Genomic DNA, 72089 nt, shown 5'->3' with positions numbered 1-72089 from the left:
TGCTGCTGCGCTGCCATAACTAAAAGAGTGTTTCACAGAAAGAGCATTGTTTGGCAGCCGCCAGCGCGGTCCCGCGGGCGGCCGTTTTCACGGCCATATAAAGCCTTTTTGCATTCCAGCGAGCAGCCCCGGCGAGTGCATTGCCCCGCGGCGCCTCCCTGGGCAAACCGGGATCACAAAAGAGCAATTTCTAGCGGCCGTTTTAGACGTTCTTTTCAGGATGTCTTTTCGGCCGTGCGTTTCTGGATGTGGTAGTTTCCTCTCCTCAGCGAACGGACATGAGCGCTGCCTCACGTGTTTAGGCTTTGAGCACACTGGGGTGGTGCTCATGAATGGTTCATGCGGTGAAAGCATGACCATGACCACGCTGAAGTCCCGCCGCTCGTTCGCGAGCTGGCTCCCCCCGCCTCCCTCCCGTGGTCAGCCGTTGAGCCGCCTATGCTCTTCGGCCACCGCGGTGGAGCGCGGGGGGGGACATTCAAATTACAATAGACAGCGTTCCGCCGGCTCAAAAAGCCCTGCGGACCTCTCTATCTCAGCGCGGTCCCGTTGAGTTTCCGCAGCAGACGCTTCCCCGCCTGGCGGGCTGAGCGTCTCCTTCGGTGCTCCTGCAGAGGATGAGATGTCTGTCACAGCATCAGAGGGAGAGTCAGACGGTGACACATCTCTTCCCGCGGCGCGGCGCCCACCCTTGGTCGCTGCCCCCCTGGAGGTTGATGTCGAACTGTCGGCTATGCTTCTCCGGGCAGCCGGGGGGGATCGGTTTGAAGGTTCCTCAGGGGCCCGGCCGATCCTTCTAGGCTGGACGACTGGTTCCTGGGGGGGGCCCGGCGGCAGCGCCGCGCTCCCCCCCGGTCCCGTTCTGACCGGATGTGCATGAGGAGCTGACAAAATCTATGGCGCCCTATTCATTTGACGCGCTCTCCAGCTCCTCTCCCCTCGCCACTCTCCATGGCGGGGCAGCCAAGGGGTACGTGGCGGTCCCCCAGGTCGGGCGCGCCATCGCGGTGCACCTTTGCCCGCGGGCGCGGCCGCCTGGTGGGGCCCTCCGCGTCTCCCTTTTAGGGCATGTGAAATTCTTCCGCCCTCATCGGCTGGGCCTTTTCTGCGCCCCCCGACACGCTGCCCCGCACTGCAGGCCATGGCAACACTGCAAAAGTGCCAGGTGCAAGCACCTTAAGGCCTGCACGAGAGTGGTCCTGACCAGGGGGTACTTGAAGAACTCCGCGCCGCCACTGACTTCGCCCTTCGGGCTACTAGGTCGCGGCGTGTCCCCTTGGTCAGGTGATGTCCACCTGCGTGGTCCAGGAACGCCACCTATGGCTGACTCTGGCCCGGATGGCAGAGGCCGACAAAGTTCGCTTTCTCGACTCTCCCATTCCCCAGAGCGGCCTATTCGGCGACACCGTGAAGGGTTTTTGCTCAGCGGCGTCGAACGTATCGCCGGCCCCCAAAAGCCTGCGATCCTTCGCCCATCAGCATACCCCGTCGAGATGCCAGAGCAGTACGCCTCCCCGTCGTTCGGGCTGGGCATCTCCTCTGGCGCTCCAACGGTCCAGAGGCAGACGGAGGCCGTCCAACATATCCTGCCCCGCCGCGAAGTTACCATTCCGCCGCCTGGGCCCCCGCCTCCGCCTGCCCGTCGCCGAGGGCGTCCCCCCGCAGCTCCGTCCCCTGCTGAGCCACACGATCCAGGCTCGCAGCCGACGTCGAGCCGCCCGTGGGAGAGGGACGCCGCTCGCCTCTCAGGGTCCTGCGACGGAAGACCCTCGCAGGCGAGCTTCGAAGCGTCCCTGATGCGAGCACCCCCGGAGGTGGAGAGAGCTACTCTGTCGGCACTCCCGCTGGAAGCGGGACTTAGCCGGTCATTTGAAATCACAGAAAGACCCAGCCTTCTCACCTCTGGGGCCCCGGCCCCGAGTTTCCTTCCTGAGCAGCACTTCCACTCCTCGGAACCAGACTCGGGACCGGATGTCGCCAGCGCGGGAACCAGGGAAGTAGGTAAGCACTGCTTAGTGCAGTTAGACACTTCTCCAGGACGTTTATCCTTCTGGGTTTTGTCTCCTTCCCTGTCTTTCCCCAGGCTGCCCCACCACGGTCACGCCGGTCAACGTTCCCTTGATACCACTACACTGGTTGATACGGACGGTACGGCCCGGCTCCAGGCGTCCGCCCAGACTCACAGGTACCCCTTACATTCTTTATTCAGAAGCAGGTGTGCCTCTGTTCTGCCTGCGGAGGTCGCGTTCCTACTGGCGAAGGACGCGATCCAGCCTGTCTCTCCAGCCGGGACGAGGTCGGGGTTTGATAAGTGTCCTGACTTCACGTGTCCAGTTAGAGTGGTGGGTTAACATCCGCCCTGGATGGAGCTCTGTTCCGATCCCTTCTTAGGCTGTCGGCACACATGCTCACGACGACGCACATACAAGTATGTTTCCGTCTCCAGGGCTGGGTTGCAGCCATCTGCCTGAAGGGCACCCGCTGTCGCGTCTCGATCTTCCCCGGCGCACACCCCTTCGGCGGTCTGCCCCGGGGATCGAGCGCTCAGCGCGAGGTGCGTCCATTTGGCTAGTCCCTCTCCTTCCTGCCTTCTTAGGCCATGGGAGCTCCCCTGTCCCCTCTTCGGCAGACAGGTATTCGCGTCTTCAACCGTCTCTTCGACTGGTGCTTTACCAGCCCACTCGTGAGTTCCGTTGTGCGAACATTGGGACCTGGTGCCTCGGCACCCCCGCCATCTGGTTCTTCAGGCCAACCGAGGAAATTCGTTTCCTCGGTCGGGAGCCCGACTCGGTCCTCAAGACAGCCCGCCTTACTACCAAGAGCGCGCAGTCAGTGCTGTAGTTCCTGAGTCAATCAGGCACAACACAGCGGTTCTCTCAAACTGAGGCTCCTGGGGCACATGACAGCTCTAGCCGCTAAGAGCCGCTAAGCTTGTTCATGTGAGACCGCTTCAGCACGATCGAGTCCCATGATGGGCATGGCATCTCGGCCCACTCCGGACTGGCGTTTTCCCGCAGTTTGGCCGACAAGCCAGCCCGTGGCTTACCGCGGGTTGGGTTGCCATGTACGACAGAGGCTTACAGCCTCTCCATCTGCTCCCAGGGAGTACGTGGCAGATTTTGCTACTTGCCATTCACTTGAAGCAGGTAAACTCAACCGTGCAGCCTATCGGCTCTCACGGCAGTCCACCACCTGCAGGATGGCGACTCCACCCCGTGACGCAGCTAGTTTGGAGCATATCGGTAGGCCAGCCACATCCGCTCGCCCCCGATTGCTCTCATTACCAGCTGCCTCTTTCAGAGTAGCGCTGGCACTCAGCTGACCTCCGGGGCCCAAGTACGCCCTTCCCCAGCGAGCCTCCTTGCACAGACTCTGTGCAAGTCCAGGGAGGACGAGGAGTAAGTCTGTTGGTTGCGCTACAAGAATGGCCCACCCAGGCTCAGGTCTAGTAACCGTTCCCTCGCGGCAGTCCCTCCCTGTAGGGCACGGGATGACACCCAGACCTCTCCGGCCTTCGCAGGCCGTGATACAATTATCACTCAGTACCGAGCTCCCTTGACTAGGCAGGCTCGCACTGAGATGAGGTCTATTTGCTGGCTTTCCACAGAGTTACACGGTTGCAGTATGCTTCCCTTCCTGCAGGAGAGTTGAGCGCAGACTGTCCCCTCACTCTAAGTATATGCCGCTGCTTCGCCGCATATCACATGCAGTAGATGGAGCTAAGTAGGTAAGCATTCACTGGCCGTGAGGTTTCCCAGAGGTGCCCAGAACGCACCCCACACCCTCTTGGGGCCTTTCCGTCGCCTTCAGAGCCGCGGGACGCTCCAATTGAGCCACTGGCCTCAGTCGAGCTAGCATTCCTGTCATCAAGACAGCGCTCCTGACCGCCCTGGCTCCCGTTAAGAGGGCAGGAGACCTACAAGTTTTCTCTGTCAAGTAACGCCTCATACCCTCTGGGACCCCCCCGTCGCCCTTCGGGGCCGCGGGGTGCTCCTCAGGAGCCTCGGGCCTCAGTCGAGCTAGAATTTCTGTCAGTAAGACAGCACTCCTGACTGCCCCGGCTTCCTTTAAGAGGGTAAGTTACCGACAAGCTCAGGTTCCTCAGAGGTGCTTAGCACGCACCTCATACCTCGTGGGCCTCCCCGTCGCCTTTCAGGGCCGCGGGTCGCTCCGTTGGAGCCACGGGCCTCAGTCGAGCTAAAGTTCCTGTCATTAAGATAGCGCTCCTGACTGCCCTGGCTCCCATCAAGAGGGCCTACAAGCTTCTCTGCCAGCAAAGTGTGTCGAGAATTCGGGCCCGGCGTTCTCCACGTTACCGTCGAGACCCCGGCTCGGTGCCCAAGGTCCCCACCACGCCTTTCCGCGACCAGGTGGTAGACCTGCAAGCTCTGCTCTGGAGGAGGCAGACCCAGTCGTGCGATGTAGTGTCGTTAAATATGTGAGACTGAATCACTCGGCACTTCAGCCGCACCAGCAGCTTCATCTGCCTCGGGATTCGCAGAAAGGGAATGCTCCCCGAACTGAGGTTGGCTAAATGGTGGTAGATGCCCCTCCCTGTTATACCCAGGGACAGCCGTGATCCTTGGTTCATGGCACCTCACCAGCAGATGTAAAAATCGGAAGCTGCGGGCTGGGCGACACCCTACCTTCGCTTGGTTCTCCAACCTTGCGTAGAGGCCGTTCTCCCGTGTCCTAACTTAGGGACTCTCAGGCGAGCGGGAAGACCGGCTGGTGTCGGCTTGCTGCGCCATTCCCACGTGGATCCGTGCGCTATTTCCCAGTATGTTCCCTCCGGCGAACCCTGGGTCCTCCTGCCCCGCAGTCAGGGCTAGGCGCGGAGTAGTCCTGCACTGTGATCCTGCCTGGGTTTCCTTCGCCCCGCAGGTTGTGGCTTAGTTTTTTATTATTCCAGCGGAGGAGACCGCTGTTTCCCTCGTATATCCCCAAAAAACTTTTTATGGATATATTGAATTATTCTTATTCCACATGTAAAATTTCATGTGCTCCGCCCCCCCAACCCATGCTTCAGTACAACTGGCATCCCTGGAGGGGCCCCCTTATTGGGCCCCAGGGCGTTGGGAAGGTTACGTTACACTTCGCCTGCCGGCACGTATACTTGTCAGCACGTGAAGCTGTTGCGTAACGCGGCGTCAGGGTCGTGGCCTTTTCCATGGGTTTGTTCCCAATGTAACGTCGAAGTGATTCGACTGAAGGGGTAACGTCTAGGTTACGAAGGTAACCCTCGTTCCCCGAAGGAGGGAACGGAGACGTTACATTCCCCTGCCACGCCCCTGGCGTCGCGCTGACGCCGGGCTCTCCCGGCTCTTCAGCAAAAGCCTGACTGAGTGGTGCGCGCAGCCATCTTATATACCCGTATGTACGGGGGCGTGGCCGGCGCGCACGTCCACTCGCCAATTTTCAATTGGCCTTTTTAATAAGGCTCAGAGGTGATCGGTCTCTCAGGCGAGATCCCAATGTAACGTCTCCGTTCCCTCCTTCGGGGAACGAGGGTTACCTTCGTAACCTAGACGATATATATATAAAAATTAGAAAATTGTCCTCGGCTGGGATCAATTAGAGCCCTTTGAAGCTGCATTTAAACTGCATTTTGGAACTCGGGGCACCATAAAAGTAAACATTTAAACAATTCAATCAAAACCACAGTGCTGTGATTAAGGAAAAAAGAAAAGTTAAAGTTAACTAATAATATAAAAAATCTATAAAGCAATAATAGATAAATTAGTCCAAAGATTGCCTTTTAGATATATCTAGGGGTGTAACGGTTCATGTATTCATCCCAAACCATCATGGTACGAATGTTGCGGTTCGGTTCATGCAGTCAGAAGATGAATATGGTCATTCATAGGCAATCAATTCAGAAGGGGGTGCACACAATAATGCAACGCTAACTGTCACAACAGGAAAGAGCAGAAGAAGAGATGGTCTACGCACTAACCCAAAACAAGAACAGTGAGTTCAGACAGCACTCAACGGCTTGAAGAACTGCCTGCTTGCTTTAAATCAGTAGTGTGGGAAAGTTTGGGGTTCTAGAGATGCACCAGCTATAAATCTGATCCAGTTTTCAGGGGTTTTTTTTGGCTGATCTTGATTCCAGAGATTTGCATTGCAAAAAATGTCCCAAAAAAGGTTTGTAAAGAGGAGAAAATACTGTACCAGGCAATTCGAGCTCACTGTTTGCGAAGCTCGAAATTTAGGAAAACCAATGTGTGAGGGTTTATATGAATGTATCAGAAACTGACCATATTTATAAATGATTGAATGGCATTTTCTTTTCCTTTTACCTCCATATAGTGCATATTAAAGTAGTGTTTATAAGCACAGCTGCTATGTTTACAGCTGAAACTCTATATAAATAATCTATATGTTCCATAAGGACCACCTGCTGTCTGATAATAAATCTGCATTTTCATTCAGCCCATCTGCTGTTTTTGTTTTGTGCAGGTGTCTTATGGAGCATAATTTGACCAATCTAAAGTCAGATCATCTGTTTTTGCTTTAAATCTTGAAATTATACAATCTAATTCAAATCAAAAACAACTGCTCATGCTGCATGTAGCACTACTGTCTGTTCAAAATAAATGAAAAATACATTTCCAGTTGTACCAAACTCCTATCAATCCATGACCCCAAACCTAAGGTATGTACAGAACTATGACTGCTTTGTACCGTTACACCCCTCATGTTTAGCAGCACTGTAGACATCAGAGCATTCCCGAATAAGCATCTACTTCAGTGCTTAAACTCTATAGACGGTGCAGGCTGATTGGTCTGCAATCTACTGGCAATCTCATCATTAAATACATGGCACAAGCTGACTGGCTTCTGCTGATTCTGCAGCCAATGAGATTAGCTTGTTCAACATCTAAATAGTCCAGTTCAAGTGTTCAACGTAACCCTCCACCTCCCCCAGCACCACCTGTCTAGATCTGCTGCAGGATTTATGAATGCCTATTCATCCAGCACCTGTGTATATGTTGGCAGTAGCAACACTTAAGGTCATTGCACACTGAGTCCAAAATTTCGTATGCGTTTTTTCAGTTTTCTCAAATGCTTGTTACGGATGCGAAAACACAGAAATTTTAGCATGTTAAAAAATAAATATGTCCTCACATTATGTCAATCGAGTTTACACACTGCCTCCAAAACTTTTGTCCATCATAAAAATAAAATCGGATCGGGTTAAATTTTTTGCATTTTTCGCATCCGTAGCAAACATTTCGAGAGGTGTTTTGACAGTTCAGAGGGACTGTACAAGTGAACCTCAAAATCCAGAATTGCGTCTGACAAGTTCATCCACTTCGTCTCTCAGCACAAAGCACTGTAAAGGTCCTTGTACACAGAGTTTCTGTGCGTTACGGATTTTTAGGATTACGAATGTGAAAAAACGCATACGAAAATTTCGGACTCAGTGTGCAATGACTTTTATTCTGAAGCAGCAGCAGATCTAGTCCACAATGACCAAATGCATTAACACTGTCATACTAATTAACATGCTAAAACCATACTGAACATTTTTTTATGATTAAAATATATATTTATACACATTTTACAAATTCCAAACTTACTTAGCAACATTAAATAATAGGGGTGGAAGAAAAAAACGATTCTCCGATGCATCGTGATTCTCTCCTCAACGATTCTGAATATTTCACTTGATTGTGAGCTTGTTTTCTTCTCCCCGTGTGTGGCATGTGTGCACACTAGAGACACGGCGGGCTTCATTGCACAGAATTTGCACTGTGAGACACATGCGCATTGCTTGACAGTCTGTGCTTCCACTCGCCATGTTTTATGCTTTCATTCCTGCCGTTTGAGATGCAGTATAATAGATGCACAAAACTCGCGCACTGACATACTTTCACGCGCACTTTGTGTTTGTTCATCCTAAAGCTCGATTGCGGCTGTGGTTAAATGCAAACGCATTTTCAAATACTTTTAAAAGCTGCCGCTGTCTATGATCTCATCAGTAATAATCAAACGGTGGTAATGCTGAGGAAAAAAGAAAAACCAATAACTATTGTCTGTAAACGTTTGGATACTCAAAGAACACTTATTTTAAATAATTAATTGTTTTAAAAAGTAGCCTATATATATATATTTATATATATATATAAAACAAGTCAATTTTGCACAAAAAAAATTTGTAGCCATGTGCAGCAATATTGAAAACTGAGAATCACACATTGTGATATTTAGTTGATAATGACAATCGTAATTAGATTGAATCGTGAAACCAGTGAAGATTCACACACCTACTTTTAAGATGGCAGTACTGACATACAGAGATTACAACTATAAAAAAAAGTAACTGCAATTTTACATTTTGTGTAAAAATTGTAAAATGTAAAGTTGTAAAGCTGTATTTGCAGCAGAATAATTAATTGTGGGAAAAATAATGTAGCTCAAGAATCATTTTGGTATCGATTTGTGACTCCAAGAATCAGAATCGGATCGTAAAGTGCCTGAACATTCCCACCCCAAATAAATAACGTAATATTTTGCATGACGGTTACAAAGTTTAAGAATGGAAACAATCATTGGAAAACGAGCCATTGGAAATCCATTTTTGTTGCCCACAAATCTGAATACCGATGAGAATGCAACCCCATAATTGTGTGTCCTCAGTCTATATGGTGATTATGGTTCCTTTGGTTGATACAATTTCTAAAAAAATATCCTTTGACGTTACTGTACAAATGGCCCCTTTCCAGCCAACCTGTAGCTTACAAATAAGCCCCATATAGCCTACAAACATACAACAACATTATACGCCAATAAAGCGTTTTTACAAGTACCAGTGTTCTACCAGAGTTTGTGCTGCAAAATGTGCCTGCCACTTCATTAGAGACTCATTCTCTACCCATTAAACAGGAAGTGTTCCTACTGTATGCCAGGTGTGGAGAACTAAATGGATTTTTTGAAGCAGGAGGAGAACAAAGACTCCCACCTGCTTCATGAGAAATGAGGCTTTCTGGGAGGAGACTTCAGCTCTACCCCTGCGGTCTCCATTATACCTCCACTATCTGCACTTTCATTTCCTGGCACAGAGGAAAGGGACGCCTGACGAGACCTCCCCGCTGCTCTCTGGCACTGACTGACAGCCCAGAACGCGGCTTTGAAAAGCACCTTTAAAAAGAAGTCCTCCATCTGACACAATTAAGCTGAAAGGCCAATGGTTGCACAAAGGCAAGCTTTCTGCTCAAGCACAAAGATACAGTAAACTTCCGACAAATAATGTAAAACTGCCAAATCATCATTTGACTTGCTAGTTATTTGACATTGTTCAAAAGCAACGATACGCCCGGGAGTCTTCCTTGAGTATACTGAGGAGTCTGGCAGTATATTTCATACTCTAGGGCTCAGATTGGAGAGCTGGAGAAATTACAATCGTGCTCTTCAAACTACACTAACTCTGTATCCCACATCTTTAAATATTAAAGGTATAGTTCACCCAAAAATGAACATGCTGTCATACTTTACTCCAGGTCTTAGGTTTGTTCCAAATCTGAATGAGATTCTTTCCTCTGCTGAACCTAAAAGAAGATATTTTGAATTATGTATTAAAACAAGATTATTTTTCATATCACATTGGCAGATTATTTTGCTTGTTTCAAGATAAAATACACTTAATTTTGACTTGTTTTTTCTGAAAACAAGACAATAATTTTTAATCGTCTAGAAAATCCTCCTTGTTTTACAATTTTTAGATATTTTGGCTGAAAACAAGACAAAAAAAATCTAAGTAATAAAAACATTGTGTATTGTGTATAGTTTCTTTCTTCTGCTGAACCTAAAAGAAGATATTTTGTATTATGTTCATAATCAAACACACTGCAAAAAAATATTATTTTCTTGTTTCCAGCCAAAATAAATCTAAAAACACTTAAATCAAGAAGGATTTTCTTGATATGTAAAAATTATCTTCTTGTTTTTTTAAAAAAAAATTAAAAAATAAGTGAGTTTTGCTTAGAACAAGCAAAATAATCTGCCAATGGGGTAAGAAAAAAAAATCTTATTTCAAATAGAAAAGATTTTTTTCTTAGCCCATCGGCAAATTATTTTGCTTGTTTCAAGCTAAAATGCACTTTATTTTGTCAATCATTTTTAGTCGTCTAGAAAATCCTTCTCAAGAGAGAGTTTTTAGATATTTTTGCTGAAAACAAGACAAAAAAAAATCTAAGAAAAGCATTTTTTGCTGTGTGTATGAGTTTCTTTCTTCTCCTGAACCTAAAAGATGATGTTTTGAAATATGTTAATAACCAAACGCACTGCAAAAAAATTATTTTCTTACTTGTTTCCATCCAAAATATCTAAAAATTCCTAAATCTTAAATCTTAAGTAAAAATGATCTCTTGTTTCAAAACATTTTGACAGATTGTTTGGCAGATTGTTTTGCTTGTTTCTAGGAAAAACACTTAATGTTTTACTTCTTGATTTAATAATTTGTAGATATTTTGCCTGGAAACAAGACAAAAAATCTAAGTAAGAAAATAATTTTTGCAGTGCAGTTTCTGGTCCCTATTGACTTCCATAGCATTTTTCCATACTATGAATGTCAAGGGACCAACAACTGTTTGGTTATCTATATTCTTCAAAATATCTTCATAGGTTCAGAACAACTTGTAAACCCAGCAGCACAAACGGCATTGTAAAATTATAAGAAAAATCCATCAGTTTACCATCACTTAGTAAAGTCAAAATAATGAGTTTTTTTTTCTTTTCTTTTCAATTTATCAATTGATTTAACATCCTGCTGATACATCTGCACCTATCTTGACTTTTACATAATGAATCATTTGTGTTTGTCAATAACCTATTTAAAACATACAAAAAATGCGTTGTGATTTATTGAAGCAACATATAGCATTCAAAAAACGCATACATATTCATTTATGCAAACAAACTAGGTTACATGCGTGAACTGCTGGCTACAAGGCAGAAATGCTCTTTAAAGTGGCACAGAGCATTCCTCGAATGACCATCCATCACGAAACCAGTCATGACTAATGATAGTCAAGATTCACTCTGCAAAAAATGCTTTTCTTACTTAGATTTTTTTTTTGTCTTGTTTCCAGCCAAAATATCTAAAAATTCTTGAATCAAGAAGGATTTTCTAGACAAGTAAAAATTTGTGTCTTGTTTTTAGTAAAAACAAGTCAAAATTAGGTGAATTTTTGCTTAAAACAAGCAAAATAATTTGCCAATGGGGTAAGAAAAAAATCTTATTTCAAGCAGACAACTAGATTATTTTTTTTACCCCATTGGCAGATTATTTTTTATTTTTAAATTCATTTTAGTATGACGCATAAAAATGCTACAACAGTATGTACAAACATTAAGCCAAATAAAACACATTTTTTAAATAACACAGATTTTTTGCATTTCACTTCTTTGTTGTATTCCAGGTAGTTATTATTAGGGCCTGAGCACCAATGGTGTGAGGACCCTATTGGAATTGCTTCTCAAAATGAACATGCTCAAAAACTCATGAAACTTTGCACACACATCAGAACTGGTGAAAATTAGTTAGTTAATTAATTAGAAGTGGGTTTGGCAAAATGGCTCGATAGCGCCACCTATACACGTTTAGCGGTGTGCGCTTTGAGCTACGCTTCACGTACATGCACAAAAATCGGGACGCACATGTAGCACACCAATACCTACAAAAAAGTCTCTTGGAGCCAAATCCGAAACCCAACAGGAAGTCAGTTATTTTTCATTTTCTCAGCAAATTTTGTGTCATTTTTGCCATTTTCAGCCGTCGTATTTGAACAAACTCCTCCTAGAGATTTATTCGGATCAACACTAAATTTGGTCAGTCTAATCTAAAGGCTGTGATGTTAAATCCTGAAGATCTAGAGTTTACGTTGGAGGGCGTGTCTGTGGCGCCCTGAGAAATTTTGACGTTTTGCCAATGAAACAGAAGTTGCTATAACTCAGGTATATAATGTCCAATCTGCCCCAAACTTCACATGTTTGATAAGAGTCCTGACCTGAAGACATCTACATGCCCATATTCAGTTATAGTCATAGCGCCACCTGCTGGCAACAGGAAGTGACATGCTTTATGCTGTAACAAACTCCTCCTAGAAAGTTATACAGATCAACACCAAAATTGGTCAGTCTAATCTAAAGGCCTTAGCGATGTTGAATTGCCAAGATCTTGAGTTTTCGTTGAAGGTCGTGTCTGTGGTGGCCTGACAAATTTCAATGTTTCGCCATGGAAATGGAAGTTGTTATAGCTCAGCCTCAAAGTTCTCATGTCCATTGCTGAAGACACATAAAGGCCAATATTTATGGGATACGTCATCCTTTGCACTTACTTAAATATACGATCTTCAATCTGCACCAAACTTCATATGTTTGATAAAAGTGCTGGCCTGAACAAATCTACATGCCAATAATCAGTTATAGGCATAGCGCCACCAGCTGGAAACAGGAAGTTTGGCACATATAAATGACTTTGACATATTTCTCCTATATGTACTGTATTAAAAGCATACTGCCTCCTGTCACTGTTTTCCTAAAGCCACCAGTTGGCGGTAAGCCCGGGTGCATTGTCCTTTCATCACTTCTTGCAGCTTTAATATTGTTATTGTTGTTTTAATACATCTATAGAGAGGACAAAAATATTGACCGATTTCTTTTGATAAAGGAAATCAAATGAAAATGAGTAATTATTGAGAATATCAGCTTTTTCCCTTTCTGGAAAATCTGAAAGATCAACGACATTGATCAGCATCCCTCTAAAATGAATAGGATTTCCCAGAGCTAGAGTTACTCTCTGAAGTAAAACTCTTCAGACTTGACGTCACAGATGTAAAGAGTGAGATGGAGGTTTTTCAGAGGGCAGAGGACACGAGGAACAACACAACGACTGCATGAAACAAGACTCTCATGAGGCTAAACCTTTTACAGAAAGAGATTCAAACCAGTCTTCATGAAGTCAGTACATGTGAAAAAATGAAAGTATGACACCAACTACATATAAATCACTACTAAAATAATAGAATCATCTTCATTTAACCTCAAGGACAGAGGTTATTTAAAGTTATGACTCAAAATGTTTTTTGAGTACACTTTTAAAAATAAAGGTGCTTCAAAGGGTTCTTCACAGGGATGCCATAGAAGAACCATTTTTTGGTTTCACAAAGAACCATGTCTTAACTTTTTATAATTTGAAGAACCTTCTTTCACTGCAAAGATCCTTTTGTGAAACAGAAAGGTTCTCCAGATGTTAAAGGATCTTCATAGACCCATTTAGACAAAAAAAGGTTCTTCTATGGAATCGTGAAGCACCTTTATTTTTAAGAGTGTATATGATATGTTAGTCTGCACATTGCACAAGATTAAAGACATTTAAAAAGCTATCGGTTCTTAAAATCGCAGAAGAAACAGCAACAGTGACAGCTCTGCTTAATGGCTTTTCATGTTCTCCAGTGATAATCATCATATTTGAATGCAACATCGAAATAAATTAATGAGCTCTTCATCACGGACACTATGATCATTCTCTGGTGAAAAGAAAATATATTGCTAAATCATGACAAACACAATCACGCAGTTTAAATATAATGTATACAGTGTATGTATATAATTAATTTATACTAAGTGATACTAAACACTTAACATGTCCAAACATTTTTGAAAAGATTATAAATTAAATCTCTTTATCAGTCAGCATACTATTGATTAGTAATCTAACACAGTCAAAATATTTGTAAGTGAAACATTACAGAGCAGTTTTTTTTTTTACTTTATGCATTGCAACAAATGATTTTCTTACTTAGATTTTTTGTCTTGTTTCCAGCCAAAATATTAAAAGAAAATTTTAAATCAAGAAGGATTTCCTAGACAAGCAAAAATTATCTTCTTGTTTCCAATGGGGTAAGCAAAAAATATATATATATATATATTTTTTTTCTTACCCCAATGACAGATTATTTTGCTTGTTTCAAGCAAGAACACACTTACTTTTGACTTGCTTTTTCTGAAAACAATAAAATAAATTTTACTTGTCTAGAAAATCCTTCTTGATTTAAGAATTTTTTGATATTTTGGCTGGAAACAAGACAAAAAATCTAAGTGAGAAAGCATTTTTTTGCGGTACGAACATTGCTGTAAAGTGCACCTCAAAGTATCCAACTAATGAACATTAGTATAGGCAGTCTTATTTATGACCATCAGGAGATTGTGGCACAGCAAACACTGCAAACCACAGCCAGTGTGTGTGTGTGTGTGTGTGTGTGTGTGTGTGTGTGTGTGTGTGTGTGTGTGTGTGTGTGTGTGTGTGTGTGTGTGTGTGTGTGTGTGTGTGTGTGTGTGTGTGTGTGTGTGTACCTGGTATTCATCACGTTGTGGGGACCAAATGTCCCCACAAGGATAGGAATACCAGTAGATTTTGACATTTCTTAGGTCCCCATGAGGAAACAGGCTTATAAATCATGCACAATTAGTTTTTTTGATGAAGTAAAAGTATGCACAATCTCCTGTGAGGGCTAGGTTTAGGTGTAGGGTAGGTGTAGGGTGCTAAAAAGTACGGTTTGTACAGTATAAAAACCATTACGCCTATGGAATGTCCCCATAAAACATGTAAACCCAACATGTGTGTGTGTGTGTGTGTGTGTGTGTGTGTGTGTGTGTGTGTGTGTGTGTGTGTGTGTGTGTGTGTGTGTGTGTGTGTGTGTGTCTGATGCAGATGGGCAGCTCTGAGTAAATGTCAGCGTGAGACGAGAAAGTGTTTGCATATGAGTGGATGATGTATGTCTTCGGCCTGTGGACATTTATTCCCTTAAGCAATAATGCTGTCACCTCTGTTCAGCGCATTATATATTAAAATGGCCTTTTGTAAAAAAAAAAAAAAAAAAAAAAAAAAAATGCTATATGAAATTTCGGATGCATCGGATGCACATTTTCCACAAGTTCATATGATTCTTTAGGGTCTTAATGAAAAGTCTCTAATATACTTTGGGTAAAAAAATTCAATAGTTCAATAGTAGTGTAAAAAAACTTTTACCTTGTCAAAATCAGCTCTGCAAAATATCAGCTCATTTTATAGCTCGGCCTGCCCCTCTCTGCTGATGGATTACAAGCCGTAATGATTACTTCAGCCACATTTAGCCATGTTTATCAGCGAAACTTGCCAACAAGCACATTATTAAGACAGGCCATTTGCAAAGATGCATAAAAAACCCTTATACTCACGTCTGCTGTGGGTGAAGCTGCATCACGAATGATTCACACGAAAACAGACGCTTATGTAGATCGGGATCAGCGCTTTCCTTTCAAAAACTAAAGTAATGTTGTCCTCTGCTTCTTAAGTGGCTCAGATGTCGGGAGTAAATGACGACTGCTATGTTCATTATTACATCCAACAACAGAACACCTCAATCGCTCAATTAGCGTCTTCCTCTGCACCTGAGTCACACAATGGTGATCAGAGTCGGACTGTTTGAGCTCGGTGAGGGCGGGGCTAAGATAAGGCTCTCATGTCAATCAAATGTGTTTCGTCACAACGACAAGAAGCTGAGAATGACCTGATTTTAAAAAGGTGATATTACTTTTAAAGATTAAAAAAAATACCACTGGGTGGATTTTTATCAGTGTAGGGTGGTTGTGTAGACAAACTACCAACACACATTAATGTTCAAACAACATGGAAAAGTTAGTTTTGCACCCAATGACCCTTTTAAAATCCAAACACACGGCTCATATGTATTTAAACTAGACCAGGATTTCACATACTCTTACTGACCTCCATCACCTCCACTGACACATTTACAGCCCTGTACATTACACTCTTCACTCTATCCAAAGCCAAAGCTTTATCTGTATGAACAGCGCAAGTAGGAAAGTCTAGGTGTGACCTAATGAGTGTTTCTTTACAACTTGAAAAGCAGAACCTGGCATAGTAACTCCAACATAATGGGTGAAATTGCCTAGGAATGTACAATATAATTTAGTCAAATGTAAACCTTAAATGCTAATTTGTTTTAAGGGGAGACACTGCAGGCAAAAACACCATTTTTTGGCGTTTTTATAAAGTCTTTTTTTAGACTAGTTAACAGAAAACATCTGAAAGACACTGTTAAGTGTTTCTTTTTATAGCACTTTATCTATTTGTGTCAGATTTCAATTACAATCCATATTTTTAAAGGACGTTTTCTCAAAATTAGTTTTTTTTTTCTCCTACACTGAGCCATAAATCTCCACTTCAGTAGCACTTACACACACCAAACTTGACATTTTTATTCCTGTCTATATTCTGAAGGTTTTTACAGAGGGATTTGTTCATATATAATATGTTTGATTTTCTACAACATTATTAAAATACATTGTTTTCTGTCTGTTCTAAGTTTTTTCTGAATTATGGAGTGACAAAATGTGACCCTGGACCACAAAACCAGTCATAAGGTAAAATTTTACAAAACTGAGATGTATACATCATATGAAAGCTCAATAAACAAGCTTTCTATTGGTGTATGGTTTGTTAGGATAGGACAATATTTGGCCGAGATACAACTGTTTGAAAATCTGGAATCTGAGGGTGCAAAAAAATCAAAATACTGAGAAAATCACCTTTAAAGTTGTCCAAATTAAGTTCTTAACAATGCATTTTACTAATCAAAAATTACATTTTGATATATTTACAGTAGGAATTTTACAAAAAATCTTCATGGAACACGATCTTTACTTAATTTCCTAATGATTTTTGGCATAAAAGAAAAATCAAAAATTTTGAACCATGCAATGTATTTTTGGCTATTGCTACAAATATACCCCAGCGACTTAAGACTGGTTTTGTGGTCCAGGGTCACAAATGAGTTACCCAAAGTCCCCTCTGTAAAAACATTTGACTCTAATGTAAAAAAAAATAATAATTTTGAAACTGACCTAATTTAGTGCTTAATTTTTTTGAATTAGAAATGTATGCAAATTAGCGCATATTTCATTAAATTATGCCTCATTTGCATATTTAAACCTAACATTTTAAAAAAACTTGTAATACAAAAAAAATTTGCAGTTATCAGTGTAATCAATCAACTGGGTAAGTAAGGTGATAACTATTAATTAATGTTTTTACCCTATTCCCCTGCAGTGTCTCGCCTTAAATAAAAGTGCTTATATATATATATATGTAAATAGCTGAAAAGAGAAAACTGGACCAACTTTGTACATGACACCTTTATATATAACACTAACAATATCTATTCTCAATATCTATTTTTTCAACTACACTGGAAAAAAAACAATAAGTACATTTGCTTAATTTTTATTTGGCAAGTTTTTGCATGCACATTTTTGAGTAAAATTTAAGTATGGAATTAAGTAAAATCTACTTAACTAATTTAAGTAGAATTAGCAAAGGAAATAAGTAAATTTAACATGCAGTTAGAGTCGATGGGAGATAAGTAATTTCTACTTAATTATTTTAAGTTTACTCTGCAGTCCTTAAGTACAATTCACTAAACTTTACTCAAACGGCATGGCACTGAAAAAAAATGCTATTAAAGCATGTGGTTTACTTACAAACATGTGCATAAGCAAGTCGACAGCTCCTTATTGTTTTTAAGGTTATATGTTGACTCAAAGTAGTTACTAACCAAATGAACAGAGACCTCAATACTTGGCACATGATACACAATGACGGTAACAATCGGTGAATAGTTTTTGAGTATGAATGGGTCATTTTGAGTAGAAAATGAACTCTAGATGTTACAAAACAGCAAGTTACTTAACCTAACAACAAGAGCAAACATAAAACAGTGTAAATACATCTCGAAAACAGCAAAAACTGTAACCTTATTAATTATTCATGCCCAATTGCATGATGGGAACAACAGGATCATGACTTTGATATTTATTTAATCTTTGTAAAACTAACAAACAATTCCAAGTTCAAATTTTAAATTCTACAAGCTTAAATTGAGTACTAATATTGATTTTACTCTTTTTTTTAATTCTTGCCTGAACTCAATTATTTAATGTAGAAATTGCATTTGTTTTTCTGTAATCTGTATTACCGCAAAATCATTTTTACCAGTGTACTCACACACTGCTATTAATGATAACCAGTAAACCAGAAGAATAAAAGCAACTTAATTCAAGCAGCTAATATTCATCATCATTTTATTTATCCTGTTGATCTAATTCATTTTTATACCTGATTAAATTGTAAAAAAAATTACATAAAGAAAAGTAATGCAATATAAAAACATAAAAGTTCCCATGTCATATGAGCTGTTTTTGATTAGTTGCATTAAAACTAATTGTGTAATCCAATGAACTTGTTGTGTTTACTGTGTGCTGTATTTGCAGATGTTGAGGTTGGATACGTGTAAATGGGTTTGGTTGTGTGGGTAGGTTTAATTGTGTAATTATAGCTGTAACTACGGAAATTAATTACAGATGTAGTTAGTTGCATAAGTGTGCATTTACAGGCAGCTATTCTGTACACTACTGCATACAAGCATGTGCACATTAAGTGTGGTGTATGAAATGATTAGCCCAAATATGCCCAAAATATGTCTAAATCATGGACTTCTTGAATAATAACCTCACAAATTACAGTAAACAATATACTCAAACATGATAACACTAGTAACAGCATGCTACTCAAGGCCTTCTGTGCAAGTTCTGGGAGGACCATCTTATCAGTGGCTTTTTTATGTTTAAGTTTATGTTTATTTGACTATTCTTAATACAATATGAGATCACTATTTTCTGGAGACATAAACCGTTTAAACTGACTAAATCTCACGTATGTTTTCATTCATATGAAATGGCAAACTTAAGGATGTGTTGAGATAATATTTGTCACACTGGACCACAAAAGGGTCTTTTTTTATTGATATATGGTTTGTTAAATATAAAGGTGCTTCACAATGCCATAGAAGAACCTTTTTTTTTGTCTAAATGGTTCCATAAAGAACCTTCAACACATAAAGAACCACTCTGTTTCACAAAAGGTTCTTTGTGGCGAAAGAAGGTTCTTCAGATTATAAAAAAAGGTAAGAAAGAGATGGTTCTTTGTGGAACCAAAAATGGTTCTTCTATGGCATCGCTGTGAAGAACCTTTTAAAGCACCTTTATTTTTGTAGTTTACAACTATTTGACAATGGCCTTTAAGTTGTCCAAATGAAGTTCTTAGAAATGCATATTACAAATCAAAAATGAAGTTTTGAAATATTTATGGTAGGAAATTTACAAAATATCTTCGTGGAACATGATCTTTACTTAATATCCTAATGATTTTTGGCATAAAAGTAAAATCGATAATGCATTGTTGGCTATGGCTACAAATATACGCATGCTACTTAAGACTCGTTTGTGGTCCAGGATCACATTTTGTCCCATCTATGATCAGGAGGAAAAAAAGAGGTATTACAGAATAGTTTATTACAATTTTACAAAGTGGTTCCAAGCATGACATAAGCAGCTAATTTAGTTTTTAACTTTTGTGGAATTGGTAGCATATTTAAAATATCAAAATTATTTAATAAAAAAGAATGCTTTTAGAAATAAAAGTCATTTTCCTCCAAATTAAAAAAAAATCTAAATATTGAGAAAATCGCCTTTAAAGTTGTCCAAATGAATTTCTTAGAAATGCATATTACTAATCAAAAATTAAGCTTTGATATATTTACGGTAGGAAATGTACAAAATATCTTCATGGAATATGATTTTTGGCCTAAAAGAAAAATCGATCATTTGACCCATACAATGTATTTTTGGCTATTGCTACAAACAGACCCATGCTACTTAAGACTGGTTTTGTGGTCCAGGATCACATTTTGTGCCATCTATGATCAAGAGAAAAAAATGAGGTGAAGTGGTTCCAAGCATAACATCAGCAGACAATTTAGTTTTTAGCTGGAATTATAACAGGCAGCATATTTACAATACAAAAGTTATTTTATAAAAAATGAATGCTTTTAGAAATAAAACAGTAATTTTCCTCCGAATTAAAAAAAAAAATCTAAATATTGAGAAAATCTCCTTTAAAGTTGTCCAAATGAAGTTCTTAGAAATGCATATTACTAATCAAAAATTAAGTTTGGATATATTTACGGAAATGTACAAAATATCTTCATGGAATATGATTTTTGGAATAAAAGAAAAATAGATCATTTTGACCCATACTATGTATTTTTGGCTATTATAAAAAAATGAGGTAATACAGAATCGTTTTATACAATTTTACAAAGTGGTTCCAAGCCTTACATAAGCAGCTAATTTAGTTTTTAACTTTTGTGGAATTATAACAGGCAGCATATTTAAAATATCAAAATTGTTTAATAAAAAAGAATGCTTTTAGAAATAAAAATCATTTTCCTCCAAATTAAAAAAAAAAAAAAAAAAAAAATCTAAATATTGAGAAAATTGCCTTTAAAGTTGTCCGAATGAATTTCTTAGAAATGCATATTACTAATCAAAAATTAAGTTTTGATATATTTACGGTAGGAAATGTACAAAATATCTTCATGGAATATGATTTTTGGCATAAAAGAAAAATCGATCATTTGACCCATACAATGTATTTTTGGCTATTACTACAAACAGACCCATGCTACTTAAGACTGGTTTAGTGTTTCAGGATCACATTTTGTCCCATCTATGATCAGGAGGAAAAAAAGAGGTATTACAGAATAGTTTAATACAATTTTACAAAGTGGTTCCAAGCATAAGATAAGCAGCTAATTTATTTTTTAACTTTTGTGGAATTATACCAGGCAGCATTACATTACAGAGCTTATTTAAAATATCAAAATCATCTAATAAAAATGAATGCTTTTAGAAATAAATCAGTCATTTTCCTCAAAATTTAAAAAAAAAAAAAAAAATCTCTGATTCGCCTCTCAGACTTTGTTTACAAACATAAGTTATTAAATCCAATGCGACAGATAAAGAGCATCATCATTGCCAAAGACTCTCTTGGCGCTAATCAAGATCACAATCAGACTAACTTGAATGCAAAGCAAGAACGCATCAGAACAACATGAGGACAGTCCTGAAAATGTTGTAATGGCCATACGACCTATGTCGTAATGTTTACTGGTAAGCACCACTTTCATGATAGAGCTCAGCCACTCCAGTCACGTGTTGTGTCACTCCAAACTTGCATGCCAATTTAACATCCAGATCGTATATGACCACTTCATGCACACATCGCCCTGAACTCTCCAACCAGACCAGCAGACATCAAACACAGCGCAAGAGTGGCTCCATGTTTCCGATTCCTTCTGCTGCTTGTAAACACTGTCACACATAGTTCACAAAGCAAATCTGTGGGTTTTATAGTTGTGCGCAAAGCTCTCGCATCCAAACGCACCAACATTTGCGCACCTCAGAAACAACGGTGTTGTATAACGCATGCATTTACCCCGAAAAGGTGTTTGACATCCTACAAAATTCCGTTTTCGTTTCTCGAAAAGCAGAGATGGAGGTTGACTTACCTTTCAGAGCTCTTGGTTTGGCTTGTTTGCGGCGCGACATCCTACAGAAACCCGCTGAAGATCATGCATATATATCTATATCTCCTCTAATGTGATCATAAAGCTGACACGAGATTACTGCACATTCGAGGTAAAAACCCACAGTGGTGTTGGTCAATCCTGTGTCTGTTTAGAGCAGCTGAAGAGTTAAAATGTCAAATCCATCTAATACCGCGGTGTAAATTCATCTACATGTTTGATTTTATCAGTTCCTACATTGCACGATAGATCTCAAACGCCGGTGTAAATGTGCGAAAAATTTCTAATAAGGCGAAAAACGACTAAAAATGAATTATTTCCCTACACTGGCACGTAGACTAATTGAGACTGTCAATTTTCTCATTTCATCTGAGAATCAGAACTCAGTCTGTCTTTTTTTTTTAAATAAAAAAAAGAGTCGGAGAGGAACATGCGAGCTCCCTCCTCATCACCAACCTGCGAGGTCTCGCTCTGCGCTGTCGCTCCGGTAGTCCACATAATAATGGAAAATGGAAGCGAGGCCCCCAAAGCCATGAGGACGGCTCCAGAGGGGGCCCCATCCCCGCGGGGACGCGCCCTGTGCGTAATCACGGAGGAAATCATTGTCAGCCTGCTGCTCTCAAACACTGACAGAGAGGCATGATTAAAATCCGCGGGGCGTCGGCAAGATCTGGCGTCTGGATCGGGGAGTCGCCGGATCAGGAGTCCTGGACTTCTGTCGCCTCTTATGAAGGCAGATTGGTCCCCCTTCTGGTAGACGAGATTCAGCGTAGCCTATATAGACGGGTCTCTGGGAGAAATGCACGTTCAAATACAGAACCATTTCACATTTTTAATTGCATATTAGCTTTCAGATTGGATATTAAAAGGTTATGCCTCGGTACGTTTCTAGACATAGGAGTTGTGTTACTTACCACAGATTTATCAATTTTATTTTAATTTTTTTAGGTTTGCTTTTCCATAGATATCCTTACAATTTTGAAAGGATGGACTGAGCACATTATTGTAATGAAATGCACAACTTACTTTAATATTGGTGTTTTTGAATGCATGTGAATATGGTTACATTTGTATGAGAGAGATACAATTTCGTTGTATGTCACATGCAATGACAATAAAGGTATGATGATGATATAATATGATATATTTTATGGAAGTGTTTCGTTTTTCATGCACTCTTAAAAATAAAGGTGCTTCACAATGCCATAATAAGAACCTTTTTTGTCTAAATGGTTCCATAAAGAACCTTTCTGTTTCACAAAAGGTTCTTTGTGGGGAAAGATTAGATTATAAAAAGGTAAGAAAGAGATGGTTCTATAAAGAACCTTTGACTGAATGGTTCTTCGTGGAACCAAAAATGGTTCTTCTGTGGCATCACTGTGAAGAACCTTTTAAAGCACCTTTATTTTTAAAAGTATACAAAGCACAATTTAACGCATAAACACCTTAAACTAAAATAATGCATTGATATGTCCACTTTATTCACACTTTCTCAGTCTAGCAAGGTCTAATCTGATTGGCTGGTTTTACAAAGTCCATCAGCTTTTAAATCACAGGAGAAAAATACATTTTAAAATATATTCAAATAGAAAACAGTTATTTCAAATAATAAAAATATTTCAATTTTTTCTGTTTTTGCTGTCCTTAACACAAGCTTGGTGGGCAGAACATACTTCTTTTTTAAAAAAAAAAAAACATTAAAAATCATTAAAACTTTTTGACTGATATAGAGAGAGAGAATAAAAATTGTTTATATATATAGTTATAGGTTGGAGTTTTTTATGGGGAAAAAAAGCATTTACTGCTCCTTCTGATCGCTCTACACATGCAGTATTTTCGTCTTATTTTTCAGTGATGATGCCTAAAGTTTCTTAAATCAACACTGAGAGGCCAAAAGTAACCCTGGACCACAAAACCAGTCATAATGGTCCATTTTTTGCATTTGAGATTTATACATCAACTGAAAGCTGAAATAAGTTTTCTGTTGATGTATGGTTTGTAAGGACAGAACAATATTTGGCCGAGAGAAACTATTTGAAAATCTGGAATCTGAGGGTGCAAAAAAAAAAAAAAAAAGCAAAATCTAAAGAAAATTGAGAAAATCACCTTTAAATTTGTCCAAATGAAGTTCTTAGTGATGCATATTATTATTCAAAAATTAAGTTTTGATATATTTATGGTAGGGAATTTACGAAATATCTTCATAGAACATGATCTTTACTTAATATCCTAATGATTTTTGACATCAAAGGAAATTTTTATATTTTTGGCTATAAATATACCCACTTATGACTGGTTTTGTGGTCCAGGGTCACAAATGACAAGATAAGAAGTCTTGTTTTAGTGATAACCTCACTTATTTTGCATTTCAATGAAATATCAGGCTGTTTAAACATTTGTACTGGGAAAACTAAACAAAAACTCATTTAATGCCATGACTTAATGAATTTAAGACTTTCTGCCTTGATTTAAGACCTTAATTTCTGAAAGGAATAATTAAGACTTCAGACTTTTTTTTACGATCCTCAGAAACCCTGATTAAATTAATGTAATGATCAACATTATTATGTCAACGGAACTCATCAAAATAATGTTTGCAACTTAGCCTCTTAAGTGTCACCCTCTATTTTGAACATAGACGTTAAAGTGAACTGAAATTGTTATACAAGGCAATTCATGAACGCTTTAGAATACAGACCTAAGGTTGGACTTTTTTTTAAAGAAGACTAATAATCTAAGAGATTATTGCAGAAGTGGAACTGTACTCTTAAAAATAAAGGTGCTTCACAATGCCATAGAAGAAACTTTTTTGTTAAAATTGTTCTATAATGAACCTTAAACATCTGAAGAGCCTTTCTGTTTCACAAAAGGTTCTTTGTGACGAAAGAAGGTTCTTCAGGTTATAAAAAGGTGAGATGGTTCTTTAAAGAACCTTTGACTGAATGGTTCTTTGTGGAACTGAAAATGGTTTTTCTATGGCATCACTGTGAAGAACCTTTTAAAGCACCTTTATTTTTAAGAGTGTGGAAGTGGAATATTAAAGTATCAATATAAAATGTAAGCCTTATTTCTAAAAAAGTTATGTTCCAAATTTGAAGTTGATATAAAAAAAACTATTTAGGACGTTATACCACAAACAGCCACCGTGCGCCATCAAAACTCCACTGATTTTTTTAATGCATTTATCTGTCACAAATCTCTAAATATCACTGTCAATATTACTTGTATCACAAAATAACCACCAAATATGATCACTAAGATGAAAGAGACTAGTAAAGGATTTTAAAGTATTTGCATGGTAACATAATGTCCAATGGTTTACACAGGATGAATTTTGAGGTATTAAGCTTTCAAATGATATATAATTTATGATGATTACTAAAATATGTGATAGAGAAAAAAGACAAGCTCCAAAGGGTCCACCGGTGGGCTATTTAATTAAATCAATAAATTAACATTTTTAACTTGCAGCCATGCAGCCAGTTATGGTTACAGGCCACAATTCATTTTTCAGAGTTAATGCACTTACTATAATAATAACAGTAAATTGTGCATAATTTGAAGCTACCAACCCTAAACCAAACCCTTTGTACATGTTTGTGTAATTAGTTGTTTGATTACATTGATAATTGCAAACATTTTTTGTATTACAAGTTTTCTAAAATGTTAGGCTTTAATATGCAAATAAGGCATTATTTAATGGAATATGCACTAATTTGCATACGTTTCTAGTACAAAAATCTAAACACTGGATAAAGTCAGTTTCAAAATTTTTTTGACATATTAGAGTCAAATGTTTTTACAGAGGGTCTCATTTTGTCACTCATCATTTAGAAAAAACTTTGAACAGAGAAAACTGTTTTGTTTTGTTTTTTACCATTTTGGGGGGAATAAAAGGTATAAAATCAAGTTAAGTATATATGAAGAAATCCCTCTGTATATATAGACAGGAATAAAAATGTAAAGTTTGATGTGTGTAAATGTTACTGAAGTGGAGATTTATGGCTCAGTGTAGGAGAAAAAACTCATTTGGAGAAAACGGCCTTTAAAAATATGGATTGTAATTGAAATCTATTGACACAAATCAACAAAATGCTATAAAAGAAACACTTAACAGTGTCTTTTTGCTGTTTTCTTTCCACTAGCCTGAAAAACACTTCATGAAAAACCAAAAAGCCCAAAATCTCAAACTTGACAGGTGTATTAAAAACTGCATTTTTGCCTGCAGTGTCTCCCCTTAAGAATAATATTTTTCCCTTTTTAAAATTAAAATGATTTTAGAAATAGGTGTACAGACGTACAAAAAAGTGGAGCACTACTGGTTCCCAAAACCACAAACCACTGCTGCAAAAAGAGGGTGAAATAGCTCGTAGTTCATGAACAACAGGATGCTTGAATCATGGCCTCGCATAGAACTGCTACAACATTCAGGATATAGTGGAACCAGATTTGAGGTATTGGAACCAGACTCAAAGATTTTCTCTTTTGGGACTGAACAGGCCCTGAAGGACTGCATTTAGTCACATTCATTAGTACTGTCATGTTGTGACCTCCATAGTTGTATTATTTGTATAACATCCTCACTATATTTATAAAGCCTTTACATGTTGCGAATCCTCTGTAAATATTTGGAATCACCCCCAAGTAAATTCCCTGCTTACCATCTGACAAAAGCACAAACAAAGTGTGATCAAAAGAGGCAAGATTGATATGATTTGCTTTTTTGTTGCAATCATAGTGTTCGCAGGATGTAAACATTTTTTTGTATGTGGTTTCGTTCTGTCAAGAGGTCTCTGTTGTCTTTCAGATGAATATGAGCGGAGTGCAGGGTCCCAACATGCTGTCAGACTCTCTCCCCAAATCTGAAGCTCTTTTATACCTGCAGCCCCCAGCCGTTCCTCACAAACACAAACAAACAGCGCTCCAAACCCGCACAGACTGCTCCAACTTTCATTAGGAACAACACTCGTATTCTTCCCTAGTTTGGTGTAGTTAGCAGCAAACAAACTTTTCATTGTCATGTTTATTGGGTGAATTAGAAAAACTTACTTAGGCTACTAAGGGCCTGAAACTGGAACGTCTTGGTCCTGTAAAAGATGTGTTTCCAAAGATCATGTTGCTTATGTTCTTATTTTAAAATAACAAGATGTAAAGTGTGGTTAGATTATTTTTTTTTTTTTTCAGTGGCCTCTACCTAGTGAACAGGGGCAATATAATGTCAGTACAGTATATGAAACTGTGCACAAAATTGCTGAAATAATTAGTTTTGTACATCCAGAAGACATGGATTAACATGTCCAGGTGTATTTGATTTAGGTAAGAGCTAAACTTAGCAGGAAAGTGAATCTCATAGGCCAGGTTTGAGGTCTATGGTGTCCAAATTCTTTATTTTAGACTGTTTAAATATTTTGTACTGGGAAAAAGAAACAATAACTCATTTAATGCCATGACTTTATTAATTTTAGACAGATATTTTGGCTAAAAAATGTAAGTAAAAACAGCATTTTTTTGCAGTAGCCTCTGAAGGGCAGTACTAAATGAAAAAATATATATATTTAGGCAAAATAAGAAAAATGTGCACATCTCCTAGTTCAAAAGTTTACACCTCCAGCTCTTAATGCATTGATTTTCCTTCTGGAGCACCAGTGAGATTTTGTAGTTTATTTTATAGTTTATTTTATTTATAAAATAGATTGCTTGCCAAGCAAACATGACTCACTTAGTCACCTACACTGCAAAAAAAAAAAAAAAAAAATTCCTTTTCCTACTTAGGTTTTTAGTCTTGTTTCCAGCCAAAATATCTAAAAATTCCTACATCAAGAATGATTTTTGAGACCGGTAAAAATTATTGTCTTGTTTTCAGAAAAAAAAACGACTCAAAAGTGCGTTTTTGCTTGAAACAAGCTAATTAATCTGCCAATGGGGTATGAAAAATAATCTTGTTTTCTGTTTGAAATAAGATTATTTTTTTTACCCCGTTTACGAATCTTTATTTTGGCTGGAAACATGACAAAAAATCTAAGTAAGAAAACATTTTTGCAATGTAGATGTGAATATACTATAAAAGATGGTTTTTAATGCAGATTTTTTCCCTCACACTATACGGAGGAGACTTTCATGTTTTCTGGAGCGACAGGGTGTCTTTCAGCTTTGCTTCCTCCACCCACAGCATCTCCCCACCAGATTTGTGCCATGAACTGTTGAGCTGTGCCAAACTCTTATTCAAACAGAAAACAAGATAATTTTTTTTACTCCATTGGCAGATTATTTTGCTTGTTTCAAGCAAACACGCACTTAATTTTGACTTTTTTTGCTGAAAACTAAACAATAATTTTTACTCATCTAGAAAACCCTTCTTGATTAAAGAATTTTTAGATATTTTGGCTGGAAACAAGACAAAAAATCTAAGCTAGAAAAGCATTGTTTGCAGTGTAGGTCTACAGCAGCACCGCTTCCAGTGCTCATTATTGTGTTTAGCATGTTTGGTGGTCTTTGTCACAAAAACACATCTCTGATTTATTCACTGGCATGCAATCTTTTGAAATCCACATCGTTTGTCACCTTCACCATGTTGCCAGTGTGTTGGTTGAGACTGACCACTAATATTTGTAACCTTCCAATTTGGATGAGCGCGGGCGGAGGCGTCCTGCGGCGTGAGGCGACACCGGCTCATCAACACAGATCAGATCGGGTCTGTGGATGGAGGGTGGTGGGACATCGTGCCCTTGGTCGGGGTTTTTGGCAAAGCATGACAGCAGCGTCTGGCAGCAGCTCATTCGTATCTCGTTTCATCACAGCACATGTTCAGTCATCCACCTCGGCTGTATTTCTCTGGGAGAGGTGTTGTTTTGCACCGTTTCAGAGAGTAAACGGACATAGCCTAGCTGTGTTTTTGGGACTGCTTTTAGTTTGTTAGTCGCACAGTTATCTAATGTTCTATTGAAAAATCTTTTAAGTCTATTATTGTATAAATGTTTGTATAACAATAACTGGAAATGGATTAGGCTAGTAACTGTTGTCACGATACAAAAATTTTGACTCCGATACCTGACTAAAATATTATGGCAAGCCGTTTTAATCTAAAATATGCAAAGCGTTAGCTACTCATCGTAATTGCATTTTTACTAGTAACAATTCAATTACAGAGCTCTATAATTCAATTCCCACAAGTAACAATGCCAATTAAAGAGCTCTCTAAATCTATCCTTACTAGTTGCAATTACAATTAGAGAGCTCTACAGATAAATTTTACTAGGCATATGTCTCCATTGACTTCCATTCATTCATTTTTAATTTAACAGCTCTATAATTGAATTATTACTAGTAAGCAAGGGGGATCACACTCCTCAGCCTCCCCGGGAAGGTCTATGCCAGGGTACTGGAGAGGAGAATTCGTCTGATAGTGGAACCTCGGATCCAAGAGGAACAATGCGGTTTTCGTCCTGGAACAATGGACCAGCTCTATACCCTTTTCAGGGTGCTGGAGGGTTCATGGGAGTTTGCTCAACCAGTCCACACGTGTTTTGTGGATCTGGAGAAGGCATTCGACCATGTCCCCCACGGTGTCCTGTGGGGGGTGCTCTGGGAGTATGGGGTCCGGGGTCCTTTGCTAAGGGCTGTCCGGTCCCTGTATGACCGGAGCAGGAGTCTGGTTCGAATTGCTGGCAGTAAGTCGGACCTGTTCCCGGTGCGTGTTGGACTCCGGCAGGGCTGCCCTTTGTCTCCGGTCCTGTTCATTATTTTTATGGACAGGATTTCTAGGCGCAGCCAGGGGCTGGAGGGGGTCTGGTTTGGGGACCACAGGATCTCATCTCTGCTTTTTGCGGACGATGTTGTCCTGTTGGCTTCCTCGAACCAGGACCTACAGCGGGCACTGGGGCGGTTTGCAGCCCAGTGTGAAGCGGCTGGGATGGGAATCAGCACCTCTAAGTCTGAGGCCATGGTTCTCAGTCGGAAAAGGGTGGCTTGTCCTCTTCAGGTTGGTGGGGAGTTCCTACCCCAGGTGGAGGAGTTTAAGTATCTGGGGGTCTTGTTCACGAGTGAGGGAAGGATGGAGCGGGAGATCGACAGACGGATCGGTGCAGCTTCTGCAGTAATGCGGTCGATGTACCGGTCTGTCGTGGTGAAGAAAGAGCTGAGCTGTAAGGCGAAGCTCTCGATTTACCGGTCGATCTACGTTCCTACTCTCACCTGTGGTCATGAGCTTTGGGTTATAACCGAAAGGATAAGATCCCGGATACAGGCGGCTGAAATGAGTTTCCTCCGTAGGGTGGCTGGGCACTCCCTTAGAGATAGGGTGAGGAGCTCGGTCACTCGGAAGGAGCTCGGAGTAGACCCGCTGCTCCTTCACATCGAGAGAGGCCAGTTGAGGTGGCTCGGGCATCTGTTCCGGATGCCTCCTGGACGCCTCCCTGGGGAGGTGTTCCGGGCATGTCCCACCGGGAGGAGGCCCCAGGGAAGACCCAGGACACGCTGGAGTGACTACGTCTCTCGGCTGGCCTGGGAACGCCTCGGTGTTCCGCCGGAAGAGCTGGAGGAAGTGTCTGGGGAGAGGGAAGTCTGGGTGTCTCTGCTTAGACTGCTGCCCCCGCGACCCGGTCCCAGATAAGCGGATGAAAATGGATGGATGGATGCTAGTAAGCATTTCAATTAGAGAGCTCTACAACTGAATTCTTACTAGTAACAATTACAATTAGAGAGCTCTATAAATTCATTTTTACTAGTAAGAATTCCAATTACAGAGCTCTACAATTAAATTTTCACTAGTAAAAAACCCACATTAAAGATATGTTTAATTGCAGAGCTCTGTAATAGAATTAAAGAGCTCTCTAATTTAGTTCTTACTAGCAACAATTAAATTAGAGAGCTCTCTAAATGGAATTTTTTACTAGTAAAAACTGAATTAGAGAGCTCTTAAATTGGAATTATTACTAGTAAAAATTGATTTAGAGACCTCTCTAGTTTAGAAAAAAATTGATTCAGAGACCTCTCTAGCTTAGTATATTTTAGGCTAAACGGCTTGCCATATCCATTGACTTAAATTCTTTTTATTTTTATTTTTACTAGTAAGAATTACAATTAGAGAGCTCTACAACTGAATTGTTACTAGTAATCATTTCAATTTAAGAGCTCTCTAAATAAATTTTTACTATAATAATTCCAATTAGAGAGCTCTCCAATTCAGTTTTAATAGTAATAATTCAGATTAGAGCGCTCTCTAATTTAATTGTTGCTAGTAAGAACTGAATTAAAGAGCTCTTTAATTAGTTACACAGCTCTGCAATTAAACATATCTTTAATGTGTTTATTTACTAGTAAAAATTTAATTATAGAGCTTTGTAATTGCATTTTTACTAGTAGAGAGCTGGAATTGTTACTAGTAAAAATTCTGTTGTAGAGCTCTGTAATTAAAATGAATGGAAGCACTGGGGTTGCTCGCAGCAGAAGTTGCGCCAGTGAAGCGCCGCCGACGGAAGCGTCAGCCAATCAGGATCACAATATGCAAATACAGTAGCCAGGCGGCAGCCAATCACGTTAATCCTGTTCAAGAGCAGCAAACTGAGGATAAATTTTAAAATGGAGGAGAAACTCATTATTGCGGTGGGCAATCACCTGGTCCTTTAAGACCAATCGCTTTTTATGTACCAGGATTCATACCGGAGAGACCAGGCGTGGAAGGAGGTGGCAGAGGCCGTTGGTGAATCTGGTGTGTATTGGACCCGTTCATTGGCTGACGCTGCTATGACCATGGCGCAGTGCCAAACTTCAGCCACGCCTTCCGTCAAGCGTTGACGCTGACGCCCCGTGTGAACACACCGTAAATGCGGCTAAAGTAAACATTACGGCTCATAATCCCTCAGCAGAGAGGGGCGGGGCAAGCAGAGCTCATTTGCATTTAAAGGGCCCATGCGATAAAATGAGCTGATATTTTGCAGAGCTGATTTTGACAAGGTAAAGGGTTGTTTTTTTACACTACTATTGAGAATTTTTAACCAAAGTATATTAGAGACTTTTCATTAAGACCCTAAAGAATCATATGAACTTGTGGAAAATGGGCATCTGATGACAATGCGGAATCTTACCGGTTTTTAAAGTAGAGTATCGTGCTAACTATGATTACTAACTACAATTTTTGTCATGTAAACACAGCACTGAATATTGTGTGTATTCAGTTTATTGCATCTCCTGTGAACAAAAGATTATTGTATGAGATAAAGATAAACACTCGGTTACTAGTAGGTCTGGCCTTCATCTTTAGAAGAGTGCTGGTTATCTTGAGGACTCATGTTGAAAGAAGCTGGAGATGGAGACGGCCCCAAATCCCTTGACCTGCTTTGAGAAACTAGTTCAGCAGGCTGTCAAACGGTCACACCGGGGTAATCTTCACTGGTGAGGGATGATCTCTGCGCTGCTCCCATCTCTGCTGTCAGGAGGTCTGTCATGAGAGACCCAGGGACCAGCGGTTCTTGCGGACAGCAGACTTACATCCCCATAGTTCCCTTAAACTGGATCTCCTCTCAATAGACCGCAGACTACATTTCTGTCTCTCAGGTTCTCAGACAGGCACAGCCACACACACAAACAAAGGGTATTTTTGGTCTGAAAAATAAAGGTGCTTCACGATGCCATAGAAGAACCTTTTTGTCTAAATGGTTCTGTAAAGAACCTTTAACATCTGAAGAACTTTTCTGTTTCACAAAAGGTTCTTTGTGGTGAAAGAAAGTTCAACCTTTGACTGAATGGTTCCTTGTGGAACCAAAAATGGTTAATCTGTGGCATCGCTTGAAGAACCTTCCAAAGCACCTTTATTTTTAAGTGTGTAGCATTCACTATTAGCCTAGTTTGTTTACAGAGTACACACTATTTGTGGTCTCGACTGATTAGTGAAGAGGATGGAGACATAGAAAATAATAATATCTGGTTGCAAAAGGGTGGAAAATTTCTGGTAAATTTCCAAAAACTCTAAAAATCCCTGGAAGATTCCAAAAAAATCCTGGAAAGTTACCAAAATTTCTGGAATGTTTCAGAAATTTACTGGAAATTTTCCACTTTTTGGAAACCCTAGTAATAACAATGCCTAGCAGAAGCAAATGGACCAATTGTGAATGACTCTAAAGTAAAAGGGAGAGGAAGTAAAAAAAAATATGGCTAAAATATATTTCATTTCAACTTTAATATACTAAATATATTTCAAAATGTATTTCAGGGGCAAGAAAAACAAAAACATTTTCAGCCTTACAGTAGCTACATTTAGTCTAAATGCAAATGTGGATGAAATGGCCTCCTTATAGTAAAAAAGTATTTTAATATGCATTAATTTTTATAAACTAAATATAGTTTGTCTATTAACAAATGTACTGAAATATCGCTCAAGACTGATATATAATTTCATTTGAAGTACAATTTGTGCACAATGCACATTTCTTAATATTAAGGCTAAATATATTTTAATGAAACTTTTGATGATGTTTTTGTGGTCTTTAAATAATATCAGTCTTTAAATGTAAAATATTTAAAGTGTAACTAAAGTATACTTGGAATAGTTCCACTTTAGCGCAAACAAATATACTTAAGTACATCTTTACTTCAGCACTATTTCTTCACTCAATTAAAGTGCATTAAGTACCAAATAGACTTTAAATATACCAGTTTAGTATACTTAAAGTACCATTGAAGGGTATTTTTATTAAGTACATAATATGTGAATAGTGCATTTGTAATTGCAGTATACTTAGAATTAAATAAATGTATTTTAAATAAATTTATTTTGTTTTGTTATTATTTTTACATTGTCCTTCAGGATTTTTTGGTACAAGGCAGAATTCATGGTTCCATTGATCACAGCAAGTCTTCCAGATCCAGAAACAGCAAAACAGCCCCAGACCAGCAAACTACCTCCACTATATTTTACTGTTGGTGCGATGTTCTTTTTCTGAAATGCTGTGTTACTTTTACACCAGATGTAATGAGACACACACAAAGTTCAACTTTTGTCTCGTCAGTCCACAGAGTATTTTCCCAAAAGTCTTGGGGATCATCAAGATGTGTTCTGGCAAAACTGAGACGAGCCTTTATGTTCTTTTTGCTCAGCAGCCGTTTTCATCTTGGAACTCATTTTTGGCCATTTTGCCCAGTCTCTTTCTTATGGTGGAGTCATGAACACTGACCTTAACTGAGGCAAGAGAGCCCTGTAGTTCTTCAGATGTTGTTGTGGGGTCTTTTGTGAGCTCTTTTTGGGTCGTCGCTGTGCTCTTGGGGTAATTTCGGTCGGCCGGCCACTCCTGGGAAGGTTAACCACTGTTCCATGTTTTGGCCATTTGTGGATAATGCCTCTCACTGTGGTTCGCTGGAGTCCCAAAGCTTTAGAAATGGCTTTATAACCTTTTCCAAACTGATAGATCTCAATTACTTTCTTTCTCACTTGTTCCTGAATTTCTTTGGATCTCAACATGATGTGTACCTTTTGAGGATCTTTTGGTCTACTTCACTTTGTCAGGCAGGTTTTAAGTGATTTCTTGATTGTGAACAGGTGTGGCTGTAATCAGGCCTGGCTGTGGCTATAGAAACTGGAAACTGAACTCAGGTGTGATAAACCACAGTTAAGTTTTAACGGGGCGGGGGGACTTTTTCACACAGGGCCATGTGGGTTTGGATTTTTTTCCCCTTCATTTAAAAACTGCATGTTGTGTTTATTTGTGTTATCTTTGATTAATATTTAAATTAGTTTGATGATCTGAAACATTAAAGTGTGACAAACATGCAAAAAAATCAGGAAGGGGGCCAACACTTTTTCACACCACTGAAATAATAAAGAACATAATAAAAAATAATAAAGAAAAAATAAACAATAATAATGTTTAAAACATTGTTTTTATCCAAAGAAACCTCTGCGGAAAGTTCTATTTTCAAACATTTGGGATAGCAAAACCTTTGGGATAGCAAAGCAGTCAATGCAAACTAATTAAACTAACGAATCGCTGTCTGTGCATCAACTCATCATAGGATTCCTCTCAAATCCTGACCTTTATCACTGTTTGACCTTGAGAGAGACGTAGCCCAGCTCTTTCTAGAACAAACACACCTTCCATCCGCTGGGAGCCGCGAGGACCGACTGAGGCGCTCTCACACACACAGCGGGACAACACACCATCAGAAGCCAAAAGACTCTCACAAACACACAGACAGTAACTATAAATACAAGCAGTTGGTAAGTGATAGCTGGAGCGGCTCTTGGCATGTTAATCAGGCTTTCTTTTGCCGTGGGCTATTTAGAGGATTCACCAACACGCCACGCTGAGTTCCCTCACTGCTCCATTCAAGGACAAAAGCATCTCAAATGGATATTTATTATCTTTGCTCTTGGCCAATATCCATACTTATTACAGCAAACACACACTCATGGCTAGCCACTGAATAAAATATAAATGTAAAATGAGACCAGAGTTATTTCAAATGTTTTATCTGTTTAAAGTGTGCCCTATAAATATTTTCTTTAATAAATTGGTGTTTAACGTCAAAAATATACACAGATTTCTATATTTTTTTCACAAAACGTTGAATGCAAATAAATAGCACTGGTAAAAATTAGTCACTTTCTGTAACATATTGAATACAACTCTAAACAACAACAACCAATTGTAAAAAGTGAAAGTACTAAGTTTAAAAAGCAGTCCTAAAAATGTCATGCAACCTGTACACATGGAATTCTGTTATTATTGTCTAAATTTGAACCTTTTTTTAAAAAAAAAAAAAAAAGAAAAAGAACAAATACACTGATACACCGACACATAAAGAGTGTCAACACTACTTGAAACACTATATTATGCATCATTAATATGCATTAATATATAATTAATTTGAGGTGAAATCACTGTTAGATTTTTTTTTGTTAAGTGCTGTTTGTGAAATCCTTGTAAAATGTGTCATTTAAAGTTCTTTTTAAGTTCTCTAACTCCCCCTATAGGACACACTGAATAAATTCAGTGAAGATAGTTACTTGTTTTCCATTAGTTTCAAGGTGAAAGTTTTGAAGCCACGATTTTCTGGTTTTAGAAAATGACTTAGTGGTGACATATATATAATTTATTATTTTGTTTTCATGCAAATTTAATACTACAGTATTTTAGGGTAGAGATACATTTCAATGTATTGATCAAATCAATGCTTTATGAACATGTTGATCAGAAACCAAGTCACATCCTTCTACTCAAACCAATGTTCTTTTAAAACTGGAGTAAGTCTTTTCTGCGCTTCTAACGTCTTCTTGCGGAACTACAAAAACAAAGCATTTTTTCAAACAAATTTGTGGTCACATCTCCCTCAACTTAGCATAAACACAACTCTATAAACAGGTAAAATTAGGCTACTTTTAATAAAAGCTCTAACACATCAGGGATACTTTTAACTTGAAGTTTAGCTTACCTGTTGAGAAAAAACTCAAGTTCGTTGTACTGATCGAAACTCAAATATCACATTAAATTCCTCATGTTGAAATCTTGTGAAAACAAAAACACTGTCAGTGCTTTCCCTTGTTTACCATTGTCTGTCTCTTTATTTTGGCAAGTCTTCCAGTTTTAGCTTGCACTTCTGTAATGGAATCTTAATGTAAATACTAAATGTGTTTTAATTATGCGGAAGTAGTGCTGAAATCCAACTAAAGATATACTTAGGTAGATCTGATTGTGCTAAATTGGAACTATTGCAAGTATACTTTAGATACAATTTAAATATTTAGCTTTTAGAGAAGTAGTTCACTTCCAGAACAAAAATGTACAGATAATGTACTCACCCCCTTGTCATCCTAGTTGTTCATGTCTTTCTTTCTTCAGTCGTAAAGAAATTATGTTTTTTGAGAAAAACATTTCAGGAATTTTCTCTAGTGGATGTCTATGGTTCCCGTGAGTTTGAACCTATAAAACACAGTTTAGATGCGGCTTCAAATGCCTCTGAAAGAGTCTTATCTAGTGAAATGATCAGTTATTTACAGAACAAATTATAATTTGTACACTTATTCACTACAAATGCTTGTCTTGTCTAGCTCTGCAATGCGCATATGTACTCTGAAAATCTCATTTCTCATCTCATTTTCTCCTCCAACTTCAAAATCGTCCTACATCGCTGCAGAAGTACCGACCCAGTGTTTACAAAGTGAACGTGCAAAGAAGGTCAAATGCCCTTTACAAAAAAAAGGTAAAACAACGATGTAGGACGATTTTGAAGTTGGAGGAGAAAATGAGATGAGAGTTATGCTGTCTTGATAAAAAAGTGCATCTGTGGCATTTTAGTGGTTAAAAAGCGTATAAATTGTAAAAAAAAAAATTTTTTGAAAATAAGCAATCGTTTTGACCAAAAGCGTAGTTACTGCGCTTTGCCTTTGGACGGCAGTATAGTTAGTGTAAAATAAATGCATTTTAAATCTACTTTTTTACTAGTGGTCTTATTTACTTCCAGCTATTTTTTTAAAGAAAATTTTAGAAAATAAGCGATCGTTTTGCTAGGTAAGACCATTCTTCCTCGGCTGGGATTGTTCAAAGAGCCCTTTGAATCTGCATTTTGGAAGTTAAAACTCATGGACACCATTCAAGTCCTTTATAAAGAGAAAATTCCTGAAATGTTTTCCTCAAAGAACATAATTTCTTTATGACTGAAGAAATAAAGACATGAACATCTTGGATGTTGGAGGTGAGTACATTATCTGTAACTTTTTGTTCTGGAATTAAACTAATCATTTAAAGACCCCATCAATAGTGGCATTAAATCATATTTTAGTCTTAATATTGAGAAATGTGCATTGTGCACAAGTACTACTCCACATAAAGTTGAATAACAATTTTTAAATCGGTTTTGAGTGATACGTCAGTAATTATGATAATAGAGTTGAACTATACTGCGCTCCAAAGGTAAAGTGCAGTAACTACGCCAACACTGAAAGTGAGAAAAATGCCTTTAAAATTTTTACGCCAGCTAGTCAAACATTTTGACACTCTTGTTTCTCTGAAACGGGACCAAATTGAACCAGGAGACTTTGCCACAAGACAAAACAGTTGTCACAAAGTCCATTTTAAGCCTTAACTCAATTTTGACCAAATGCGTAGTTACTGCGCTTTGTCTTTGTATTTTCTGGGTAGTAGCACAATTTTACTGTTTATTGCATTTTATTCTTCTTCTCGTTATGTACCTACCGCAGCTAATGAATACATTTCTCCATGTAAATGTATGGTTAGAATAATCAGTAAAATTAACATGCCTAAAGTTGTATTTATAGCGACTACTGTAAGGCACCGGCAGAAAATCGGTTAAAGTCGGCACACTTCTGTGGCCCTGTGGCACGATGGCTGCTGCCCAATAAAGCTGCTGGTTTCCCCTGGGCTGCTAGTTCAGTTCTCTAGATGCTGGTTGCTTTCACACTATTTATTTAGTGTGACACATCTCCAATTAAAGTGTGCAGAGAGCTGCATTCCCCCCTCTCTCCTCCTCACAAACCCTCTATCATAAAGAGAGAAAGACAAAGAAAGAGAGAAAGAGGGAGAATATTCTGCCTTCCAGCGATGATTGCAGTCATTTCCCACTGTGGCGGTTCGGAGTCTTGCCCTGAGAGGTGCTCTGAATTATAATTGTGAGGTGAACGGAAGCTCTTTTTCCGTATGACAGCACAGCTAGTGAACACAGATACCATGACCTTATAAAATGAGCACTTTAATCGATCAAGTTTATTTTGGTTGCCGTCATATTTCAGCCTAATCACAATGCAGACTTCATTAAATAACCTATATATAGTAATTTAAGTTTTTTCATGCATTTTTTCGATGCAATATGCCTGCCTTACTTTCATGCCTAATTTAAATAATAAGAACTTCATGAACTGAACTTGGTGTGTCATATAAGGGAGACTTAGAAAATGTGCAGTGGTTTTCCTGGACCGGAGCCAGAATTGTGCCCTAGAGCCATTGAAGTTAGTTTTCTAAAGGCAATGGAACCGATTGACTACATGTTATTTTGACGTCTCTGCATGTGCATGCAGCATCCAGCACATCAGCCTGACTTCCATTTAAAGTGGAAAGCCTTAAAGGATTAGTTCACTTCCAGAACAAACATTTACACATAATTTACTCACACTCTTGTCACCCAAGATGTTCATTATGTTTTTTGAGGAAATTTGGATTTCTCTCCATATAACTTCCAAATAACTTCCAAAATGCAATTGAAATGCAGCTTTAAAGGGCTCTAGCTGAGGAAGAAGGGTCTTATCTAGTGAACAAAGATTGGATATATCAAAAATATATATACACAATTTATACACTTTTTAAGCTCAAATGCTCATCTTGTCTAGCTCTGCGTGAACATGCATACTCTATGCACTCTGATTAAAGACAGTCAGGATATGTTGAAAAACTTTTTACCTTTTACCTTTTTTTAACCTTCAGAGTATGCATGCACATCACAGAGCTAGGCAAGATGAGCATTTGAGGTTAAAAAGTATATAAATTGTACATTTTATTTAGAAAGTAACCAATGGTTTCGCTAGATAAGACCCTTATGTTTTTGTTATGGTGAGCAAAGACTTATGTGACCTTTAAGACTTGTCCACAAGGAAAGACATCATGGGTGGGGAAAGACCAGCGAATGACTAATCTTTCTTTTTTGGCTTGCCTGTGGAACATCCTACTGAGTTGTAGCTAAAGCTTTCATCATGCCAACGACAACTGCACACAGGGTATGCGACACAATCTGTAATGCACTAATAAAACAGTCATCATCCAAAGACCCATTCAGAAGCTGAAGTGGAGGAGACTGCTGAAGGTTTTGAGAGGTTAAGCAGGCATGCTGCTTTTAGGTGGCCAGTACTTTACGATGCCATGGAAGAACAACTTTTGTCTAAATGAGAAGAACCTTTAACATCTGAAGAACCTTTCTGTTTCACAAAAGGTTCTTCAGATTTTAAAAAGGCAAGCAAGAAACGGTTCTTTAAAGAACCTTTGACTGAATGGTTCTTTGTGGAACCAAAAATGGTTCTTCTATGGCATCACTTGAAGAACCCTTTGAAGCACCTTTATTTTTACGAGTGTAGGAGCTATCAAAATAGCCCACAATGGACATTTTTGTTGGTTTGCAGAGGTCCGTGCATGACTCCAGTGTCTTAAAAAAGTCATGTTTATGTCTCAAGATCATACCCTCCACCTGGCCTTTTCATCCTTGTTTGAAAGAGCCTCATTACACTTTTTAAAGTACCCCTAAAAGGCATTGTTGAAGCATGCTTTAACCCAGTGGCTCTTAATCCTGGTTCGGGGGGACCCCTGCTCTGCACATTTATCCATTTATCTCCCTTATTTAACACACCTGATTGAGATCATCAGCTCGTAAGTCCAGTTTATGGATTTCTCTCCTAATGAGCTGATGATCTCAATCAGGTGTGTTAAATAAGGGAGACATGCAAAATGTACAGAGCAGGGGTCCCCTCAGGACCAGGACTGAGAACCAGTGCTTTAACCAGCACTATGCTAAGATCATAAAGAACCAATGGAATGCTGAGGAATCATTGGCAGACAATGTTTTTGCAATCTTTGACGGTTTACCAAATATTTGCCCCAAACATTGTCACAGCGTGCATGATGCTACACAACTTGTGCTTGGCTGCAGGAGATGAGGAGGACCCACTGCACCCAGAGGCATATCAAACCGAGGGCATCGCAACCAAGATCAATAAAGAAAATCTCTTCCTTGAAGTGACCACTGCATTTGCTGACTGACTTTGGAAGGGCCCTTCATGCAGGCATTCAGTTGCTCATTTATATTAGGAATAGCCCTACAAATTGTCTCACCTTTTCTGGAGTGCCATTCAAGGGCATTTGGAATTTGCCAATGATATCAATGGGTCAAATGATTGTGGGGATAGTTGTGCACTCAATATCTGCCTTATTTGTAAGATTAGCGGACATGTTCTGGCGTATATGAGACGTGGAAAAGTTGTTTCCAACTGAACGGTAGACTTTCATAAACAGAAGGACAGTATGGAGGCTTGATTTTTTATTATTATTATTTTTTTGGATATCAACAGATCTGTATGTATGTGCATGATCTCTCTTTAGTTGTGTCCCAATTCAAAGGCTGCATCCTTTGATGACCACAAAGGTTGGACCTGGGGTAGGGTAGGCCACAAAAGGTCCATCTGTTGTAGCTTTCATTGCCCGAAAAACAAAAGGCACACAAAGAAGTGAAAAATAGGCTGGTTTGTCCAACTGAAACATTTGTTTCCAGTTCCTACCAATTGCGAGAAGTTAAAAAGATTCCTGGAAATGGCTGGACATTATTGTAGGTTTTGTCCAAATCTTGCATCAGAGCTTATGAATATCAAAGCAGGGGTGCCAAATCTCATTCCTGGACATCTACCTACCTACTTATTTAGTTGGTTCAGCTGTGTTTGATCAGGGTTGAAGCTGAACTTTGCAGGAAGATAGATCTCCAGGAGCAGGATTGGACATCCCTGGAGTAAAGCATCCCTACTCCCCCTAAAAGATACTTGCTTCTTTGAAACCAAGTTTGAAAACTTCAATAAGACACTTCAGTCCATGATTGAAACACAATCCACTACAGTACCAGATCGTTTTAATCAAATTTCAACAAGACATACACGTCATTTTAAAATGGAACGTCCCACCTTCGAAAACGAAAGAAAACAAAAATTCAATACAGTCAATAAGCACACGGGACAACACTTTGAGCTACTGTTCAACACCTTGGACTCAATCTGAGCTCTATTTGATAAAGCATAAAATACATTTATACATCATAGCATAGTTTTGAACCTGAAATTTAAAAACATTTTCCACCTCTCCACTAGCCTTCATTCGCATCTCAGCATTATTGCTTCTCTGACATTTGCAGGAGAGGAGAAAATAAAAAAAACAACAACGCACAATGAACTTTATTAGAAAAACAAAACACGTTCCATTGCTGTGTGTTTACGTATTTTCACTGATTTTGTAAGTTGCTGTGAATAAGGCAGCTGTTTCACTTAAGGCATTGCTGCTGTGAAATTGCTTCTCTGTTAAACTCAAAGAGTCAACAGGAAATTCTTCAAATGTGTACGCTTTCTCGTTTTTTTTGTTTATAGGCGTTTCACGATTAGATCACCTGTGCTGAGAACTGAGCCAATCGTTTGTTCAAATGCTTGTGGCCAAATGAAGAGTTCAGTCTATGTTAGTGGGGAGGATTCATCTCTTCATAGGTGATGTGTAGAGATTTGGAGAGCACAGGAGCCCTTCATCTGATCACACACAGCTCCAAATTGAAAATGCTAGGGCGGGAAGTCAAATTCTTGTCATCTACTGCTGGTAGTTGCCATATTGCCCCTGTGAAGAAGGATAAAACATTCAGGTGTCACATTTGGTATTATGATTTTCCAATTCCAAGACAGTGAGAAACCAATGTTTGAAAAGGAGCTGGTGAATACAGCCACCATATTTCAACCATGGTTTCTGCAGGCTTTATTAATGCAAATTTAAGACTTTTTTGGAATAAATTAAACTGCAAATTTAAGACGTTTTAGGAATAAATTAAAGAAAATACTTCGATATGGTCTTTAAATGTAAATTATTGGTATATGCAAATCTAATTTTGAAAATACAACTTCTAACCTCCTTTACTTTAATTCATTTTACAAATAAATAAATAAGAACTTGTTTTCCAGGGGAGATGTCTAAAGATTTTTAAAGTGATACATTGACATGTCTAGTTTTGTGAGAAATGTATCAACAAGTGAGCTTAAGTTTAAAACAAGAACAAATATCTCTGTTGGCTCAGAAAAATCAACTTAATTCAAAGGTAAAAAATGTTTTCATGCATAATCGACAAAAATGACGATTTTTAATGCCATGACTTCATGATTTAAAGACTTTTTTTCCCTCCAATTTTTCAAAATTTTCTAAATCTGAGAATTTAAGAGCAGCAGAAAAATTGTTCAAAGACACATGAATAAATGCTCCCAAAATTGGTGAATTTTACACCAGCAGATTACTACATTGTAACACACTGTTGACACCAGGGATGCACGAAATTGGATTTTAGCCAATATCCAATACGCCGATATTTTTCCATCTCGTTTTGGCCGATGCCGATATATTTGCTTTTCTTTGGAAACAACACCAGGTCTCTCCTGTGCAGAGATTACAACCAAATTGTATTTAATTATGGTTAGTTTTAACAAAGACGTATTTGTTAGAATTAAATAAACAATTAATAAATAATTAATAAAACAATTCGACTTTTCCTTCAACTTCTACTTCTTCGACTTCTACGTCTTTTACTTTTCCTTCAACTTCTACTTCTTTTAATTTTCCTTCAACTTCTACTTCTTTGACTTTTCCTTCAACTTCTTCTTCTTTGACTTTTCCTTCAACTTTTTACTTTTCCTTCAACTTCTACTTCTTTTAATTTTCCTTCAACTTCTACTTCTTTGACTTTTCCTTCAACTTCTACTTCTTTGACTTTTCCTTCAACTTCTTCGACTTTTCCTTCAGCTTCTACTTCAACTTTTCCTTGAACTTCTACTTCTTCGACTTTTCCTTGAACTTCTACTTCTTCGACTTTTCCTTCAAATTCTTCTTTTGACTTTTCCTTCAGCTTCTACTTTCCTTCAGCTTCTACTTCTTCGACTTTTCCTTCAGCTTCTACTTCTTCGACTTTTCCTTCTGCTTCTACTTCTTCGACTTTTCCTTCTGCTTCTACTTCTTCGACTTTTCCTTCAGCTTCTACTTCAACTTTTCCTTGAACTTCTACTTCTTCGACTTTTCCTTGAACTTCTACTTCTTCGACTTTTCCTTCAAATTCTTCTTTTGACTTTTCCTTCAGCTTCTACTTTCCTTCAGCTTCTACTTCTTCGACTTTTCCTTCAGCTTCTACTTCTTCGACTTTTCCTTCTGCTTCTACTTCTTCGACTTTTCCTTCTGCTTCTACTTCTTCGACTTTTCCTTGAACTTCTACTTCTTCGACTTTTCCTTCAAATTCTTCTTTTGACTTTTCCTTCAGCTTCTACTTTCCTTCAGCTTCTACTTCTTCGACTTTTCCTTCAAATTCTTCTTTTGACTTTTCTTTCAGCTTCTACTTTGACTTTTCTTTCAGGTTCTACTTCTTCAACTTTTCCTTCTTCCATGGTTTCTCTTTGACTTTTACATCAGTGGCTTCTACCTCTACTTCTTCACCTTTTTCTTTTTTGACCTTTTCTTTAATGACTCCTATGGTGTGTGCCTCTTTGCCCTTTTCTTCAACTTCTTATATGGTTTCTGCCTATGTTTTTCCCCTATGGTTTCTGATTTGGTTTTTCCTTTGACTTCTACTTTGACTTTTCCTATGGCATCTGCCTCTTCGACTTTTTCTTTGACTTCTACTTCTTCGACTTCTATGGCTTCTGACTCTTTGACTTTTGCTTCAACTTCTACTTCTTCGACTTTTCCTTCAGCTTCTACTTCTTTGACTTTTCCTTCAGCTTCTACTTTCCTTCAGCTTCTACTTTCCTTCAGCTTCTACTTCTTTGACTTTTCCTTCAGCTTCTACTTCTTTGACTTTACCTTCAACTTCTACTTTCCTTCAGCTTCAAATTCTTTGACTTTTCTTTCAGGTTCTACTTCTTCAACTTTTCCTTCTTCCATGGTTTCTCTTTGACTTTTACATCAGTGGCTTCAACCTCTACTTCTTCACCTTTTTCTTTTTTGACCTTTTCTTTAATGACTCCTATGGTGTGTGCCTCTTTGCCCTTTTCTTCAACTTCTTATATGGTTTCTGCCTATGTTTTTCCCCTATGGTTTCTGATTAGGTTTTTCCTTTGACTTCTACTTTGACTTTTCCTATGGCATCTGCCTCTTCGACTTTTTCTTTGACATCTACTTCTTCGCCTTCTATGGATTCTACCTCTTTGACTTCTACTTCTTTGACTTTTTCTTCAGCTTCTACATCTCTGAATGCATTTTTTAGACAAAAGCAGTGATAGCCTTAACATTTAATTTGAAGACTTTAATTGTTATTATAAAACATTTTAATAAAGTAAATATTTGTATTTTACAAGTGTCATATTTGTCATTTTTATTAATGCAGGCTGCTATTCTGGCCTTTAAATCAAAGCACACTCATGATTTTAAGACATTGATTACTGCTTTATTTAATCAGAAACACAATCTTAATTTAATTTCATCACAAACAGGCCAACAGCGCCCCCTAAGTAAATAAAAAATCTTACCAGATACTTACTAGGACCCGGGGGAGGCTGCTGCCACTTCTATCACTGGTGTTAGTCACTGTTTACTCTACCGGACACAAAAGCATCATTCTGTACATTAGGGGTGCAACGGTTCAACTTACATTCGGTTTGTATCATGGTACGGTTCGGTACTTGCTTTGTAAAGGGAAACAACTATAGTGTCAAATAAAAATTAAGAAATACGAATAATCTAACTACAATCAACAGCACAAATAAATGCAATACATTAAAGATACAAATAAAATAAACACTGATTTAAGTTTTATTTTAGGTAGGACACTACTAACATTATTTTTTAGGCACAGAAACTGAATAAAATAAATGTAAAAAAGCATTGCATATTTTACCGTATAAATTAAAGACAAATCTTTAAAGTTACAATAGCTATTCAAGAGCAGCAAGTGATTTCCTTGTTGCTGTTAGATAAATTTTACGAAATTGTGGTAACTTTAAGAGCATGCACTTATCCAGTGCACTGATAGTTAATGTTTAGCCAGCTATGTCTGCTAGGATGATTAGCAAGATGGGCATTTTGTAAATTTTTGCATGTATTTGTCCATTCGAACACAATACTTCCAAGAGAGATTAACATTTGCACAAGCTGAGGGATGGCTTTGTGCGCTTCAGTGGGCGTGCACACAGATATCAGCACCCGTGAGATGATGGAATAGTTTGTCAACATTTTTTTGTTCATTGCTGTGATTGTAATGTATTGGGAAGCCAAAATGGGCATCCATCAACAGAAACATACATTAGCCGAACCCTGTTGGTTTTATGTGTTATTGAAAACAAATCATATTACAGTTTGTAGTTTTATCCTAGTTTGTGGAGAACCATGTGTGGAGAACCGTACGGTTTGATATATATATTTATTTTATTTTTTTACAAAGAACCGTTACACCCCTACTGTACATGCATTCAAAAATTAAAGGTTTAGTTCACTTCCAGAGCAAAAATTTACAGATAATTTACTCACCGCTTTGCCATTCAATATGTTCATGTCTTTCTTGCTTCAGTTGTAAAAAACATTGTATTTCTTCTTACATTTCAGGAATTATCTCCACATAGTGGACCTCAATGGTGCTCCAAGTTTAAACTTAAAATGCAGTTTAAATGCAGCTTTAAAGTGCTCTAAACAGAAAGAAGAGTCTTATCTAGTGAATTGATTGGTCATTTTTCCAAACAAATTGACAATTTATATACTTTTTAACCTCATATGCTCATCTCTGCATTCCGCATGCGTAGTCTTTGTAATCTGGGTTACTACAGTTAGGGTATGTAGAAAAACTAGATAAGAACCTTCTTCCTCGGCTGGGATCATTTAGAGCCCTTTGAAGCTGCATTTAAACTCCATTTTTGAAGTTCAAACTCGGGGGCACCATTAAAGTCCATTATTTGCAGAGAAATCCTGAAATGTTGTCCTTCAAGAAACTTAATTTCTTTTCAACTGAAGAAAGGAAGAAATTAACATCTTGGATGACAAGGGTGTGTGTAAATTATCTGTAAATTCTTGTTCTGAAAGTGAACTACTTCTTTAAAGGCAGCGAACCAAAACAGTAAATCTAAGGATCATACAGGCAAACATTTGTATCAAAAAAGACTAGCTAGCACATCGTGAGCATATGAGTTATTTGTTTTAATCTGCAAGGCATATCAGCATGCCGACGTTTACATTTTAAGCCATTATAGTATAATTGCAACAATTTTTCTGATACTATCGTGCATCCCTAGTGAACACCTTAACTAAAGGTTCATTTTCATTTAAACAATGTATAATCAAAGATTTTGATATATTTCAGCAGCGTTCTGTTGTTACAGGAGGGTTTCTCACCTGGTCAAACGCATAGGGGCGCTGCGGCTGTCCTTGTGGTGGTCCAGGCTGTGGCGGTCTGTAGGCTGAATACTGCTGCCCTTGACTCTGGGGGTAGTTCGGGTACTGACTTGGAGCGCCTTGAGATGGACCTGTGGGTATAAAAAGAAAAGTGTTTACAGAGAGGAATAAATAAAAAAAATAGGGACGCAAGGAATGTTTGGCAAGCGACATAATTCGTCCAAAAATAAGCGAAAAGGCCAAATAAATTATACAGAACAATGACGTGACGTAATCAAATAGAGGCGTGCACTAATGCAGCACACATGCCGGCAGTGTGGAAGCATTTACAACTGTCAGAGAAAGATGCAAAAATCATTACAAGCAGCGACAGCGAGAGACTGTTTAGAAGCTCATCGCATGTCTTCCGTGAGAAGAGAAAGGTTACTGTATGATGATTGAAATCATCCATTAGTAAATAAACTACAGGATGCTATGTTGTCTAATACACGCACCAATTGTATTTATTCTGACAGCGCTGCACCAGCTCCTTAGTCGGGGTTCAAAGTCCAAAGCGCAATGAAAATCTGCGTGATGAGTATCATTCATAAATCTGCTGCTGTCACAAAAAAAAAAATAGTACTGAGGTCTTCTTGCATGTAAAATAAGTCTACATTTATAAGCATTGTAATTTTACTGTTGTTCTGTAACATAAAATAAAAAAAGACAAAAATAATTGAAACAGCTCTATTAATACATTATAACATTCTCCTTTGCTCATCAAGACTTCATTTATTTGTACATTAAAAACACATGCCTGATTCAAGAAGGGGGTCTTACAAATAGGGCTGGGTAAAAAATATTGATTCTCCGATTTTAATCGATCTTCAATTTAACGCAACGATATCAATTCGGGAAATCCCCGAATCGATTCTTAATGCCCATGCTTCAGCTTCACGTAAGAGGATATGAATATTCACCTCTCGTCCTGAAGGTGTCACCATCAGTTGCTTTTTTTGCAGAAAAATCTGGTGATCAAAAATGATTAGGCTGTAGTTAAGAACTGTTAGTTTTATGGACAGTTAGAATGTTTTGTATTATGATTGGCCTGTTTTGAACGTTTTGAATTTCTTAATAGATTTCACTGTTGCACATTTACAGTCTTTTTATTTTTTTTACAGTAATGTGCATTTTGCAGTTTGTTTACATGGTGTACAATGGATGCACGTATTTATGACTTCTTGTGTGTTCATTTAAAATAAAAGTTGTTTAAAATTAATAACTGTGTGCACCCTATTATTAATGTAGATGTGTATTTCAGTAATAAACTTAAGTAGGAGAGTTTCAGTTACCAGCATTTATATCAAAATATGGATCCCATGTCTGCAAAACTAACATTTTAAATGAAATATTGATAGCTAATCGATATCGAATCGAAATCGAATCGAAACCAAAAAAATAAGAATCGAATCGAATCACCGAATTGGTCACAATACCCAGCCCTACTTACAAATGTCCAAAGAATCTTATTTTACTAATTTGTGCTTTGTTGGTAGGCTATAATGTCTACTAGAATGGTAAAAATGTTCAGTGTTAGGTACATTTTTTTATTTTATTTGTTGTTTTAAAATTGATTTCTTTTTTTTTTTTTTGAAAAGCAAGACATAACTGGGGGACAAACAAAAAAACACGTGTTCGGTAATCGGCCTTCAAGCCCAGTGTTTAATTTTGTTCAGCTTCGGTCAAGAACTTTCATTTCGGTGCAACCCTATTTAACAAAAGTTGAAAAATAATAATACAGCAGCCAATGTTTTAAACACTGATTAAAGAAGTGTATAGGCTTTAATGAAGATTGCACATTTTGCATTGTTACTGTTCTTTTTTTAAGATCCGCCAATTACAATAAACCTTTTTATTTGTCAAGTTTATCAACAACTGCATCTGTTTAATTTCTTTAAATGTACTGACCGCCAATAGAATATATTTGTGTTAAAAATGTGACTTGGATTGTCTGCAAGTGTTTACATTTCTGGATTCCCATAAATCAATACAGTCTGAGACTTGAATCTGTCAGTATGTATCATACCATAGCCCTGCTGCTGTCCAGGGTATCCCTGCTGTCCCGTGTACTGCTGCTGCGGAGGGTAACCCTGCTGCTGCGGTGGACCCTGCTGATACGCCTCTTGCTGCTGACCATACTGTGCATTTCCTACAGGAAGAGGACCAAGCAACTCATTAAAGGGGGGTCCAATGCTGTTTCATGCATGTCATTTATAGTTAAAGAGTTGGATTCTAATGCTAAACACTGCCAAAGTTTCAAAAAAACAATTTGGACGTATGACAGAGTATTTCTGTGCCGAATACAAGTTACTTAATTTTTTTTTTTCGATCATAGCTCTTCATGACGTCCTGAAGGGTGGAACACTTTGTGTGGGCATTTCTCCCAAAAGAGTGTGCCCCAGCACACATCGACTAGAGCAAGAGCAAGAGCATGCCCAACAATGCACTTCATTCGGCTGCACGCGACTCGTTTGGGAAGAATGTCTCTAAAGAAGTGTGGTTTTGGTTGTAAGGCAAAGATAACCCTGCTCAGCTTCCCAAAGAACCCGGCATTACAAACCAAGCCCAGTTTGACGCTGGATTTGCACATCGTTTGATACTGAAAGATGAAGCGGTCCCAGCTATAAAAAAAATCCCGCTCATGATTCAGAAATGCAGATTGTAAGTGAAACAGCATCAAATGTCTTTGTTTTGTTAGCAATCGGCACGGGAGTTCCTGTCAATCTTTAGCTCCACCTACGGCACGCTTCCAGGAGCTTAGCTTTTTTTTGGAGAGAATCGTAAAAGCTGTATCTTTCTTCTATAAATATGATAAAACAAAATACTTTTTGGAGATATGATGGATGCAGTACCACTCTAAAGGTATTCAAGATTAACATAAGATTGGCTGAAAGCGTGCGTGTTATGCCCCCTTTAAAGATCAACAAAATTACCTGCTAAATAAAATGAACCGTGTGTTTGAAGGAACTGCTGCTATAAGTGTTTGCATCATGCACAACTAGTTCTGGAGCTACAAATTATATCATATTGGGAAAAACATGTATAACATTTTCCACCAACCATAGGAATGATTTGTTAAAGATAGATTATGCTAAACTGAAACAGTAAACAGCAGGATGAATAGATCCTTACCTTCAGGCGCTCCCTGTGCTCCATGACTGTATTGCTCCGTGTAATATTCCTCTTGACCAGGATATTGCTGAGGAGGTCCTGAGAACACACCAAACAACAGACATTAAAACAACCAAAATGTGAATTATGATTTAGTGAATTAGTGTATGAAGAGATTTTAACATACCTTGATGCGGCGGCCTGTAGGGGGGCATGGGCCTCTGTCCCATCACGTGATTGCCTTGTCCCATCATGCCCATGGGGTTCTGCTGCCCCTGGTAATGCTGCCCACTGCCAGCAGAAGGGGGCATGTTATACTGCTGGGAAGGAGCCTGCTGGTGCATCATTGGCCCTAGAAGCAAAACACAAGCACTCATAGTGAAACATTTCATATTATATGGTTGATATTATTGTTAAAATATAGTTATGAGATGAGAGAGTAGCAGTACCCTGATTAGGCTGCATGTTCATGTTGGGTCGAGGGCCGTAATTGCCCATGGGCTGCCCCTGGCTCATGTTTATCTGCCCCTGTGACTGCATTCCCTGCGAGGAGGGCACTGTGTGGTTATACGCCCCCATGGAGCCATGGCTGCTGGGTGGTATGTTCATGGAGCCGCTGGGTATGCTGGGTGTCTGGTTGGGTCCCGGGCCCTGCATGGACATGTGGTTTGGACCTGTAGAAGCAGACGGAGATTAACAACATAAACCCCTTCATATTTAATCTGAAAATGTAAACACATCTCCAGTAGCAGTATTAACATTAAGTGACATGGCATCTGACGCACGGAAACCACTGGCACATGCCACTGCTCAGTGGCACATCGAGTGACACTTCCGGTTTTCAGTGACATCTGTCACCGCAGAGTGGCATGTGCCAGTGACACTTGTGACATGCCGATGGATTATGTCAGTGTCACTGTCACTCGAGTGACACTTCCGGTTTTTAGTGACATGTGTCACCGCAGAGTGGCATGTGCCAGTGACACTTGTGACATGTGCCAAACTGCCGATGCATTATGTCAGTGTCACTGTCACGGAACATGTCACTGCTGTGGCACACTGGCACCTCGAGTGAGACTGTCGCTGTCAGCTGGAGTTTAACGTAGACCGTGTAGCACACGTACTTAACGGCCGAACTTATATTTATGACATTTCTTTCAAACATAGGGTTAATTACATTAATTATTCCGTACAACACCCGTTACGCTTTTTCATGTTTTCAATATTTGTGTTGTGTATTTACATATGTACTTACGTTTATTTTACGTTTTGTTTTATATAGCCAATTTTTTTTTTTTTTTTACAATCTATTTAAATACATATTCTAAATACATTTTTTGACAGTGTTTCACATTTCTCCCTTCTTTGCATAGAATGTACAGTTCCGCTGTGTCATTTGGAATTATAAAAGACAGATAGGGGACCAAAATTGTAATGTTAATTTTGTACCAACCTGCAGAAGGTATGTGCTATCACTAATTGACACTTATCAGGCACTTATCAGGCATTTCAGATAATTGTAAATTAGCATGAAAATTTCACAAACCATTATAAAGTGACACCTACCATTCAGAAAGGCTTTATGACAACTGGCATACACCTTTGATAGGTAAGTTTAAGTTGGAAAGATTATTTATTTCATACAAAAAAAGATTGTTCCATTATTAAAAAACATGGAGTTGGATCATGGTTTATCCCAGGATTACATTTTATTTTTATTTTCACCTAAATACCATGCTGGAAAAAACCTTTTGTGGTGCCCCTGGCTCATTGTCCTTTTCTCTTAAGATGATTAGCAACTATTCTATACCAAAGTCCCTTTAGAGCCAGTCATTGGTGTTCATGTCATTTTTGACTAGAGAAGTTTTTCTTTTTCCTGAAAATACTAGTTAATGTTATCGCATTGAACTGAAACTTAGTGACTTTGTTCACAGAGACTATAACAACTTGTCCACATTTATTATTTTTATTTTATTTATTTTACTTTTTTTGTGTGTTTTTTTTCACCTTGTTACACCTATGGTGTTCCCGGTCAAAAATGACAGACCTACACAAAATAGCTTATAAATCCCTCGTTATGCTATTTTATCCCCAAAAATTGGATTCAATCTTTTTATCAACTTGTTTATCTTTCAATTAGGACTGGTTTTGTATTAAATTTTCAAACAGTTTAATTGTAGGAGTCATTTATCCGAGCTTATGCACCTCAGTTTTTGAGTGAAAAAAAGCATTATTTGTTAATAATTTTGGCAATATTGAGAAAAATATGAAAATAAATTGCACTGTTGATCACACTAGTCTACTTTAATGTTTAACTGAAATGATTTTATTTTGTATAAAATGGCACAGTGTCACACTTGTGGTGTTCCTGCTCAAAAATGACCGGCCATTAAAAAGTTAATGTTGAAGATGTGGTTAAATGAGTGATTTAAGCAATTTTTTATAGGCCTGTCATTTTGACCGGGAACACCATAGGTGTAATAGGATTTTGAACACCACATGAGGGTTAAATAGTCTCATAAATGTGGTTTCTTTTGCTCAAATACCATTAAAAAGCTTGTTTTTCAGGCTAGATCAGCCAGTGCACATGCTAAGTGTGCATCTCAGATTGTTGACTGTTTCTACAGCAACAGAGAATTCTAATAGCAGCTTCAGTGATGCGATGATGATTAGCGATTGGCTCTTTTATTCAGATTGGCCATACTGAGCTTTGCATTTTTCCCCATTCAAAACTTTAGGAGTGACACGTCTTGGGTATTCTGTAGTCTTTGTTCTATACCGTGTTTTTTTGTTCTTTGCCATGTCATAACCTGATGTTGATCAAATTTACATAATTGTTTGTTTGTAGCACTCAAAAGGCTTTGAGACTTGGAATTGAGAACATAATCTCAGATGAGGACATACAAGTGAGTATCAAATCATAAACATTTTTGAACGCACACACACAAACATGTTATATTTTTAATGTGTGTGTTTTTTTTAAGAAGTCTCTTCTGTTTATCAAGCCTGCATTTATTTGATCCAAAGTGCAGCAAAAACAACTACATTTTGAAATATTTGTACTATTTAAAATAACTGTTTTCTATTTGAATATATTTAAATAATGTATTTTATTCCTGTGATTTCAAAGCTGAATTTTTAGCATCATTACTCTAGTCACATGATCCTTCAGAAATCATTCTAATATTATGATTTTCTACTAAAAAACATTTAATATTGTTATTATTATTATTATGTTGAAAACAGCAGAGTAGACTTTTTTTCAGGTTTCTTTGATGAATAGAAAGTTCTAAAATAGAAATCATTTGTAACATTATAAATGTCTTTATCATCACTTTTCATCAATTTAAAACATTCTTGCTAAATAAAGTTTCTGTGATTTTGGTGTAGTGTATAATGTTACAAAAGCTTTTTTATTTCAGATAAATTCTGATCTTCTGATCTTTCTATTCAAATAATTCTGAAAAAATTTACTCAACTGTTTTAAATATTGATGATAATAATAATAAATGTTTTTGAGCAGCAAATCAGCACATTAGAATGATTTCTTAAGGATCATGTGACTGGAGTAATGATGCTGAAAATGTAACTTTGATCACATAAATTACATTTTAAAATAAATTCAAATAGAAAGCAGTTATTTTAAATAGTATATATATTTTACAATATAACTGTTTTTGCTGTACTTTGGATTAAATAAATGCAGGCTTGGTGAGCAGAAGAGAAGTATTTAAAAAAAAAATCTTAAATGTTCAAAAACATTTTTAACAGACTTCTGTTCCCACAGGCTTTACATAAAGCTTTTCACAGTGAGGCTCTCAAATCCTGCCGATTTTACATGTGGAAACATCCTGAGACATTGATTAAATTCAAGCAGCACTTAAAGCCACAACAGTGCCATTTCAGTCAAAGTGATGTAAGAAGCGAAAGTTTCACATTTTACTTGCTGTATATTTTGAGTTATATTACCACCAGAACTGTTCCTTATCCTAAATGATTTAATATTCTCATGTTTAATAATAGTTAATCAAACTTGCTGACAAAATAAAGAGAGCAGTGGATGCAGATGAAGATTTTGAAGACCTAAACTACATCTTTGATGTCATGCTTCCAGAGGTTGGTGGTAATTGTAATTTAATGCTGATTGTTGTTATTGAATGTTTGGTGGTAACATCTTTTCTTTTCTTTTTTTTAAGGTGACTATACTTGTTTTACAAAGACTGGAAAATATTTGCCGCTATGTGGTTGAAGTTTTAATGGCCTCTGGCATGGTTAAGTTTCACTGAATTGAGCTTTGCAAAACCAGCTACCTATTAAAGAAAATTGCTATTGCTTTAACTAACACACTTGTTGAATGTCTTTTCTGTCTGGGCTTGCTGAAAAAGGTATAAACAGTACATTTTATATGCTACCATTGACTGACATTGGGGATTAGTTTACAATAACAACTACAAATTCAACTAAAATATAGATAGCATTTAATAATGTCATAAGAGGTTCCCAAACATGGCTTTAATATTTAAAAAGAATAATTTATAGAATTATGCAAAAATAAATTAAATTATTTACTAACAATGTGAAAATTAATTTGTTGTGGAGATGCCTGAATGTTTTGTTAAATTATTTGACTTTCTGTAGCCACATTATACTAGAGATCAAGTTTAATAGACCCACATTACTGCATTGTGAAGAGCAAATGTCAAGTTCCAGTACACTTCTGAATGGTTGGCCATAAAGCCTTTCTGAATGGTAGGTGTCACTTTATAATGGTTTGTGAAATTTTCATGCTAATTTACAATTATCTGAAATGCCTGATAAGTGCCTGGTAAGTGTCAATTAGTGATAGCACATACCTTCTGCAGGTTGGTACAAAATTAACATTACAATTATGGTCCCCTATCTGTCTTTTATAATTCCAAATGACACAGCGGAACTGTACATTCTATGCAAAGAAGGGAGAAATGTGAAACACTGTCAAAAAAATTTATTTAGAATATGTATTTAAATAGATTGTAAAAAGAAAAAAAAGTTGGCTATATAAAACAAAACGTAAAATAAACGTAAGTAAATATGTAAATACACAACACAAATATTGAAAACATGAAAAAGCGTAACGGGTGTTGTACGGAATAATTAATGTAATTAACCCTATGTTTGAAAGAAATGTCATAAATATAAGTTCGGCCGTTAAGTACGTGTGCTACACGGTCTACGTTAAACTCCAGCTGACAGCGACAGTCTCACTCGAGGTGCCAGTGTGCCACAGCAGTGACATGTTCCGTGACAGTGACACTGACATAATGCATCGGCAGTTTGGCACATGTCACAAGTGTCACTGGCACATGCCACTCTGCGGTGACACATGTCACTAAAAACCGGAAGTGTCACTCGAGTGACAGTGACACTGACATAATCCATCGGCATGTCACAAGTGTCACTGGCACATGCCACTCTGCGGTGACAGATGTCACTGAAAACCGGAAGTGTCACTCGATGTGCCACTGAGCAGTGGCATGTGCCAGTGGTTTCCGTGCGTCAGATGCCATGTCACTTAATGTTAATACCGCCTCTCCACATTTCATTAAAGAAGGTTATTTATGTAATTCGCTTTAGTGAGAAAGTAAAAAAAAACAAAAAACGTAATAGGTGTGGGAATCTTTAAGCACCATCTTGGAATCACAAAATCCTTCCCAAACACTTCTTGATCTTCCTTATTAATTGAGTTTACCAACTATTAACATCCAATTTACTTTTTGTTTACTGCATTTTTATGAAGTTACTCACATAATACTTAAAATAATAACAAATTAATAAGAAATACGAAACACTTGCATGTTAAGAATTACAACCAATTAACCCTTAAGCTCTCCTTAAGTAGGTTTTATCTTTACTTTCTTTGGGGTCAGATTGACCCCAAGGATTGAAAGTGTGATTCCATAATGAATTATACATTTTTAATATTATAAACTATATATCATTTTTTTCGTTTACTTCTCAACTTTACAGTTCTGCTGTGTTTTCATGGATATTTTGTACTTTTTTACCCATTTACTGCACAATTACTCAACTACGCCACCAAGTGGCTTATAAAAAATTAATTTTTAATAAAAAAATCACCTTAATGATGATCTAAATTTAATCTAAATTGTTTTTGGACATTGCTCTATGTGTTAGGGATACAGTACTGCCATCTACAGGTTAGTGGAAAAACTTTTGAAGATATAGTTAAAGAAAGAAAGTGCAATGACCACATACATCCAGCAGAGGCCCTTAGGGACTAATTTCATTTTCACTTCATTTTTCTTCATGCTTCAACTTCTCCTCACAACTTTATGATATATATTTTGTAAATATATAAATTTCAACATTTTAAAATAAATAAAAAATGTGTTTTTTTGTAAAAGCGTAGAATTTTAGTTTTTTTAGAATTGCTGAATTTTTGTCTTTCATCTTTCTTTTATCTGCACTTTTCCCTCTCTTCTCTCTCTTTGTGTGAGTGTGTGGGTGTGTGAGTGGGTGTGTGTGGGTGTGGGGGGGGAGTGTTTTTTTTTGGGGGGGGGGGGTGTTTGGGGGGGTGCTGTGTGGTGTGTTTGTGTAGAGTTGTGTGTGTGTGTGTGTTAGGGGCAGGGGCATGGTGTGTGATGTGTTTGTGTAGAGGTGTGTGTGTGTGTGTGTGTGTGTGTGTGTGGGTGTGTGTGAGAGTCAACATGCATGTTCCATGTTGCATTTGTGCTCTAGTACCAGTCTTTCATTTATGTATGAACATTTTCAGATTTATAGCAGATATGTTGATTTTTTATGCCAATTTCTATATAAATGCTGCCTGTTGCAATTACACACATGTGAGTGTTTGTGAGTGTGTGAGTGTGTGTGTGTGTGTGTGTGTGAGATAGAAAGTACGTTCCACTTTGAATTTATGCTGTAGGACCAGGCCTTTATTTAAATGTTAATTATTTTAGATTTAAACTGGATTTACTACTTTTTTTGGACAAACGAAATGAAAAAAAATTGGTTTTTTTACTTTTCCCATTCATTTTGAATGTGGGGTCAATCTGACCCCAAGGAGAGGAAACGGTAAAAAATTTTTTACACACCTTTAGAACAACCGAATTAAGTCCGGATTTTTTTTGTGTTTTTAGATTGATTATTTAGGAAAAGTCACAGAGTCTCATGCCCCTGAGATTAAGGGAACTTTATAAAAAAAAGAAGGAAAACTCCAGTGGGGTCAGCCTGACCCCAAGGAGAGCTTAAGGGTTAAATATAGCTTCAAAGCATAAGCAAAAAGGCAACAAAAAAAGTCAATAAGCCTAAATCGAAAAAAGAACTGTGGCACTTGCTCCAAAATGCTTGAAACTAACTACCAGTAAACCAGTTTTTGAACATTAAGATTAAGGTTTCTTAAAGAAGTCTTTTCTGCTCACCAAGCCTGCATTTTTTTTTTTATCTAAAGTACAGCAAAAACAGTAACATTCTGAAAAAATTTTACCATTTAAAATAACTATTTTTATTTGAATATATTTTAAAATGTAATTTTAAAGCTCCTTAAAGCTTTTAAATACTGTGATTTCAAAGCTGATTTTTAGCATCATTGCTACAGTAACATGATCCTTCAGAAATCATTCTAATATTCTGATTTTATGCTCAAACATTACACACATGCTCACACATTATTATTATTATTATGTTGAAAACAACATTTTTTCAGGTTTCTTTAATAAACAAAGTTCAGAAGAACAACATTTATCTGAAATAGAATCTTTTATAACATTATAAATGTCTTTATCATCATTTTTGATCAATTTAAAGCACCCTTGCTAAATAAAAGTATTCATTTCTATCCTTTCTTTTTCAAAAAAAAAAAAATTATACTGACTCCAAGCTTTTGAACGGCGTAGTGTATAATGTTACAAAAGCTTTTAAGTTGAGATAAATGCTGATCTTTGGGTCTTTCTATTAATCAAAGATAATGTAAATAGTGTACTCAAGTGTTTTCAAATATTGATAAAAATAATAATTTAAAATGTTTCTTGAACAGCAAACCAGAATATTAGAATGATTTCTGAAGGATCATTTGACACTGAAGACTGGAGTAATGATGCTGAAAATGTAGCTTTGATTACAGGAATACATTACATTTTAAAATATAATCAAATAGAAAGCAGTTATTTTAAATAGTAAAAATATTTCAAAACTTTGCTGTTTTTGCTGTACTTGGATCAAATAACTGCAAGCTTGGAGAGCAAAAAAGACTTCTTTTAAAAAAAGGGGGAAAAAACCCTACAGTTCAAAAACTCTGTACTGTAGTTTGCAGGTAGTTTTTCCCAAGCAGCTTGGTGAAGTTGCCACAGCTCTTCTACGGATTTAGGTTTCCACAGTTACTTATTCTGGGAGTTTAACAGTAACTGCACTGGTCTGAATATACCTGGCATCTGTCCGTTCATCTGGCTCTGCATGTGAGGGGCGGGCGGCCCGTCTGACGGCATACTGTGACCGTGAGGGAGCTGTGGAGTCGCTCCACTCTGATTCATGGGCATGTTCTGGGTGGGCGGCTGTAGAGAGACACATTACTCAACCACTGATCCCACTCTGGTTTTATTCATACAGTGCATATCAACTAAGAACAATAAATATATTCTAGCTTGTGGGAATAAATACTCACAGCAGGAAGCAGAGACTGCATGTTCTGATTGGAGTCTGCTATTGTGGCCAGATACACTAGATTTCTGTGTAGCATCTGTTGGTAGCTGCCAGAGACGAATGAGAAAAATGCTTTGATTACAGACGGAATAAAAAAATGAATAATGCAGCATCCATTCAGGTACCCAAGACTGAGCTTAAAGGAGTAGTTTACTTTCAGAGCAAAAATTTACAGATAATGTACTCACCCCCTTGTCATCGAAACATTGATGTTTTTTGAGAAAAACATTTCTGGATTTCTCTCCATATAATGGACTTCTATGGTGCCTGCGAGTTTGAACTTCCCAAATGCAGTTTAAATGCAGCTTTAAACGGCTCTAAATGATCCCAGACGAGGAAAAAGAGTCTTGTCTTATCTAGCGAAACAATCAGTTATTTTCTAAAAACAGTTATAATTTATATACTTTTTAATATCTACACAGAGTACACACAGAGCCTGACAAGACAAGCATTTGAGGTTTACAAATATATAAATTGTAATTTTTTTTTTTTAGAAAATAACCGATCGTTTTGCTAGATAAGAGCCTTCTTTCCTTGGCTGCGATCGTTTAGAGCCCTTTGAAGCTACATTTTGGCAATTCAAACTCATAGAAGTCCATATGGACAGAAATCCTGAAATGTTTTCCTCAAAAAAAATAATTTCCTTACGACTGAAGAAAGAAAGGCATGAACATCTGGGATGACAATGTGGCGAGTACATTATCTGTAAAATTTTGTTCTGAAAGAACTACTCCTTTAACCCTTGTGCATTCTTAGGACAATTATTTTTTTAAATTGGAATTCAAATTTTCTCCCTTATTTTTCTTTCATAAAGTAATTTTACACTAGGTACAACAGATTAAGACTCAGGACCAATTTACTTTTTTTGTACATTATTACTTTTTTTCACCTGAAAGAACTACTTTTGCAGCTTTCACCTATCGAGCAAATGTAAAAAAAATTTAGCAGATGTAAAAATTATTATTATTCTTTTTTTTTTTATAAAAATGTAAACAATCTGCCATTTAAAGGGTTAAAAAGATAAGTACACCCAAAAACGAAAACGCTTGAGTGTGGGTAATTAATAACAGCATTTTCATTTTCAGGTGAACTACCATTAAAATTCTAAAAATAAATACATTTTAGGTAGTTATGATCAGAACTAATGTTGGTAAAAAAAACTATTTCAGTGAAAGCTGAAAAAAATATTAATATATAATGTGTTTCTTCATTCTGACATTTTGTGCTCTTTTTAAATTGACGCACCTGGGTTAAATAAATAAATACATCTTTGCATATGAATCAATGATATAACAGAGAACTTACTGTGAACATTCAGCTGTTTTTCCTTTACTCTGGAAGTCCATGATGCACTGAATCAATTGATTGTTTTCATCCAGTAACTGCAGATGAAATGTCACAACATTTATTAAAATTAAGACAGTAAAAATAGTAAAAGCCAAATCTTACATTTAATTTAAGAAATATAAGATTAGCTGATCAAATCAAACCTAAGCAATAAAAAACTGGTAAAAGAAGCACAGAGCATCAAAAGCACAACCAAAGAGAACAATAAATGGTTAACTAATACACAGGGCTAGATGGAATCTGCGGACTTTTTTGGCAATTTCTGCGCAGAATTTTTGGAAAAATCTGTGGAATTCTGCGGAATGGTTTTAAGAGTATAGGAGAGCACAGAAAGCTGAAAACATTACAAATAGCATAAAAACTTTTATTTCAGGTTTACAGTACAAATCATATTGGAACAACTGGTTTGTTAAACAAAGCCTGCTAAAACACTGTAAAAATACCAATTGTCCTTTTCATTGAAATGCAAACAATGCTGATATCAAATCCCAAGATCGAGATTTTCTTCACTGCATATTTCCAGCGGCTGCATGAAATTATTTGCACAGCTGAGACGATGAATAATTCAGCCCGTTTTATTTTATTTTAGCAATGTACCCATTACGGTTCTCTATATCAGTGTTTCCTGCACTTCTTCTCACTCAGTGCTGTTCTCTTGATGCTGAATCTCCAGTGCCATTTTTGTATTGAAAGCAATGCAATTAAAGGACTGTGACTGTGTATCATGAAATAATGCCATAATGGCAAGAAATTACTTTAATTGGGTTACTCCTGCATGCATGAACTCGTTCTTCAAATAAATAAGGCTGAATTAGGTGTGAATCAGTCTGAACTTGAATCAAACTGAAGTGAAAAATCAAATTACTGTTTCATGCATCAGAACGGATGTGACCATGGACCACAACACCAGTCATGAGGGAGATGTATATATTTCTAAGCTGAATAAATAAGCTTTCTATTGATGTATGGTTTACTATGATAGCCAAGATACAACTATTTGAAAATCTGAGGGGGAAAAAAAAATTATATTGAGAAAATCACCTTTGAAGTTGTTCAAAGAAAATTATTAGCAATTCATATTACCAGGGCTCGAAATTGCGACCGTTTTGGTCGCATATGCTCCCAAAATTTAATCTGCGTGACCACAAATTATATTTGGAAGCATTAGTGCGAGTGCGAGAATTTGTTGTGGTGCGACTTGTTTTCATTTCTTTACAAAACTTTTGCTGGCCTAACTACTGCACAGACTGCTGAGAGCTGATACGGCGACAGGTTCGCCATCTTTCCAGCATTACATAACCATTTAAACTCCATCTTTACATTATTACTTTTTATGCAGATTTGAGATATTAGCCGTCAGTCACTCCGTCACGGACACTGCGCTCCGCTGAACTAGGAACTGGCCGTTTTTGTTTTTTTTCCTCGTTCCGAATTTGCACAATTATGCATTGCAATTAAGGGTGTGTTACGATTTTTGATTGTGGACAATTAAAATGTCTCCACAATCTGCTTTTGAAGAAATATACTGTAATATACAATATACTGTGCCAGGGGCGTAATTTCCTCTGGGGACACGCTTTTCAAAATCTCGTTTGTGTTCTCCAACTTTCAAATGGTTTTGTTAAAGTAATCTCTTGTGTTGTAGAATGCACGAATCCACCGAGTTCGCAGGATCGTCAAAATGAAACCACAAGTAAAACGCGCACGCAAAGTCAAAAGCAATTTTAATACCCCACGTTTAGAGAGCGAATCCCTAATGAGCGCAAATTAGGCTACATAAGATATCTAGGCTGTTATTAGTATGTGGACTATTATAAGTTGTGTAGTTGTCTCTGTATCATGATTAAAAAAAAAAAAAAAAAAAAAAAAAAAAAAAATCAGCCTCTATTTGCACTTTGAATATTGAAGAGTAGACTTTGATTTATTGTCTACACGACTAAAAAAGAACCATGTCGTTCATTTTTTGTTATTTATACTGTAGATTGTTTAAAAATGCAGTGGTTGCTTCCAATTTAATTGGCAGTATTGAAAATAAACATCTTGTTCATGTACTCGTATTTTCATTCATTCTTGTCCCTTGCTTAAAAAGTCTTTCAGAATCAGCCAAATTGCTTGTAAAACATCGGCAATCAGAATCAGCCATGAAGAATCAAGATCGGCGCATCACTAAAAATTTAGGTGCTCCTAAATTTTTTTTGGTGCTCCTAACTTTTTGAAGTTGGGAGCACCAGTGCTACCAAGTAAAAAAGTTAATTTCGAGCCCTGATTACTAATCAAAAATTAAGTTTGTATATATTTATGGTAGAAAATTTACTAATTGTCTTCATGGAACATGATCTTTACTTTTTACCTTAATGTTTTTTGGCATAAAAAATAGGTAATTTTAAATTTAACTAACAAAGTATTGTTGGCTTTTAATACAAAATATAGCCGTGTTTTTGTGGTCCAGCAGGGTCACATTAGGTCATTATATCAATCATCGCAGTTTCAGGGACTGATTTATGAAATAAGCAAGCATTAATATAAAATGTACAAATTCGACAAAATAACAAATCAAACAATGGTAATGTCAACAAGTGCAAGCAAATCAGGCTGAGTTAACAGTGTGAATCAGTCTGAACTTAAATCAAACTGAAATGAAAAATCAAATTGGTGTTTTATGCATCAGAACAGATGTAACCATGGACCACAAAACCATTCATAATTGAGATTTATACATTTCTAAGCTGAATAAAGAAGCTTTCTATTGATGTATGGTTTGCTACTATAGGACAACATTTATTTGAGATACAACCATTTGAAAATCTAAGGGTTTAATGAAAAAAAAAAAAATCTAAACATTGAGGAAAATCACCTTTAAGGTTTTCCAAATTGATTTCTTAGCAATGCATATATAAGTGTTGATATATTTATGGTGGAAAATTAACAAATTATCTTCATGGAACATGATCTTTACTTAATATCCTAATGATTATGGAATAAAAAATAGGTCATTTTCAGTCATACAAAGTATTGTTGCCTATTACTACAAAATATACCGGTGTTTTAGTGGTGCAGGGTCATATAAGGTCATTATATCAATCATGGCAGTTTCAGGGACTGATTTATGGAATAAGCATACACATAAAATGTACAAATTCGACAAAATAACAAATCAAACAATGGTAATGTCAACAAGTGCAAGCAAATCTGGGTTAACAGTGTGAATCAGTCTGAACTCAAATTAAACTGAAGTGAAATATCAAATTAGTGTTTTATGCATCAGTCAGAACAGATGTGACCATGGACCACAAAACCAGTCATAAGAGCCTTTTTTAATTGATATTTATACATTTCGAAGCTACATTTTGAATAAGCAAGCTTTCTATTGATGTATTTTGCTAGGATGTGACAATATTTAGCCGAGATACACGTATTTGAAAATCTGAGGGTACAAAAAAAATCTAAATATTGAGAAAATCACCTTTAAAGTTGTCCAAATGAAGTTCTTAGCAATGCATATTACTAATCAAAAATTGAAATAGAAAATTTACAAATTATCTTAATGGAACATGATCTTCACTTAAAATCCTAATGATTATGGCATAAAAAATAGGTCATTTTCAGTCATACAATGTATTGTTGGCTATTACTACAAAAAAAATACCCGTGTTTTTGTGGTCCAGGGTCACATAAGGTCGTTATATCAATCATTGCCATTTCAGGGACTGATTTATGAAATAATCCTACACATAAAATGTACAAATTCGACAAATAGAAAATTTACAAATTATCCTCATGGAACATGATCTTTACGTATTATCCTAATGATTTTTGGCATAAAAAATTGGTAATTTTAAATTTAACATACAATGTGTTGTTGGCTTTTAATACAAAATATAGCCGTGTTTTTGTGGTCCAGGGTCACATACGGTCATTATATCAATCATCGCAATTTCAGGGACTGATTAAATGAATAAGCATACACATAAAATGTACAAATTCGACAAAATAACAAGTCAAACAATGGTTATGTCAACAAGTGCAAGCAAATCGGTGCTAATTCATGCCACTGGACGACACCTAGTTAACTCCTTGCCTTAAAATATTCCGTGACTCGACATAATACGCCTTTCATTGTTATTAAATTAAAACCTACACGTTAAATCAAGCATCAGAGAATACCGATCAACAGACATGAGTAATAGAAAACCGAATAATAAAGCTTCACTGACCACATCAGACCTGAGTGATGAAAACTGAATCATAAAATCATACGTATGAAATTAAAAACAGATTAAAAAACAAATGTTTGACTAATCCCACATGAATAATGAAAAAACAAAGAATACAGGTGGGCTAAGGTTAAATCAGACCCACGTAATCGATAAGATGTCGGCAATTAGCATACGCGCTTGTATAACATACGATTCATAATAAAATCAAGTGTACAGTGTCCATACTAGCGATAAGAAATCGATGGCAGAATTATTTCTGTGAGAATGTTTACATTACGAATGCTTTCACAGAATCGTCGATTGTGATTCATCAGAGAGCCGAGCACGTAGCGGCTAACAAAGACAGAGCAAAACCCATGAGATTTCAATAGCTTTGCAACGCTAGACAACGACTCGAAATCAACTCCGCATCATTCTCGTGTTTTATTTTGTTAGAGCTGTTGAATACTATGACAAACAATTCTCTAAAACGCTTTGTTTGTGGTGTTACGAGAGTGTTGGCGGGAGAGAGGTTCCAGCTAACGTTAACTAGCCGACCCCACTAATGCGAACGCATTTAACCTCGGTTTCATTCTGATGGAAAAATGATTCGGTGAAATTACCTTTTGTATCCCGGCAGGCGTTATATCGCCCTTGGCGCGCTGCCGGTGCGGTGCGAAAGCCACAGACATGTTAGTTTGTCGTTAGTTACGATTACCTCTATAGTACAGTCTGTACACATACACATACACACTGACCGCGAACAAACGCGCTGAGCTGCGAAATCAGACTGATCCATTGTTCGTGGAACAGATGGGGGCGTCGCGTCATTTCATCGCACTCAAAACAGAAAAACCGGCAAAGCTAAAAGACGGTTATAGTTACTTATAAGTTTGCATTATTCACCACTTGATTTGTAACGCACAATGTTACAATTAACACTAATTATACGCGCTAGAATAGCACCGCCACCCCTCTGTTTAATAATAATGGTTTGTCCCAGAGGGTCACGGAGGGGGAATTCCAAATGCTATTTGCTCAGCTCAGGAGCTCAGCCTTGACTAGCGCTGGTTAAATTCAAGTCAAAATGCAATGTGCAAATCGGCACTGTCATGTTTAAAGTCTAATATAATCCTTGAATTTACATTTACTATATCCATATGTGACCATGGACCGACCCTGGACCACAAAGCCTTAAAAAGTCTTATTTAGCACGGGTATGTTTGGTAGTAATAGCCAAAAAATGCATTGTTTGGGTCAAAATTATAGATTTTTCTTTTATGCCAAAAATCATTTCGATATTAAGGGGAGACTGTTGTTTCATGCATCTGTCAAGTTTGAGATTTTGGGCTTTTTGGTGTTTCCTAAAGTGTTTTTTTTTTTTTTTCAGGCTAGTGGGAATAAAACACCCAAAAACACTATTAAGTGTTTCTTTTATAGAACTTTATCTATCTATGTCTATAGATTTAAATTACAATACATATTTTTAAAGACCAAGAGTTTTTTCTCCTACACTGAGCCATAAATCTCCACTTCAGTAGCACTTACACACATCAAACTTTACATTTTTATTCCTGTCTATATCCTGAAGGTTTCTGCAGAGGGATTTGTTCATATATAATTTGCTTGATTTTATACAAACTTTTTATTTCCCCCAAAAATTGTAAATACATATATATATATATATATAATTTTTTTTGTCTTAGTATTTTCTGAATTATGTGACAAAATGAGATACTCAAAATTCCCTCTGTAAAAACATTTGACTCTAATACGTCAAAAAAAATTAAACAAGAATTCTGAAACTGATTTCAGTGTTTTGATTTTTGTGCTAGAAATGTATGCAAATTAATACAAATTAGTGCATATTTCATTAAATAATGTCTCATTTGCTTATTTATACCTAACATTTTAGAAAAACTTGTAATACAAAATATGTTTGCAATTATCAGTGTAATCAATCAACTGTGTAAGTAAGGTGAGAACTATTAGTTGTTTTACCCTATTCACCTGTAGTGTCTTGCCTTAAGTAAAGATTATGCGCCATGAAGATTATTTTTAGTAATATGCTTTGATAAGAACTTAATTTGGACAAGTTTAAAGGAGATTTTCTTCAAATTTGAATTTTTTTCTTGCACCCTCAGATTCTAGTTTAAAAAAATATTTGTATCAAAGCGAAATATTGTCCTTATTTTTTTAGATTATGTATAAAACACACAAAAAAAACTCAAAAAAAAAAATATATATAGCAAAATTGATTTTCTAATTCAGTTAGCATCTGTAATTTGCCATTTTACTAAACCGGCATTTAATTTGTATTTGTATTTTAACTGATGGTATTATAAATAGATACATTAAAAGCTTTATGTTTAGTTGTTTACATTTTATTTTATTTTATTGTTTGTGCAGTATTAAATACACTTGTTATTGTCTTTAATAAAAACTTTCAACAAGATATTTAATTTTCAAGAATATAATCTTTTTGGTTCCCTTCTGAAAGCTAAACTGGAAGAAAAAAAAACAAAAACAAAAACCCAAATAAATAAAATGTTACTCATCTCATCGACATTCACAAAGGTCACCAGCAGAGGGAGACAAGAGGAGGGAAAAATTAGTTGCATCAAAATCATATTCAGTTCATATTTCTTTATTGGCATGACATACTTATTGCCAAAGCATTGCCAAAACAAAAGTACATATATTACACATTCATATATATATATCAAAATACACACAGAATACATCCATACAGTATATTTATATAAACATTAATGGTTCTACCATTGCAGATGTGTTCATGCTTTACTTCTTAGTTTGTAGCATTTATAGATATGATGTGCTACAAAAGAGGAAGTAGGTCCTTCACCAAGTAATATTTTTAATTTGTTATTTTCATGGAGTGACTGGAACTCAGGAAAAAAAAAATGTGACCATTCAGACATATGCTCAGAATTCATTCAGTAGCTTATTAACATCTGTCTAGTTTTATTTGACAGGAGATTCCAGCTGCTATGGCACCAATATGCCACTTACAGGTTAGGGCGGCTCTTGTCTTTACTAGTTCAAATTAAAAGCAAGAAGCAATTTCCTTTTATGTAGCTACACAATATTTTCAGGGTTCTCCTACTGTACTGGTTTGATCATATTGCAATGCATTTCACAACACTGACAATAGGTTTTTAGCCTTTGTAGCCGTCAAGAAGCTGAACATGAAGTATCCCAGCTGACTGATTCAGAGAAAAATAAAGTGTTTCAGCACCAAACCAGCAGAAGGTGGCGGTAGTGCTCTTCAGTAATTTTGTTTCGCAATCCCCATTTAACCAAAAAATAAATAAATAAATTTAAAAAAAAAAAAAAAAAACAGTTGCATCTATCAACTGTATATTCAGAATTTAGTTACATATCATTCACACTCTATATCTGGTTCATTTCTGGGATTTAGTGCCTTTTGTGTCCCAAGTAAAGGTTCAAAAACATCAATTATTGTTTTAATTTTAAAGTTGTCTTTGACATAAATAACACACTTTGACCTTTAAGCTTATTTAAGTTTTTATTATTATTATTATTATTATTATGATTATTATTATTATTATTATTATTATTATTATTATTATTATTATTATTATTATTGAATAATTCTAAACATTTTACAGCATTTTAAACCATGCAGTCCCCAGGCCTGTGTCTGGCATTTTGATGTTAAATACAACACTTAATATAAGCATTTTTTATTATTATTATTATTATTATTATTATTATTATTATTATTATTATTATTTTCATGTTGTTTGGTATAGTTTTCTCTGATGTATATACTGTATATTTTCCAAGTATTACATTTATTTAATTCATTTAATGAAAAAATATCTAAGGTTTTTAGCTTGTCCCTCAAAATACTGTCCACTCTGTTGTATTCAACTACTGGCCCTTTAAATGAAAGCTGAAAAAGGGAAATTGCATCATATCAAATGGCTGAAATCATTTGATATGATGAAACTGGTCTAGCAGCTCACTTCACTTAAACAAGTCGTATTGAACTTTTATATATGAATTGGCACAACTTCCATCTACTAAAGTTGAATAAACTCAAACTTGCTTTGCAGCAAATTACCTTAATATTTTAAGTGTGTGAACAAAAAAAAGTGTGTAAACAATTAAGACAAAATGCTGTTTTTCATGCACCTGTCAAATTTGAGATTTTGGGCTTTTTGCTTTTTCATAAAGTGTTTTTTTCAGAAAACATCTGACACAGTGTTAAGTGTTTCTTTTATAGCACTTTGTGTCAATAGATTTCAATTACAATCCATATTTTTAATATGTGGCTGTTTTCTCCAAATGAGTTTTTTCTCCTACACTGAGCCATAAAACCCCACTTCAGTTGCACTTAGACACACCAAACTTTACGTTTTTATTCCTGAGCATATCCTGAAGGTTTTTACAGAGGGATTTGTTCACATATAATTAGCTTGATTTTATACATTTTACTCTGTCCAAAAATTACACGGTTACATAAAAAATGCATGATTTTCTGTCTGTTCAAAGTTTTTTTTTTTTTTTTATGGAGTAAAAAATTAGATACCCCAAATCCCCTCCACTGTAAAAACATTTGACTCCAATATGTAAAAAAATTAAACATGAATTTCGAAACTGACTTCATCCAGTGTTACGATTTTTGTACTGGAAATGTAAATTAGTGCATATTTCAATAAATACGTCCTCATTTGCATACTTAAACCTAACATTTAAAAAAAAACATGTAATACAAAAAATGATCAATATTCTGGGTAAGTTAGATGATAACTATTAGTTATGTTTTACTCATTTATTCACATTACAACTGTGTATGCATATGGTTACAAATAAACAGATTTTCAAAATTCAAAAAAAATATATGCACAGTATATATATATATATATATATATATATATATATATATATATAAACAATAGTACATTTTACATGAAACCATTATTTCTACAGAAAAACTTCACATTCAACATGACCTGTTACTTTTTTCTTTTTTTGTGATTGTTTGTGAAATTTAGCAAACTCTAAAAAGATAACTTTGATGCAACACTCGCAAATTGAAGTTCACAACAAATTAAAACCATAAAAATGGCACCCTTCTTCTTAAATACACAACCATGTGAGCAGCTGTAATAAACCTACCTGGGTTTTATGTCTTTGATAGACATTGATAGGAGTGAACTGGGTGTAGCAGCTCCTCATGTAGTGACTCACACCAGAGCTGCGGTCATGCACACAGGCTAGAAGTTCAAAGGGTCAAAATAATTGTAAGCTGAGTTCCCACCTTTCCACAGAACACAGATGACTAACCCACCGTCTTATCATTATCATACACCGTGCAATCTGACGGCTGTTGTCTCGTCCACCCTGCTGGATTCCCTGCACTAAAAACCTCTTGATTTATGAATCCCGGAACTGACTAGAGATTTATCCGCCTGTTAGTTTGGTCTAACGAAGGTTTAGCATTGAATCTGATCATCTGCATCAACAAATGACACTCTTGTCAACTGTATCAGTTTAAAATAAAGCCAAATTCAATGTCAAGATGAGTAGAAACAGAGACTCAGTGTTAGTGCTGGAGCTCTTATCTTCTCTAGCTGATTGGGGGTTAATTATTAACTTGTTGTTTAAAGAGAGAAGAAACACAGTGAATTTTCACGAGACTCTTCTACAAGAACACAGTCTGGTATCGCATTTCAATTTTCTTTTAAAGTCAAGTCAAGTCAAGTCACCTTTATTTGTATAGCACTTTTAACAATACAGATTGTGTCAAAGCAACTGCACAGTATTTAAACAGCACAATAGTGTGTAAGTAACGCATTATTGTAAACAATCAATTTTCAGTTAAAGGCAGTTCAACAATGAATTCAGTAATAATTCAACTTTTAATTTTTCACAATTTCCATTTCATGTCAAGTTTAATTAAAAGCATGGGATTTGCATAAGAGTAAATCTGTGGTAGGCCTATATTAAGTATGGTATAATATTACACATTTGAGAGCTTCAGTATTTTAATATTTCAGATTTAGGTTCTTTTATGTGCAGCTAAAATGATTGGGTTACAGTTTATTTTACATCTGCTTTAGACTTTCTATTAACTGTAAGTAATCTTGCGACTATGTCAGCTAACTCTCATTAGAGTATTAGTAGACTGTGTTAGCGGATAATAAGCAGACAGACTTCTAGTTTTATTGCAAAATTACTTTGTAGAATGTCTAAAGTGGAACATTGTGTTGTGATTAATGCTTTACCAAAGATGAAACTAGATTTAAAACGTTTGTGAAGACAAACTTTAAGTTGGATTGAGAAAGCCGGACCAGAAAGTTGCTAGCATTATTATCATGTTGCTAGCATGCTTACAGCATAATTAACATGTTATTAGCATGTTTGCACATTCCTAGCATGGTTAGCATGTTACTAGCATGTTGCTACCATGTTACTAGCATATTGTTATCATCATTTGCAAGTTACTAGCATGTTGTAGCATGATTCTAGCATGATTAAGATGTTACTAGCATATTGTCACCATCATTTGCAAGTTACTAGCATGTTGTAGCATGATTCTAGCATGATTGGCATGTTACTAGCATGTTGCTAGCATGCTTACAGCATAATTAACATGTTATTAGCATGCTTGCATGTTTCTAGCTTGATTAGCATGTTACTAACATGTTGCTAGCATGTTACTAGCATATTGTTACCATCATTTGCAAGTTACTAGCATGTTGTAGCATGATTCTTTCATGATTAGCATGTTTCTAGCATGTTTTTAACATCATTTGCAAGTTACTGACATGTTGCTAGCACGATTTTATCACGACTAGCCTGTTACTAACACGCTGTTAGCATGATTAGCATGTCATTAGCATGTTTACAACACGATTAACATGTCATTAACATGTTAGCACATTTTATTAGCAAGTTAGCACATGTTATTAGCATGTTAGCACATTTCTTGCATGATTAGCATGTTACTAGCATGTTGCTAGCATGTTACTAGCATGTTACTAGCATATTGTTATCATCATGTGCAAGTTACTAGTATGTTGTAGCATGATTCTAGCATGATTATCATGTTGCTAACATGGTTCTTTCACGATTAACATGTTTCTAGCATGTTTTTAACATCATTTGCAAGTTACTGACATGTTGCTAGCACAATTTTATCACGATTAGCCTGTTACTACCACGCTGTTAGCATGATTAGCATGTCATTAACATGTTTACAACACGATTAACATGTTATTAGCATGTTAACATGTTTCTAGCATGATTAGCATGTTACTAGCATGTTGTTAACATGTTACTAGCATATTGTTACCATCATTTGCAAGTTACTAGCATGTTGTAGCATGATTCTAGCATGATTAGCATATTGCTAACATGATTCTTTCACGATTAGCATGTTTCTAGCATATTTTAACATCATTTGCAAGTTACTGACATGTTGCTAGCACGATTTTATCACGATTAGCCTGTTACTAGCACGCTGTTAGCATGATTAGCATGTCATTAGCATGTTTACAACACGATTAACATGTTATTACCATGTTTGCACGTTCGTAGCATGATTAGCATGTTACTAGCATGTTACTAGCATATTGTTATCATCATGTGCAAGTTACTAGCATGTTGTAGCATGATTCTAGCATGATTAGCATGTTGTTAACATGATTCTTTCACGATTAGCATGTTTCTAGCATGTTTTAACATCATTTGCAAGTTACTGACATGTTGCTAGCACAATTTTATCTCGATTAGCCTGTTACTAGCACGCTGTTAGCATGATTAGCATGTCATTAGCATGTTTATAACACGATTACCATGTTACCAGCTTGTTGTTAGCCCGTTTTCAGCATGATTAGTATGTTGATAGCATGATTAGTAAGTTACTAGCATGTCGTTACCATAATTAGCAAGTTAATAGCATGATTACCATGTCATTAACATGTTGTACTTTGCATGTTGTAGGAGGAAAAGTAAGAGTTGATCAATATAGTGACAGAAGAGGAAGAATATTAAGTTTACATAGCATTACAGTAAGTTGGCTTTCTCAAGCTAACCTAATTAGTGTGTATTTAAAGGTATAGTTCACCCAT

General features: G+C 37.1%; 1 protein-coding gene and 1 long non-coding RNA gene across 2 annotated transcripts; one reads left to right on the top strand and one right to left on the bottom strand.

Annotated features, from left to right (window-relative positions):
- Positions 1–41118: 41118 nt before the first annotated feature.
- Positions 41119–64727, bottom strand: LOC141344168 (protein SSXT-like). The gene is made up of 10 exons (XM_073848956.1): positions 64587–64727; positions 59726–59802; positions 58383–58467; positions 58146–58272; positions 50173–50397; positions 49911–50075; positions 49742–49822; positions 48639–48791; positions 46574–46704; positions 41119–41842 (listed from the first exon to the last, which is right to left on the bottom strand). Exons 1-10 carry the CDS (start codon positions 64653–64655, stop codon positions 41816–41818), a joined length of 1140 nt encoding a protein of 379 aa, XP_073705057.1. The 5' UTR covers positions 64656–64727; the 3' UTR covers positions 41119–41815.
- On the top strand, positions 50545–54065 carry LOC141344982 (uncharacterized). Its single transcript, XR_012356887.1, has 4 exons — positions 50545–52629; positions 53511–53639; positions 53747–53839; positions 53920–54065. It is a non-coding gene; the product is annotated as an uncharacterized lncRNA (long non-coding RNA).
- Positions 64728–72089: the final 7362 nt, after the last annotated feature.

The sequence above is a fragment of the Garra rufa genome, chromosome 10 (genome assembly GCF_049309525.1).
Source record: "Garra rufa chromosome 10, GarRuf1.0, whole genome shotgun sequence".
Taxonomy (NCBI): domain Eukaryota; kingdom Metazoa; phylum Chordata; class Actinopteri; order Cypriniformes; family Cyprinidae; genus Garra; species Garra rufa.
This window is presented reverse-complemented; position numbering and strand designations above follow the sequence as displayed.

Bases quoted from the DNA above. Each gene is read 5' to 3' on its own strand.
- LOC141344168 (XM_073848956.1), bottom strand. From the start codon at position 64,655: ATGTCTGTGGCTTTCGCACCGCACCGGCAGCGCGCCAAGGGCGATATA. The intron at 59,803-64,586 runs GTAATTTCACCG...TTTCATCTGCAG, and splicing joins CGCCTGCCGGGATACAAAAG to TTACTGGATGAAAACAATCA. The intron at 58,468-59,725 runs GTAAGTTCTCTG...CGTCTCTGGCAG, and splicing joins AAAACAGCTGAATGTTCACA to CTACCAACAGATGCTACACA.